This window comes from Delphinus delphis, chromosome 5 (assembly GCF_949987515.2).
Source record: "Delphinus delphis chromosome 5, mDelDel1.2, whole genome shotgun sequence".
In the NCBI taxonomy this organism is placed as follows: domain Eukaryota; kingdom Metazoa; phylum Chordata; class Mammalia; order Artiodactyla; family Delphinidae; genus Delphinus; species Delphinus delphis.
In genome coordinates this window covers 87,999,965-88,072,053 of record NC_082687.1, presented here as the reverse complement: position 1 = coordinate 88,072,053, position 72,089 = coordinate 87,999,965, and the positions used below count along the sequence as shown (strand labels likewise).

General features: G+C 46.1%; 1 protein-coding gene across 1 annotated transcript; it reads right to left on the bottom strand.

Moving 5' to 3' along the window:
- Positions 1-21,662: 21,662 nt before the first annotated feature.
- Positions 21,663-48,772, bottom strand: LGI2 (leucine rich repeat LGI family member 2). Its single transcript, XM_060011781.1, has 8 exons — positions 48,576-48,772; positions 46,583-46,654; positions 45,534-45,605; positions 43,485-43,556; positions 38,333-38,404; positions 37,482-37,651; positions 31,143-31,307; positions 21,663-23,170 (listed from the first exon to the last, which is right to left on the bottom strand). Exons 1-8 carry the CDS (start codon positions 48,770-48,772, stop codon positions 22,353-22,355), a joined length of 1,638 nt encoding a protein of 545 aa, XP_059867764.1. The 3' UTR covers positions 21,663-22,352.
- Positions 48,773-72,089: the final 23,317 nt, after the last annotated feature.

The window sequence follows — 72,089 nt, the reverse complement described above, 5'->3', positions numbered from 1 at the left end:
TATACAATATAAAATACTTATTTCTACAAATAATTTATGAAAAATAACTAAGGAAGAAGTTAGAAAAAGAAATTTCTCTTGAAATTCACATCATTTCACAAAGATTCACAAAGATTCAGGAGGACATCTGGGCTCTAGGAAGATTTAGCATAACATCTGAGACTCCCTGAAAGCCTGCCTCTCCAGTTTCCAATCCTGGATCCACCAACTTGGGGCAATTCCTCTTCTCAGTTTTGCTTTTGGGGGATGAGTGGGGAGGTGGGAAAAGAGATACAGTTCCATTCCTGATATGGCCACAAGAGGGAGCTCCCAATGATTGGCTGTACCTGAAAGGAAATGATAGTCCAGGCCATGGAAACTGACAAAGAAAACTTGATTTAAAAGGTGTCTTCTGATAAACCTCAGCGTCTTCTTGCTAACATGCCAAGAACAATCGTTGAACACTTTTAGTCTGTTCAATGCATCCTCCTGGGATCTGAGAAGCATTGTCCTATTAAATCTAGGTCATTTGATTTTGGGCATCAGTTTATCTTGGGAGCTGCCCCTACATTTTACAAGGTGAATTCTGGAGCAACAAGATTAAATATTCAGAAAGGGTAAAGTTACCACTGAGCCCTTGGCCTGGTAAATTGACAATTGTGCCAGAATAACTATTTACCATTCTAAACCTCTGATCCTCATTTCACAATTGTTTATGAAGAATGCCACCATCACCTCCCTTCCCCACACTTGCCTGGGTCTTGTCAACTCATATTCGAATTGATTTTCTCTCTCTCTCTCTCTCTCTCTCTCTTTATTATTATTATCATTTTGCCAGGGACTTTGGATCATTATAAGATTGCTGGTAATGACAGACTATAATTAAGCTTAAGACAGATTTTTCTTTTAGGAAAGAGGAGAATCAGCTCTAGCTGAGACTCCAGACGGCTGGGGCTATAATTTGCGGTGCTGTCACAAAGGGGTCCTTCTCGGCAACGGTGCACACAATGATGAGCAAGGAGCTGCGGTTGGGGGGTGCGTGCCTCTCCCCCCACTCTCTCTGGAGCGAGCAGAATGGACGCCTAAATAGCTGAGTATCGTTTGAGACTGATTACAGGCCAGAGCCTGCTATTGTGCCTCATCAGTTGTCATTGTCGGGGCTGCAATTGCGCTGGGATATTTCTCTGTTGCCTGCTCCAAGCTCGTTTCTAGGACAGTAGAGAAACTGTGTGGTGAGCCTGAGGCCAGGGTGAGGAGGACTGTTCTGGTTGTCACCCAAGGAAGGGCTTGGCAGATCATTGGAAATGAAAGATGGACTGACTTCAGCCATGACGCCTGTAGCCTTGGTCTTGGTATGGCTCCCAGGTGTACGGATTATCTCTCACAAAGACAGTTGAAGTCGTGGCTTTGCCCTCATCAGCTTAAGAAAGCAACTTGACTTCCCTGGCCTTAGTTTTCTCATCTGTACAATGGGATAAACAATACTTACTCTCCTATTCCCAAAGCAGATTTGAGGACCAATGGAAAGAAATTTGAAGAACCTACAGATAGCTAGATGTAGACAGATAGAGATGGAGATAGATAGATACACACACGTATAATTTGTACAGTAAATATAGCAACTACCCATATCTATTATTATGAGTATTGTGTGTGCATGTGTGTGCATGTGTGTGTAGTTTCTAGGTAATAGGGATCAGATTATAGAGGGTTTTATATGCCGGGAGATGAAGTCCAGACTTGACTACCTAATAATAATAATGATAATGATAAACTTGCATTGAGTGCTTACTATGAGTCAGGCACTGCTCTGAGCACTTTTCATGCATTAATTAATTAATCCATCCATGCAGTGGGTCTCAGTAGAAGAACTCTCAGCACTCGGGCAGGACACTTCTTCATCCTCTTTGGGACCGTCCTGGGCATTGTGTGAATGTCAAGATTCTTGCAGGACCCTCAGTTTCTCTGCCCACCCAGCGCAGCGAGTGCATTTTCAGTCATATGACATTCCAACCCCCTGCACTTCTTAAAATATCCAGCTGAGTACCTGTCTGCTACCGTGTAGGCATGTACTGTCCAGTATGGAAGCTCCCAGCCACATGTGACTATGGGGCTGTTGAAATGAAGCTAGTTTGAATTGAGATGTGCTGTGAGTATAAAATAATACACACTGGATTTTGAAGACTTGGCACGGAAAAAACCCTGAAGCATCTCATGAATGTTTTGTAATATTGATTACATGATGAAATAATAATACCTTGGAAATATTGTATTAAATAAGATACATGAATTCAATTTCACCGGATTCTTTTTTACTTTTAAAAATGTGGCTATGAGATAATGTTAAAGTAGCCCATAACTTGCATTTGCGGTTTGTGTTATATTTTTACTGGGCATTGCCAATATGGACTGGGATGCTGTAGAGGGTTTTGGAGCCATAATGGTGCCCAGAGCTGCTGAGGCACACTGCTGGGCCAGCCCAGAAAATATCTGTATTCTGTTTCCTCTGTGCTAACAATATCCTAATTGAGTTTGGAATGGCCTTGTGTTAAAAATACTCTTTTCCTTAGCTTCCCATGTAACCTAGTTCTTGCCCAAAAGGTACAAATGGAAGTCTACTGGATGGGGCATCTGGGAAAGCTATCATTAACCTGAGAAAAGGGGGATTTGGCTGACACGTGACTTTTGACCGTTGCTCTTCACCCCTTTTCCAGCCTGGAATGCAGACACAATGTCTAGAGGTAAGGCAGCCTTCTTGGAACCATGAGGTTCACAGTCACACTCTAAGAATGGTGGGAGGAGGAAAGAGACTGGTTCCCTGTGCAGCATCACCAGCCCAGCACTCACCACCCCTGGACTCTTCGTGATGTAAGCAGAACAGACACCTCTTTTGGTTAGGCCCCTGAAGCTGGGTTTCTCTTCCACGAGCTGAACGTGAGACTAACCCATTATCATCTTTACCTTTTGGAGTCAATACAGTGGATATTTATCCCACTTTCAGTTTTTCCCAAACATTGGAGCATCCTCGGTATGTCTGGGGAAATTCTGACATTAAGACTTGGGCTTCCCCAAGCAGAACTCAGAAAACAAAAATGCTCAGGCCCCTCCCAGCATGAGACTCTGGCAATCAAACTGATGTAAGGGCGACTTCAATTCAGAGAAACTGGAGAAAGGGATCTATGGGTTATGCCCCAGTAGCCTTTTAGTAAGCTCCTTTTTGGCTTAGTCATCCCAAGTCAGCACCTACGACCTGCGACCTAGAGGCCCAATATACGCAGCTGTGACTTGGTGAAAGCGCTGCTCCTCCAAAGTCTCTATTAAACTCCAATTCCTCAAGAAAGGACACAAGAGCCCTGGACTCCTCAGCAGGAATGGCCAATCTGAGATCAGGCACTTCCTTTGGACTTCTGTGACACAGACAAAATGCAAGACAGTTCTTAGTGTCTCCACCCATCTCATTCCCAGAGGCTACCACGATGCTGGGCTTTTTGAGTTGAAGTTACTGATGTGGAAACTAAGGCAAAAACCAGACCCTTGTAGGGAAACCTAACAAGTGAGGAGTTGCTCAAACCTCAGCCTTCTGACTCCAAATGAAGTGTACTTTTCAGCTCAGCCCTCTGCCTTCAACCTAAGGAAATGTATATAGAGTTAGATAGCATGGATTCAAATTGTTGCAGCAACACTTAAACCGCTGTGTGACTGTAGGCAGGACACGTAACCTCTCTGAGCTTTGGTTTCCTCTTCTACAGAACCATCTTCTGGATCGTGCAAGCTGTGGTCACACAGGGCCCACTCTGCTTAGAAGGGTCCCCACTTTGTTTCCTGCTCTGTTATCACCATCTTGAAATTCTTAATTTTTGAACAAGGAGCCCAGCCTTTTCATTTTGCACTGGGCCTTGCAAATGATGTAGGTAGTCCTGCTACTTTATAAAATGTGAATGATATGTACCTCAAAAGTTTGCCATGAGAATTAAATGAGAAAACAGCTCTTACGTGCTTAGCCTGGTGCCTGGAAATAGCATCATCTCAGCAAATGATAACTGCCCCATGTTGGCACAGGTTAATTTTCATGTGGCATCTTCCCTGGCAGGATAAGTCCCCACTCGCTTGCTAACCTCCGTATAGTCAGGGCCCATCCGGGGACAACTATGACACCCACCGCAGCATCAAGGAAGTGGGAAACCTTAGGCAACTCAAAATTCCCAGAGGTGAGATTTTATTTCAGTCCTTTCCCAATGTAAGGGCACATTGAACTTCTATGAGTTTGAGGCTGCAGATGGAATTTCCTAGAGAACTCCACGATGAGAAACCCAGGCCATGTAATTAGCCGGAAACGCCACAGGCTCATAGTCACCTTCCTCTTCTGAACGCCGACATCCATCTGCGTGGGAAAGAACTGAGGTTTAGGGATCAGACCCCTCCTGAATGCTCCTTAAAACTCTCTGGGGGCTTCCCTGGTGGCGCAGTGGTTGAGAGTCCGCCTGCCAATGCAGGGGACACGGGTTCGTGCCCTGGTCTGGGAAGATCCCACATGCCGCAGAGCAGCTGGGCCCGTGAGCCATGGCCGCTGAGCCTGCATGTCCAGACCCTGTGCTCCGCAATGGGAGAGGCCACAACATTGAGAGGGCTGCGTACCACAAAAAACAAAACAAAACAAAACAAAACAAAAGCTCTCTGGACCTTGCCTCTTGTTTCAGCTGCTTCTGCAGTGACCAGTTCCAGGCAGACCCTGACCAGCTTTGCCCAAGGGGCAACAGGAAACATCGTGTGGAATCCTCCTTGGGAGGACATATACATCTTGATGCCATCGTACGGGGCACCCCCAGAGGCTGCCCAACCCAGAAGTGGGCAACAGTGAATGCCTGCAAGGCAATGCTTGGCCAATGGGGAGTGACAGCTGATGGATAAGTACTTCCATCCCCTCAGCAGGCAGCTCTGAAATTCAGGTCACACGGCCACTTAGATGTCCCTGGTAGGATCGGGTAGCAGCCCCCAGAGCACCGGCCAACCTGTCTCTTCCTCCTCCCGAGGGTCACAATGCCCTTGCAACCAAAGCTTTTGTCTCTGGCCCTGCTTTCTGGGGACCCAGGCTGAGACGATCCCCATGGCTCTCCTGAAATGAAATTCATTCATCATAACCTACCTCCACACGTATTTTTTTTTTTTAAATCAATATGGAGTTCTAACTGGATTTCAATGGAGAAATAAAAGGAAGTAATAAAAAAAAAAAGTCTTTCAATTCGTACATGTTCAGACCAAACTCTACTAGGAGACCAGATGAGCAGGCTGAATACCAGCACCTTCTTGTGGAGTCACCTTGAATGTGACCTGGTGGGAAGAACCTGGAAGGAAGATCGGGGACCTGGCTTTAGGAGTCAGCTCTGCCGTTAACCTCCTGTGTCATTCGAGTCCTTTTCTCCGGGCATCCGTCTCCTCAAGGATAAAGTGTGGCATTGAACTGTGTGCTCATTAAGGACCAGTTCTGCTCTATTTCTATATGGTTTTCTGATCTTCTGACCTTTTCTGAATACTTGTTTACTTGCCTGGCCTTCCTCCAGCTGTTAGATCAGCCACTGAGAGTTGAAATAATAAAGTTTGCACTGAGCATACATACCTGCCAGGCTTTAACAGATGAGACAAAGTTTGCCATTATGAAATTTACATTTTGGGAGGAGCTAGGGGTGGGGGTGGGTGAATACACAGCAAGAAAACAACTAAACATCGAGTGTGCCAGATAGTAAAGGGTTGAGGAATGTGGAGGTTAGGAGGCAAGGGAGGTTTGCCAAATAAATAAATTCCTTATAATACTCATCCCAGAATCGTCTATGAGGGGCAGGTTCTCATTTGGAATGCCTGCTGTTCTAGTCACTAGTGCTACATAGCGAAAGGCCCCAAATTGTAGTGGCTTAAAACAATAATTATTTCATCATCTCGCATTGTTTCTGTTGTCTAGGAATTTGGGAAGTGCACAGCCAGGTGGTTTGGGCTCGGAGTCTCTCCTGCAGTGCAGTCAGATGGGGGCTGGAGCGGCTGGGGGCCTCCTGGACATCTGTCTCTCTTCATGGAAGCTTCGAGTTTCTCCAGAAGGTCTGTCTACGTGAGGTAGTTTGAGCTTCCTCACAGCATGGAGGCCGCAGCGCAATCAGACCCCTCATATGATGGCACAGAGTTCCAGGTGAGCATCCCAGCAAACCAGACGGACATTGTAACACCTTTTAGGGTGCACATGGTGGACATCCCCTAGGGAGGCCCCCATGATTGTTGTGCCCTAATGTCTACACCCTGTGTAATCCCCATGCCTTGAAGTAGCAGGAATTGTGCCCTGATTCTAAGAATGTGGCCAAGGCAACAGACTGTTGCCCCCATGATTAGGTTACGTTATATGAGAAAAGTGTAAGGATTCTTCAGATGCAATTAAGGTTACTAATCAGTTGACTTTGAGTTAATAAAAAAGGAGAGGATCCTGAATGGGCCTGACCTAATCACATGTACCCTCTAAAAGAAGGCCTAGACCTTTCCAGAAGTGAGGGACTCCAAGAAGCAGAGACTGTCTCTGTCCATTGCTTGCTGTTATGGGCTGAACTGTGTTCTCTCTAAATTCATATGTTGAAGTCCTAACCCACCCCACCATATCTCTGAATGTGACTGTTTGGAGATAGGGCCTTTAAAGAGGTGATTAAGTTAAAATGAGACCATGAGAGCGGTCCCTCATCCAACCCAACTGGTGTCTTTATAAGAAAAGGAAGTTAGGACACACAAAGAGACACCCAGGATGCACACACACAGAGAAAGGACCATGTGAGGACCCAGCGAGAAGGCAACTACCCGCAAGCCAAAGAGAGGGAAACCTCAGAAGAATCCAGACTTGCCAACACCTTGATCTCAGACTTCCAGCCTCCAGAACTGGGAGGAAATAAATTTGCATTCTTTAAGCCACCTGATGCTGTGGTGTTTTGTTATGGCAGCCCCAGCAAGCTAGGACCTTGCCTTGAACAAGTCAGCTGCCGCGAATGGGACAGTCCCAAGGAAATAAATTCTGCCAGAATGTCAAGGGAGCTGGAAAGGGGCTCCTTCCCTAGTTGAGCTTCCAGACAAGAACAAGAGCCAAATGCCTTGATTTCATCCTTAGGAGACCCTGAGCAGAGAATCCAGCTAAGCTGTGCCTGGACTTTTGACCCACAGGGAGTGTGCAATCGTAATGAGCGTTGCGGTTAGCTGCTGTATTTGTGGTAATTGACTACGCAGCATAGACACTGAACCCATCTTTTCTGATCCAGCCTTGGAAGTCACAACATCATTTCTGCTGCACCTCACTGGGGACAAGTGAGCCATAAGCCCACCCAGATTCAAACACTGAAATGGGAGTTATTGCTGGGACCGAATTTGGAAACTACAGCCTGTAGCACCTGTATAATTAAACTTTAATTGGTGGCTCATGGTTGAAACGGTAGCCTGTTCTTTATCTATATCATCTTAGTTTACACTGCATGCTTTCTCCAAGCAGTCTTCACATGGGCCTCTACTGAGGCCTGTTTGAGCCCCTCTGGAGGATGTTTGTCTGTTCCTTTGAGGACACCCCCCCCAACTTACATAATACCAGCATGGCTTGTAAAACAGGCTTTTCCAAACATACCACCCACATTTTATGACTCTTCAGTCAGACATTTTCTCATGGTGCCTTGATAGAAACATTGATTTATTTTCATAGATTTTTCTTCATCCCACCTTTGCTGTTTCCAGTGGCTGATTCCATCTGTCAAGGCTGGGAAAGCATGAGTGTGGTGAGTGATGGGAAGCGTGTGTCTCAACACCCTGTCAAGTGGCCCCTGACATAGGTTCTCAGGGGGTGGGAGGCGGTATCTGCTGTGAGAAGCCCCCAGTCTGGGCTTGCACGGTACCTGAGGGCGTAACGAAAAGCCTGGCTCAGGTGCCCCCAGCTAGGAAGGCCCCTGGAGACCTCTAGGCCAACCAGACATCTGGGCTCTGTTCCCTTCTACAACATCCCCATCTAGTGGGTCTGCTGGAGTGCTTCTCCAGTGGGGATAATAATAAACCCCAGTTGTCCCAGGGAAGGAAAAGAACAGGTTCTATCTGGAAGAAAGAGGCCATTCATCAGCTTGAGTCTCTAAGCTCCCTTCCTCGACCTCCTTGGCAAGTCAACAGTCTTCACGGCCAGGCACTGTCAAAAGGCACTGTCTAAATTCCTCTAGTTTGATTACATGTTAGAGCTTGGCTGACTAGAACAGAGAGTTTTACCTTAAGACAGAGGAGAAAGAAGCCATGGTATGAGACAGAGAAGATGGGCAGTCCATTTCTTCTACTTTGGGAGATTATGGAAAAGGGGAAAGATGCAGGGGAAGCCAAGGACCAGTCAAGGTCCTGGCTGTGCAGGATGTGTTGCAAAGGTCAAGGTGAGGGCCAACAACTCAGCAGAGCCAGTGACCCACTTCTCTACACGTCCCAGTGGTGGCTGCAGGGTCTAAGAGAAGCTCACCTAGTGGCTTCTTCCAATATGGCGCGAGGGGAGGGATGGTGACCCTGACGGAGAAGCTTCTGGCCCCGTGGGCTCTCAACGTCTATGCACCTTGGGGAGCAGAGTTGCAGAGGCTGAGAGGGCTGGCAGGGAGGCCTGCGAGGAGGACAAAGAAGCCACTGGTCTTTTATTATGATCACAATTTTGTAGATGAGGGAATCTGTGCAAGGTCACTCAGAGAGAAGAGATGGGATCAGTCAGACCTTAGTGGTCCCAGGGCCAGGGACCAGACCAGGGCAGGGCAGAGGCCAGAAAATTCTACATGTACGTGAGGACCACTCCCTACCCCAATCCCACTGCCACGAGGACCTTGAAAGCTCTCCTGAAGGAGAAGCCGAGAGGGTTGAAATCTGTAAAACTGTGTGTTTGACTCACCACAGCCTGAAAGATCTAATGAGACTATTTAAATTGTTGGATGAGACTGAGTTTACTAGATTGGCCTGCACTTAGTTTACTCATTACCCCTGGGGTGGAATCCATTAAAAATATATTAAGTCAATTAGAGGAAAAATACAGAAGCTTAATTTTTTGCATGTTTAACTGGAGTGCAAGTCAACTTACGACTTAACATCAATGCTAGCCTGGCTTATCAAAGGCACTATTTGGTCTAAACTTGAGATTCAGACAGTTCTGGATTGGAATTGCAGCTGAGCTACTACTCACTAGCTATTTGACTTTGAACAACTTATTTAACCCTCGAGGGCTTCAGTTTCTTCACATGTAAAATGATGATCACGAGTGTATGTTCTTTAGATCAGAGGCCAGCAAACATTTTCTATAAAGGTCCAGAGAGTAAATATTTTAGGCTTTGCTGGTCATGGAATCTCTGTCGCAACTATTCAGCTCTGTGGTTGAAGCACAAAAGCAGCCACAGGTGATACATAAATGGTGAGCCTGGCTGTGTTCTAATAAAACTTTATTTACAAAATCAGACAGAGCTGATCAGGGGAGTCCTTGCCGTGGTGAGGACTGGGGACAAGGATGACGTCTCCAGCTTTTCATGTTCCCCACGCAGCACTCTTTGTGTTCCTCGATCCAATACTACACACACAGGCTTTCCTTAGAATGGAGTCAAACACATGTGGACCAGCAGTCGGCACTTACAAAGCTACAGCCCTTTTTTTGTATTTGTGAATTAAAGCGTGAATGTAGCACAGTGGATGAGAGTATGCTCTTTGATGCCAGATTTTCCTGGGTTCAAAGCCAGGCTTTTCCACCTGCTGGCTGTGTGACTCCAGACAAGTTCCTTAACCTCTCTGTGATGCTATTGCTCCATCTATGAAAAGGGTATAATGATTGGAACTGTCTTGCAGGACTTGTGAGGACTAAGTGAGAAAATAGGTATAAAGCTCTTAAAAGAGCACCAGCACTGGGCAAGTGCCATGTAAGGGACAGATGTAATTAGCATTTTCTGTGTGATTTTAAGGCAAAAGACATGAGCTCTTTGGGCCTCAGATTCCTCTTAGTATTGACCCTGCACATTGGTTATGAAGATGAGATGCAAAAATTTACATATGACGTAAACTATCCAGACATACAAACTAAAATGACGGGGGGATCCTTCTCCCCAGCTGCAGTGAAGCTGAGCATCTTGAAGGCAGTGCAGTGCAGTGGTTAAAAGTGTGGGTTCTGGATTAGGGTTGCCAGATTTAGGAAATAAAAGTACAGGACAGGGCTTCCCTGGTGGCGCAGTGGTTGAGAGTCCGCCTGCCGATGCAGGGGACACGGGTTCGTGCCCCGGTCCAGGAAGATCCCACATGCCGCGGAGCGCCTGGGCCCGTGAGCCATGTCTGCTGAGCCTGCGCGTCCGGAGCCTGTGCTCCGCAACGGGAGAGGCCACAACAGTGAGAGGCCCGCATAGCGCAAAAAAAAAAAAAAAAAAAAACAGTACAGGACACTGTACCTGTGAAATTTGAATTTCAGAAAAACAAAGAATAATTTTTTAGCATAAGTATACCCCATGCAATATTTGGGATATCCTTATGCTTAAAAACACTGTTGCTCTCTGAAAGTCAAATCTCACTGGGCATCCTGAATTTTTAACCCTAGTCTGGAGGTGAACTATGTAATTGTGTTCTCAACCCAGGTCTTAATCGCTGAACAAATGTGAACAAGTCACCTGACTTTGCCACTCTCTAACAGTGTGACCCAGAGAAGCCCTCAAACTCTTTGTGACTCCATTCTCTTGTCTGTGAAGTGGGGATATGAGAGTGTCTGCTTCACAGGCTCGTGACTTACTGGGTACTGGGGAAACAGTGGTGACCCACAGACACAGCCCGTGGAATGAGAGCTTCCTCCTGCCATGACCTCCTTCTCCACTCACGGTTTTAATGGTTATAGAAGTTCCACGCCTTTCATTTCCTAACAGCCATTGAGCTTTTGTTTGAATTCACTTATTTTTCCTTTACAAATGTCCACTTATCCCTTCCTCTGGGCCATCACGACTATAAATCATTGTCTGTGATTCCATGCTTAGAAAGAGCCAGGGCTAGAACCTACTCATTGGAGGGTTTTACTGGGTTATTTATTGTGACAGAAAATGCAAATGCATTGGCAGTAAACATCAGGGCAAAAAGCTACCTCAGCAGTACGCACAGAACGTAAATGCAGATGGAAACGGTGGGGAGAGATTGTCATTTTTAGTAAGTAGAGCAGATACTCCACTTTGCTGAAAATATGGAATGGCAGAAAATTCTTCTGAATTTCTGTGTTACTGAAAGACAATTAAAGTTGACCTGCTTCTTCTTTCAGGACCCTGGAATGACATTATATTTCACTATATTTGGTGCTATGCAATGCGAAAAGCTGATAAAATAGCAAATAAAAATGAGAAAGGGATTATGGGGAGAACAGAGCTTTACTGAGTCATATCTACTCCCATCACCTGCAGGGAGGATCCTCCCTCAGTGCTGGCAAATTTCCCTTTTCTTCTGGTCTATCTTATACCAAAAGATCTTTTCCAAATGGTTAAGAATATGTTCCCCTGGTCTCTGTGGACGACTTGCAAACAGAGTTAAGGAACAGGGAGCTGAGCTCCCCAGATCCACTCAAGGATCAAGAAACATTGCCTTATCCTGAGCTGTTGATGGTGGCAGAGAAAAGGCTGCTTTCCTTCTCCTGAGGTTGCCCTCCACGTGGAGGAAGCCCAGGAGCATGTATTCCTGGCACCCGCGTGTTGGCTTTCTCTCTCCACCCTGGAAAGGGGGGTGAGATGTCTGAGTGCAATTGGTGACTTAGGATGAGAAATTGGACGTGCTAAACCCAGTCACACCCTCTCCCTCCTGGTCTGCCTGCAGAGAGCAAGCGTGTCCCTTGCTCCTCCAAACTGTAAGTCTGTGACCAGGTATGGCAGTCTGTTTTGGGGTTCAGTGTTAAGAAGCCCACTTGCCCGCAGATAAGTCACAGTCTCTGAAGTGGCCCTTATCAGTTATAGAGGTGCTATTCTGGCATTTTCCTATTTCTCAATGGGAACAGCTTTCAGACAGAGAACAGGGGCTTGTGTCTTAGTCTGTTCAGGCTGCTAGGACAGAATACCATAGACCGGGTGGCTTAAACCACATTTATTTCTTGCAGTTCTGGAGGCGGGAAGTCTATGATCAAGGTGCTGACAGATTTGTGTCTGGTGAGGACCTGCTTCCTGGCTTGCAGACGGCTGTCTTCTTGTTATATCCTCATGTGGCAGAGGGAGAGATCCCGTGTCTCCTCCTCTTTTATAAGGGCACTAATACCATTTTTGTTGTTGTTGTTGTTGTTGTTTTGTTGGTTTTCTTTTTGCGGTACATGGGCCTCTCACTATTGTGGCCTATCCCGTTGTGGAGCACAGGCTCCGGACGCGCAGGCCCAGCGGCCATGGCTCACGGGCCTAGCCGCTCTGCGGCATGTGGGATCTTCCCGGAACAGGGCACGAACCCGTGTCCCCTGCATTGGCAGGCGGACTCTCAGCCACTGCGCCACCAGGGAAGCCCACTAATGCCTTTCTTAAGGGCTCCGCCCTCATGAGCTAATCACCCCCCAAAAGCCCCACCTCCAAATATCATCCCATTGGGGATTAGGCTTCAACATATGAATTTTAGGGGGAAACATTCAGTCCATAGCAGCTAGTGACAGGCTTACCTCAAAGCCCAAGAGTTGACAAAGATGTCTCTGAGGTATCCTGGATGGTCTTCAGAGCATTGCTATCTTTCTCTGGGTCAACCACAACCCACAAGCCTCACTGTCACTAAGAATTCTTCTCGGGAGTGGTTAAGGAAGTTAAGGCAATTGCATTCCTCTTCCACACTCAATTCACAGGTAAGATTCTGATCATATGTCTTTAGGCAACCTCTCCTGATTTTTTTAGGTAAACTGAATATTTTCTCCTTTTAATTTTAATAAAGCTGTTTACTCAGGAGGCATATACCAACCTAAGAATGAACTATTTGTGGAAATGGCACCTGTCCCTTAAACAATGTGTGTGTGTGTGTGTGTGTGTGTGTGTGTGTGTCTGATGTGGCATAGTGTGTGGCGGAGTGTGGTATAGTGTGGTGTGTGTGCATGTAGTGTGTGTGTGATGTGGTATGTATGTGTGGGGCTGTGTGGCATGTGTATATGTTGGCTATTAAACTTCCTCAAATTAATGGACTCACTTGGCAACAATCTCATTCCTATAAGCCAATAAAAACATTATATAGTTATTCATTACTGCACAACAAATTACTCTCAAACTCAGCAGCTTAAAATAATAACACTTATTATCTCAGTTTCTGTGAGTCAGAAATGCAGGAGTGGCTCAGTGGCACAGGGCCTCTCATGAGGCTGGAGTCAAGATGTTGGCCAGGTCTGCAGTCATCTGAAGTCTTGACTGAGGTCGACAGATCCACCTCCAAGGTGGTTCACTCACATGGTGCTGGTGTTGGCAGGAAGCCGCAGTTCCTCCCCCATGGGCCTCTCAACAGGCTCCTTAAGTGTCCTCACAACATGGCAGCTGGCTTCCCAGAGTGAGCAGTCCAAGAGAGAACAAGAAGGAAGCCACAGTGCCTTTTAAGACCTATTCTCAGAAGTTACACACTGACACTTCCACTACATTCTGTTCCTTAGAAGCGAGTCACTACAACTTGCACTCAGAGAGTGAAATCAGGCTCCAGCTCCTGGGAGGGGGGAGGGAAATCTAAGAATTTGTACACATATTTTAAAACCACCCTGAGTAACATGGTGCAGAAAGAGAGAAGCAAAGTGAGAAGAATCTTAAAATTTTCTGAATTTACTACAGCAGCAATAAAATATATTAATGTTTGAGCGTTAGTGATTCTTTCCCTCTACTGTTGTCCCAGAAGAACTGAGGTGAAGAAATGGGAGAGAGGACCAGGCAGCGGATGACAAGGTGATGGAGGGGAGGTTTTTGGAACAGTGGAGACTCAGGACTGGGGCTGCTGCTGGGGGTAAGCTGTTGGAGAGTGAAGGGCTTGAGGGAGACTGGATTTAGGAAGCAGTGTGTAGAAGGTTATGAACAGGCTTTCCACTCCTTTCAGGGACACAAGTAGAGATCAGAATCACTCGTGTTAGCGCTTTGGTTTGGGGCTGTTTCATTAAGTGCTACACTGTGGTGAGACTGGATCACATGGGCCTCATTATGTACTCGGGTTACGTTCACACTTCCTGAGAATTTTCACCATGAACGTGAAATGGCAAGGAAATACTATTTTTAAAGCTTCTTAAATGCTTCTGCCTCTTACTAAAGACTTTTGTATTCTTGGTATCTAGCACAGCACTGTTCACATAGTGGGTACTCAATATTATCGGAAAAGAATCAAGTGAAAAAATTCATTTGGATTTTCACATAATTTATGAACCAAGATGCTACAATCCAAAGGAACAGAGGAACAAGGTAAACTTGAAATGAAAATATTTTGGAGTTGCAACGTGTCCAGAATTCTTAGGTGGGTCAGCAAAAACAAAGGCAGGAGATCAGGAGCGAATCACCCCAGGGGTGAGCAGAGTTGCGCTTGGGGCCAGGCAAAATGTCAAGACTGCTATTTTTTCCCGAGGCCACCACCTTACTTTCAGATGCTCTTCAGGCCTACTGCCCTTGAGAGCAAATAGGGAGATGACAGAGCTAACTGGGCTGCCGACACAACCTGGAATCTCCCAGCCCTACTGCTGGAGATGCTGACTGGGGCTCTGGGTCATTTCTGGGGATGCTGGATGTGGGGAGGTGGGGTCTGGAGGGTGTGGCCGGTTTCTAGTAGACTTTCTGGAGCAGAACCTGGAGATGTATGTAGGAGAATGTTCTCCAGGGCTCACATATAATTTCAGAAAGGCCTGGGGATTCTGGCGTGGTTCCTCCATTACTGTGGACCTCTCTGCCTGTGTTGCTTTGGTTTGTTGTCTGGGTGAAGGAGAATCTCAGGTTTACCAACAGGCTGCCTGGAGCATAGACCAAGAGGCCAAAGGCCTTCAGTCTCAGCTCTGCTACCAATTTGTTGGAAGAAGTCATTTGTGCCAATTAGACACGGTTAGTAAAGGGCTGTAGTGTCTGGGAGATAGGTAGAGAAGCCAATTGCAAGAATAGGTGATCAATGCAAGTAACACATTACTTATGCCTCCAGTTCTTTTTAGAGAATTAGTCCCCCTCAATCAGCTCTCTGAGAAACAGAGAAAATAAGCATGCTTGCCTTGCTAATGGGCACATGGTCAGAAAATAAGCACGCTTGCCTTGCTAATGGGCACATGGTCAGGACCGGGCAACTTGCACAGAGCATTTTAGTTCCAAGATGAAATGCGCTGAGAGACTGGGATGAATGAGCTTCTGACTTGCAGGTGTGGAAAAATTCAGTCCTTTCCTCCACGTCTCCACTAACACAAAACAATCATGAAAAGGAACGAGGCCCTTCTCCCCTCTATCCTGGTCAAGAGTTCTTGCCCTGGCATGAAGTGACCTTTTCTCCTACAAATTTATTATCTGTATTTATAGCTCATGTTCCACTGGAATGCACTGGTCAAGGTTGTTCATGACTAGTATCTACTCTGATCAGCAGGGCATCCATTCTATTTGGCTGGTGCCTGTTTTGGACACAGTCTAAGGTGATCTGTCTCCAGGAGTCATGCTCTTTATAATTCCCTCCCTATGAGTGAGGGTGGGACCTGTTTCAAATCAATAACAGGGCAAAGGTGATGGAATGTCATGCCCAAGACTCCTGATGACCATGAAGAAACCAACAGTTCATGTTGTGAAGACAGCTATGGTGAAGGTCAGTGGCATGGAGCCATGAGGGGCCTCGAGGAGCTGGAAGTGTCCCCCCAACCACAGCCAGCAAGAAATGGGCCCTCAGTCCCATAATCACAAGGAAATGAATTCTACCAACCATCAGAATGAGCTTGAAATCAGATCTTTTCCTAGCTGAGCCTCCAAATGAGAATGTGGTCTGGCTGACACCTGATTGTAGCCTCGTGATGCCCTGAGCAGAGGACCTGGTGAGACAGGCCAGGACTCCTGACCCACGGGAACTGGAAGCTGATGACTGTGCTTCTGTTTTAGCCACTACATGTGTGGTCATTTATTAAACTAATTCAGGGCACACGCCATACCAATAGTTAAATATTTGGTTGTCACCCTCACTTGTCCCATTCATTGCACAGTTAGTCACACACTGTTTTGCAGAATATTCCTTAAACCTCATATTGTAACTATAGCTTCATGCAATTATGACTTTTCCTCTTCACTGGATTGTAAATCCAATGAGGGCAAGAACTCTGGTCTTGTATTTTTTAAAAAGCCCCACAGCGTATCAAGGTACCTGACACACAGTAGGGACACAGTCATACGTGATTTGAGGTTTTGACCCTTCATTTGTTCAACTAAACCAAATGGGTCTTAGATTAAAGGCAGGTGGCCGACTTTGACTGCATGACTACTGGGTACCCGGTTAGACCTCAGACATGCAGAGAACAAATCAGAAGTCCTGACCTGAAGTTGATCATGGCTCAACACAGCCAATGGGATCTTATAATCTCATCTCCTTCTCACCAGCAGAATCAGAAAATACCCAAAGATCCCTAGAGTTCTTTGTCAATCTGTCAAGATTACGATTCTGCTGATCCGGCCAAGGTATAACCGTAAAAGTTCTTCAGTGACTTTTTAGTTTGCAAGTAGAAGCAAGAGGCACCTGCCATGCCCATCTTCCACGTAAACGGGGAGGAAGCCACCACGAGAAATGGGCACGCACTGCCCTTCCCCAGTAGCCCATTGTGGGCAGCCCTTCAACTCCACGACTCAAGGGGCTCTATCCAGATTCAAGCAGACCAGAAATCAAAGCCATATTAGGCACAGGTTACTTTTTATTCACAGGCTTACAGAATATATTGAATTAAGAGGCAAGTCATTCGTTAAGTCTATTTACCAACAAGAGCTAAATATATATTCAGCCTTAAAATTCATCCATGGTAGCTTGCATTGTATTGTAGATTGCAAAATCTGCTTTCATACACATATCAACTATTCTTATTTGGCCTAAGTTATGCATTTAAAATACATAGAAATGGTACCAAATGGCATATTGGCCAGTTTGTCCCAGGTCTTATACATTCCTGATAGTCAAAGAGATTGATAGGGAATGCATAGTTTCCTACTAGAAAAAAGGCAGATTCTGATACAAGCAATGGAATGATGTCAGGATAGGAGTGCCTCCGTGTAGATCTCAGTAGCTTTACAATATAATTCTTATTTTAAATTGCATTACGCTTGGTTCTCTTCATTAACGATTGGGATGCTGTTAAATTTGCCTGGTCTTTCCACACTCTACTAGCTCAGCTGAGGCAAAGGAAACCAGTATTACTTTTTCTTTACTTCCACTTTATTTCTACTTTCCCAAGAGAGTTTCCTCCACAGCCATCTGCCCTGCTTTTCTGACCATTCCATTATCCCCCAAGTCTGGGCCCCCTTGCTCACTGCATCAACTTCTAGATTATAGCATTCCACTCCAGAATGCTGTTTAACAGATTCTTTGACTACGGCCTAATTAAAGAATTCTCTTCCAAAACCACGAGCGAAGGCCTGATACCTCTGCAGAAGAATCAGGAAGCTGCCTAAGGACATTTTCTTTAGATGGCATGCAAATAGACTCCCCTCCTGCAGACCTTCATCTCTCTTTCATTATACCCAGGTCGGAGAAATTTCCATCGTGAGTGTTCCTGGCAGCCAAACCTCCAGCATCCCACGCTGATTTCTTGCCTAAAAATACACAGCCTCTCACTCCATGGGGAAGAAAAATGCAACACTGCCATTTCCAGCACGCTCCCCAAAGGCTGATTACGGCCCGGGAGCAATTCATCATCACTCGTGCATTGGAGGTTTTAGTTTTTCCCTCATGGAACTCTTCTTGTTTATCTTGTGGACATTGTGACAAGAACCAGATGTGTCTCAACTTTAACATCCCTCCCATAGCTATCTGGGGAAGGGGTCGGGGAGAAACGATCATGCTAGCTAAAAACCCTCCTTAGAACAGAAAATTATCTATAACTTCTGGCAGACTTTTAAGAGGGTCTTGCTTGTAAGAGCAGTTCTGTACTGTTTAATTGTTAAATGGACCGGTTGATGGAATGGTGTCTGTTCAGCACGATTTTCCCTCTGTCTATGCACATTTTGTTGCATTTTTTATTTTATCTCAAAGTGCTGCTATATTCAAAATTGGGATAAAAAGTCTTTACTGGGAGGGCATGGCAGTGTCACAGAAAGAAAATACAAAGCCTGCTCTTCAGAGGGAAAGCTCTAGCTCTACCACTCACAACTGGATAACCTTGAGCGATTGACTTAAGGTTTTCTGTGTCTATTTCCTTCTCTCTGAAATTAGAATAACGTCTGCCCTCCAATACGCCTTCAAAAACTGAAGAACTATTTATGAACAACTGAGATGAACACAAATGTACATTGAAAAATACAAAGTTTTGCCAAAATGCAGGGTGGTCTTATTATCCATTGCCTGAGAACACAGTGATACTCACACCTAAGGCTTGTTTTTAGAGTGTTCGTGAGAGATGTATTCCTGACCCCGTGGAGTTTGGGGACAAGTCCTCAATTTAAGGCTGTGTGGCTTGGCCACATGGCCATGTGCAGGGACTCGATCTGGGAGCCTAGACGCTGAGATTATAAAGAAGAAGCAAACTGAGAAGATGTGGGTAATGGGGAGGAATGGAGACGCAAAGGCAGACTCTCCTAAGGCCAGCTCCACAGGGGATGGGCCCACGCGTCTCTCTCCTTTGGGTTTCTGTTGCTGCTCTTTGGGGTTTTTTTGTTTGTTTGTCTTCCATTATTACTGGAAGAAAGCTTCTTGCAGAAATTCTTTCTTGGGGTTCTTGGGACGGAGCAGTAAAATTAACGAAGCAAAGCTTCCACAACCTCCCGTCAAGAACATCTCTGCTGTTTCGGTACGTTGGCCAGAACAAATACCTCCTCCCTTAGCACCGGGACTGTACATTGCAGCCTCCGATGTTGTCTGCAATTTTTAAAAAAGAAAAACTGATCGTAGCCGAGTGGGTTTCCCACCCTCTCATCCCCACACCCCTCCCCATCCTCAGTTGCTTTAGCTCTTCCTTTCACTCTCCAGTATCTCATCTGGACTTAGCAAGTCCCCCCACTCCCAGTCCCGCCCCCTTTGCTCCCTGGTTTTCCAGATTCCAGGCCACGGTTCCCAGCATGGTGAGTGCAGAGGGCGGCCCCTAACTCCGCCCTCAGAGGTAAAGGCTGGGAAGGCGGTCACTGCTCCATGGAGGCAGCACTGAGAAAAGATGCTCCTGCTGTCTCCTCTACATCTCAACCCGGCACGAGTGCTAGGACAATCTAAATGTCTCTTACACTCCTTGCCAAGTGCGCATTTTTCCACCCAGGCTTGTTGCCTGAGGGGCTCCGTGCGCCAGAAAGCATAGCTTGCCCGTCTTGACAGTCAGAGGAAAGGCAGATCAGCCTCCGATGTGAGGATCTGGGTATTTCTAGTCAATGCAAATAAACCAGGAAGGCAAAAGAACATGGAAGAAAGAGTGATTTGTGCTTAAAAATGAAAACAAACCACTTTTTTCTTGTTTGCTCCACGGTGAGTAGGAAACTTTCAAGCAGCAGCGCTACTATGTGTGGGTGAATTAGTTCGGCTGGAAGCCCTGAGCCTGCAGTCCCACAGTGTTCCCAAGAGCGCTGCTGTGACATGGCCACATCGTTCTCTAAGTGCTGTTTATTGCCTCCATCTGCACTGCTCAAAGTCTGGAAACAGCAAACACATCCATATTTGTGACAAAACATCTACCTACTCATGACTCGGCAAACAATCATTAAAAAACAGCAATACAGGGCTTCCCTCGTGGCGCAGTGGATAAGAATCTGCCTGCCAGTGCAGGGGACACGGGTTCAAGCCCTGGTCCGGGAAGATCCCGCATGCCATGGAGCAACTAAGCCCGTGCGCCACAACTACGGAGCCTGCGCTCTAGAGTCCACGAGCTACAACTACTGCAGCCCGTGCACCTAGAGCCCGTGCTCCACAACAAGAGAAGCCACCGCAGTGAGAAGCCCGTGCACCACAACGAAGAGTAGCCCCCGCTCGCCGCAACTAGAGAAAGCCTGTGCGTAGCAACGAAGACCCAACACAGCCAAAGATAAATAAACAAAACAAAACAAACAAACAAACAAAAAGAGCAATACAATACAAGGTGACTGTGCTACTTTCACAGCCACAAGAGAACTTGTTGGGTTTCTCTTTGAGAGCCACTCTTGAAAGCACTCATTTCATATTCTCTGAAGAGAACCAGCTAACCAGGCAGACTATCTACCTGGAAACTTCCACAAAACCAGACCCCATGAGCTTCCTAAATGGGCCACACCAGAGAGGCCATCTTGTCCCCTGCGTGTGGACCGGGGTTCAGTATGTCTGGCTCCAAATCTGGTCCCTCAGGATCAACCTGAGACCCTTCCCACCCCCAGCCCCAGCCTGTACCGGATAAGCCCCTGCCAGCACGTCACCCTGTGTAAGGGCATGGGTTTCCTCTGCAAACGTGCTGGGAGAGGAAGGGGCATCGCCATCACGAATACCCGGGGTTCTGCAATTTGGGCCACAGCACCTTCAGAAGGACTGGAGTGGCAGCAGCAATATAAGCAAGTCGACAAAGCAGGACTGTGACTTGAGTAGGCGGGCAGGCAGATGGGCAGGTAGGTAGGCTGGTATTCAGTTACTTGAAATATTAAGTTGCCCAGAGGACAAAGACATGCATCCATCACAGAATCATCCTCTAGGCAAGAAACACAAGAGAAGAAAAAGACCTACAATAACAAACCCAAAACAATTAAGAAAACGGGAATAGGAACATACATATCGATAATTACCTTAAATGTAAACGGACTAATGCTCCCACCAAAAGACACAGACTGGCTGAATAGATACAAAAACAAGACCCATATATTTGCTGTCTACAAGAGGCCCACTTCAGACCTAGAGACACATACAGACTGAAAGTGAGGGGATGGTAAAAGATATCCATGCAAATGGAAACCAAAAGAAAGCTGGAGTAGCAATTCTCATATCAGACAAAATAGACTTTAAAATAAAGACTATTAGAAGAGACAGAGAAGGACACTACATAATGATCAAGGGATCGATCCAAGAAGAAGATATAACAATTGTAAATACTTATGCACCCAACATAGGAGCACCTCAATACATAAGGCAAATGCTAACAGCCATAAAAGGGGAAATCGACAGCAACACAATCATAGTAGGGGACTTTCACACCCCACTTTCACCAACGGACAGATCATCCAAAATGAAAATAAATAAGGAGACACAAGCTTTAGATGGTACATTAAACAAGATGAACTTAATTGATATTTATAGGACATTCCATCCATCACAGAATCATCTCTAGGTTTCAAAGAACATCAAGACTTGTATAAAAAAGCCCTCTCTGACTCCACAAAGCCTTACTTCAAAAATTCTACCAAATGCTCAACAGATGAAAATACCTGTTCTATTGCTCTAAAGGACAGAATAAAAAGCACCATTCAGTCTTTGGCCTGTCTGCTGGTTACCCACAAACTCGAAGGATGGGTCCAGAGAAGCAGATGAGTCATGGAGAGCATCAAACAAGCACAATTGCTCTGGCCACCATGCGGGTCATCTCTGAACCCCAAGAAGAGGGGGAAACTTCTTTGTCTCACTCCTGGGTCCACAGCCTGTGATGGACCAATACACGTGTCAGCAGAATATTTTTTCTGTAGCAGAGGAAGCAATGCTAAACGTTATTTTGTTAACACACCCGTGATGAACATCCATCTATATGAGCCAATGAAACAGTCAAGGCTCTGCTATTAGGGGGGATTCAGGAAACAGGGAAGGCTCAAAATAGCATTGCTGAGTGTTATCAGATTTTTAAACTAATCATCAGCAAATCTTTTCAGCTGACTTTGGCTTTAAGCGTTCTTACCCACTGGATTGCTAAAATGGAATGAGAAGGGCCCATAGTGTGTTTGGTCTTTTTTTGTTTTTATTTCATTGTAAGAGCTGTCCCATCTTATCCGATTTTCTCCTTCCTCATTAAAAAGAAAAAAAAGGCGCATTGTTTCCTTAGATGGTAAGACTTAACGTTGTACCGTTTTCTCAGTAATTACAGGCTTTCAGATGTGTTTTTAAGTGGGAGAATGGACATGTCATGCAGTTAGCCAATAAATGCAATCCCTGATTAAAATATGAGTTCTAAAAGTTTGAAAACTTCTAACTACTTCCCCAGTGCATTTGTAATTTCAGACCTGTGAACCTGGATTCTTTTTTCCCCTTGGTCCTCTCCCGTGACAGCTGAAGCTACACGTCTTTTAAATTCACCAATCACACCTTCACAAACTTAAGTCAACAACTATGTGTTCAAAAATCTTTGTCTTCCCTTTGAAACTGGATGCAAAAAAGAAATCTCTCCTGTCAGTGGAGACGGCTGTGAAGGAACGAGGCGCCTGCACATATATCTCCTTGAATTTTTTGAAGAGCTGCTTCTCTTTATCCCACTGGTATATCTGGGAGAACGTATAGTCACTCCCCAGGGCCAGGTAGTGATTCTCTTTAAAAGAAAAGGGCTGCAGGGTCATGGCCCCCCGGGATGGGAGAGCCTGGACCTCCACAAACTGCTTACTATTCCACCTCATGACCCTCGAGTCCCCGATGAAGCGGGTGAGGGAAAGGTAGAGGGCGTTCTGCATCCGGAAGCTCTTCACGGCCAGCACATCCTCCATGTTGGGGATGTCGCTGTGGGGGACAAACTTCTTAGAGCTTTTATTCCACTGGAGGATGATGGGGACCTGGGAGCGGCTGGAGAGGATCAGGTGTGATTTGCCGTCTATTTCAACAAACTCGGCGTCCGTGTCCCTGAACCACTCGTGCAGAGACTGGTACGAGTAGAATCCTTTGCTGTTCCATTTATACACGGTCGACAGACCGGCTTTGGAGCTGTCTGCGATGACAAAGAACGTCTCGTCCTCGATCTGAAACAGCTCGATGTCGTTGGGCTTGGAAATGCGAGAGACTTCTATGTCCTGGAATTTGACAAACTTGGTCCAGCTCTCGTCGTATCTGTAAATGTGGGAGCCGCCGAAGAGCTGGGCCACCACCACAAAGACCTGGTCGTCGATGAGGATGGCCTTACAGCCCACGATGGACTGACCTGCGCTCCAGAAGAGGGGAGATGGGGTTAGGGCAGCCACCGTGAGAAACACTCGTCCAGAGTCAGAGAAAGACAAATATTATATGATACCACTTATATGTGGAATCTAAAAATAAAACAAGTGAACTTATTTATAAAACAGAAACAGACTCACAGACATAGAAAGTAAACTTATGGTTACCAAAGGGGAAAGGGGGTGGATAAATCAGGAGTATGGGGTTAACAGATACACACTACTACATATAAAACAGATAAACAACAAGGACGTAGTGCATGGCACAGGGAACTATATCCAATACCTTGTAATAATCTATAATGGAAAATAATCTGAAATATATATATACACACACACACACATATATATATAAAACGGAATCACTTTGCTGTACACCTGAAACTAACACAATATTGTAAATCAACTATAGTTCATTTTTTTTTTAAAAAGAAATAACAAAAAAAAAAAGAAATAACAAAGAACAACGAACAGAGTAAATATTTATTTATGTAAATCTAAACTATATATAACAAAAATTTCTTTAGGTAAATTAACTGTATTGAATAATAATATATTAAACAATCAGAATATTTTTGCGTTTAATCAAGAGAATGAAAAGGATAAATCTTTATGTAAATCTAATTGGTACAAAACAATAATAAAATCTTTAAGTAAATAAAAAAAAAAATGCCCGTCCACAGTGAAACTGGAACCCTTATGAACTGCTGGTGAGAAATATAACATGTTCAGCCACTGTGGGAAACAGTATGGCGATTCATCAGAAAATTTAACAAAGAATTACCATATGATCCAGCAATTCCACTTCTGGGTCTGTACCCAAAGAACTGAAAGCAGGGTTTTGAAGAGATATGCGTACGCCGTGTTCATAGCAGCATTATTCACAATAACCAAAAGGTGGAAACAACCCAAGTGTCCACTGATGGATGAATGGATAAACAAAATGTGGTTTATACACACAATGGATTATTGTTACACCTTAAAAAGGAAGGAAATTCCGACACATGCTGTGTCATGGATGAATGTTGAAGACATTATGTTAAGTGATATAAACAGTCACAAAAAGACACATAGCATATGATTCCACTCATATGAGGTACCTAGACGTGTCAGATTCATAGAGATAGAAAGCAGAAGAGTGGTTGCCAGGGTCTGAGAGGAGGGGAGAATGGGGAATTACAGTTTAATGGGTACCGAGTTTCAGTTTTTCAAGATGAGAGAGCTCTGGGGATTGATGCATTTATTGAACCACCCACAAACACAGTTAAGACGGTCAATGTTATGTTATGTATATTTCCCCACAATTAAAACAAATAGTTTTAAAAGTACCTCCATCGAAATAGGTAAGTGTTGGTAACCTAGGCCTCTGGCATCTTTGGAGGCAGGTGTATAATTCAGGAAATTCACTAAGACGAATTGTCTGCATGCTATTCCCGACTCCACAGGGGAGAATGAGGCATTTAAACGGGTTTCTTCTCTTGGGGGGTAAAAAGCTAGGAGTCAGGACTCAGAGGCAGGAAAAAAAAAAAATGTAATGAGAGCTCTTGAGGACGTTTGACCTTTTCTGATTTCTGGAGCTGAGCGGAGGCAGAACAGACCAGTCTTAAACCTTGTGACTCTAGACCACGCGGCCCAGCACCTCATAAGCTTTCTGACCCTGTGGCAGTTCCCTCAACTCCCTGTGCTCAGGCTCCTCCCCTACCAGATGAGACTAAGGATGCTGCCAGCCCTGACCTTACACAGCCGCTGTAAAGACTACCTGAGAAATTTCACGGTCAGGGTTTTTAGTACAGAGCTTGCACACACAGGAAGCGATCAATAACTAGTCGCTCTCATTATTGGATCATTGAGGCAATTGAGATCACGAGCCATGATCTGAATGATCTAGCTCAGGCGGCACCAAACCAGAACTTTGCAGGAAAAGGGGAACATTTTCAGTCGTGACTGCCCTGTCTGGGTCACCTCCCATCACCTTCTCCCTATCTGCACCCAGACCCCCCGCCCACACCGTTCCAGCCAGACAGCAATAAGACCACCCACATCTCAAAGAGTATTATTGGCTCGCCATCTAGGTCATTCAATTAAAAGTTATTTCTTTCCCCTAATTTTCTAGGCAGTTTGGACCAAAGTGAATTTGGTCTGTAAATTACAAGGATAATTACCCAATTTCTGTCCTCAGTATTAACATTGGGGGCAGACGGTTGGTGGATTTTCGGGTGGTATTTACTTTTCTCTTCCACTGCTTTGGCTTTCCTGCAAGAATCTGGTCCCTTTCCTTTGTTTAAAACTAATTATTGCATTTTTTCTGAGTATAAAGGTTTTTAATGTTCATCAGAGCAAATTCTGAAAATAATAATAGGTAACATATAAAGGCACTATACTAAGCACTTTACATGCTTATTATATACTTAGCATACACTTAATTTTGTACCCCGTTTTATAAAGGCACAGAGAAGTTAAGTAACTTATACAAGGTCACACAGCTGCAATGTGATGGAGCCTGGGATCCAAATCCAGGTAGTCTGGCTCCAGTCTACACTCCACCACCAATGTACCAAAAAGTACAAAGAAGAAAATCAAAATCACTTGAACTGCAAATGCTGAAATAACACTTAATATCTTGATATATTTCTTTAATTGCCAATCTCTGCACATATCCAAATGTGCCTTTTAAAAATAGATCTGGGCTTTTAGTGTACATGGATTTTTCATAACCTCTTTTTTTCCCTTGACCACTATGTTGTGAACATTTTCCCATGTTATTGCGTCTTCTACAACTGGATTTTTTAACATTACATTGTATTCCATTGCATGGAGGCACCATATTTTATTTAATCCCCTACTGCTGGACATTGCACTTATTTCCAGTTTTTCATTATTGTAAGTAATAGGCTTCCCTGTAGAGAAATCTGTGTTTGAAAACCACCTGGCAGTGCTCTTCAATGGAGAGATTGCGGGGTAGACATTGTGCACATTGTTAAGGCTTCTGGGTTTCAACTACCAAACTGCTCCTCAGAAACTGCACTGATTCCCCCCTGACAGCACTAACTGAGGTGCATGGTCCTCCTGAGTCCCTGGCTACGGAGGTCCCTTCTACCCAGAAGCATCCTGCAGCTATCCTGGTCTCAGCCGAGGGGCCGTGTGAGAAAGAATTCCTTTCTTGGAGATGCTCCCTAAAGCGTCCTCTTTCCAGGTGTAGCCTGTGGAGTTGTAGCTTATGGAGGTGTCAGCAGCAATCCTCGTGTGTGTGTGTGTGTGTGTGTGTGTGTGTGTGTGTGTGTGAATATGTGTTTTAATCTAGGAGGAGAGATGCTGCAACATACTTAGTGGGCAGAAATCAAAAGGCAAACAAAATGAACCAAAAGCAGGAGAGCTGAGAAGAGATCTAGAGAGAAAAAGGAGCAAAACCTGGCGGTGGCGGGGGGGCGGCTCATGACCCTGGGTCTCCCTCTCTCACTAGAGGATGGATGTCCCTTTTGCACAATGCCCAGCAGGGCCACAGAGCGGGAAGCATGTGTCCCTCTCATTCCTCGGAGCCCCAGACTTGCCGGCCATGGATGGAGAAAATCCTGCCCAGCTCTTGCTGACTCTGGGATCACCCTGGGATCAAACGCGATGATAAATGAGGCATGCACAGCCCCACGAGGAGAGAACGGTCCACATTTACCTTGGTCTTGTTCGAGGCAAGTGGTTCTGGGGCTGTGCCCTTGCTCATCCATTTGTCATCTGCCCAGCCCGTGTGAGCTGCAGGGCCTTCCTTCACACCAGGCTGAATTCCAGCAAGCCACACTCTTTCCTCCACAGAGCGAGCAAGGCCCCTACTTCTGTAACCACCCTCTTTCCCAGCCTCCCTCAGGCCATGCTCTGCTGGCCCTGGCACTCCTATGCTTTTGAAAGTTGTGGAGACAATTTTATTGAAGTCAAAGAATTAGGGTCTATGGGAGAAGGAGGGCTGCTCCTATTTTTTTTTTTCACTATAAAATAGAGACAATAAGTACACATTGTGAGGTTGTGTAGCTGACGAAAGAAACAGCTTATAAATCACTGAGTAGGTAAATGTGAGTTGCCTTCCTCTAAGTGAAAAATTATGTGATGAGATTTGTGTTTAATGGAAATTCATGCAATAAGGGAGCAGAGAAGGCAGACTTCATTCCAATCCGGTCATCAAGAAATGCTTCCTGTAGGAGGCTGCATTTGAGCCTGGAAACCCAGGTGAAGGGAGAAACAAAAGAGAGGTGGTTGAATTGTAAGATGTGATCAGAAATCAATGTGACAGGAATTTGGCAATATGTATTCGGAAATGTGTGTTGGGACCCTGATGTACGAAATCTGTGTGCTTTCATGAATTAAGAAGAGTAAAATATCCAAACCTGGTGGATTTGCCTAGCGGTGGTAGCAAGGAATAATAATCAAATATCTATTTTTTATCCGCAACTGATATCCCAACACTTGTTGAGAACTTACTATACGCCAGGCCCCATGCTGAGTGTTATATAAGCTACCCAGTTAAATTCCCACGGGCCCAATACTATGATGATACCATTTTACAGATGGAATTCCCACTTTGCAGATGAAAGGGGCTCATGGAAATTAAAACTTGGCCAAGGTCACCAGCTAGAAAGATCTAGAGACAGATTTATGAAAAACCAGTGTGACGTTGGAGTCCATAAACTTAACGAACACAATTTTGTAGCTCACTTCTTGGGCTTGGCTGTGAAGAGGATCCCAGTGGGCTACATGTCCAGCTGCCCACCTCTCAGAAGATTCAGACTTCAACACTCAGAGGCCAAGGGATCCCTGGAAACCAGTAAGCTCCAGCCCTGGCTCTGGCCACACCCACTCTGCTCTCACTGACCACTTCCTACCCGCAGCTCTGTGGCCTCCGCTGGGTCCAGGCCATTAACACTTGCCTGAATCCTTGCAATAGCCTCTCAACTACTTGCTCTGATCCCACTTTGGTCCCCTCCCCACACACGGACTACTCTCAGCCCAGCAGCTGGACACAACCCAGCATTCTGTAGCAGGCACCTGCATCTTCTATGCAGCCTGGCTGACCTCTGCACAAAGGCAAAAGTCCAAGTCCTTCATAGGACCTGCAAGGCCCCCACGATCAGCCCTCTTACCTCTCTGACTTCATCTCCTACAACTGCCCCTGGATCATTCTGTCCAAGCCAAACCAGCCACCTGCCTGTTCATCCAACAGGAAAAATACCCTCCTGCCTCTGGACTGCTGCACTCACTCTTCCCTGTCTGGAACGTTCTCCCCGCTGTTCCCACCCTCCATGTGCATCAAGCCCTCATGTCCCGCAAGTTTTATTCGAACACCTTCTTAATGAGGCCTCTCCCAGACACTCTATCTAAAATTTCAGTCCTCTCATGCCAACACTTCAAATCTTTCCTCCCTGCCACCTTTTCCCTTCTTAGCATGCTGCCATCTAATGTGTTGTACGTATTACAATTATTTGTCTTATTTGATTGTCTCTCTCTCTCCCATTATAACACAGCCTCCTTGAGGGTGGAGGTTTTCTTGTGACTTGTTCACTGCTACGGCCCCAGCACCTAGACTGGGCCTGGCTCAGAGTAAGCACTCAAGAAATCTTTGGGAACCAGTAAAAAAAATGAATGAATGACTTGATGAACCTAGGGGTGTGACCAGCTGCTGTATGTAGGAAGGGCAGGTGGAGGGCAATGCTGTCCCCTCCTACCAAGGTCAACCTGGGAGAAGGAAAGGGTGGGATGCAGCAGTGACAGGTCCCGGGCTCTGCCTTGGAAGTAACAGTGGAGTGATTCAACATGCCTGAGCCTACATCTCTTCTTTCGGAAAGGTAAGGAGGAAGCCAGCATTAAGAACTGCCTGCTTGGGACTTCCCTGGTGGTGCAGTGGTTAAGAATCTGCTTGCCAATGCAGGAGACATGGGTTCGAGCCCTGGTCTGGGAAGATCCCACATGCCGCAGAGCAATTAAACCCACGTGCCAAAACTACTGAGCCTGTTCTCTAGAGCCCGTGCTCCACAACAAGAGAAGCCACCGCAATGAGAAGCCCATGCACAGCAACGAAGAGTAGCCCCAGCTCTCCGCAACTAGAGAAAGCCCACGCGCAGCAATGAAGGCTGAACGCAGCCTAAAATAAATAAATTAAAAAAAAAAAGAGAGAGAAAGAGGAAACACTTAAAAAAAAAGAAAGAACTGCCTTCTCTGTGCCTGGCACTCACCCAATTCTCACAACATCCATGGGAGGTACATCTCCTGCCCATTTCACCGATGAGAAAACAGAGGCTCAAAGGCCACAGCTACTTCCTAGCACATGGCAGAGTCAGGAGTAGAATCCATGTTCGTAGGTTTTCAAAACCTGAGCTCTTTATAGTTCATATGCCTCCTCTCTCTTGAAGAGAGGTCACTTGTCCTCTACCTGCGGGCAGGGAACCTGCAATAACACCTCAAACAGCTGTTATGAGCCCCAACGAGACTAACCCGAACCTGGCTCTCTGCAAGCCCACAACCAGCACCGGCAACAAGCACTGGCCTCAGAACTCCCTGCACGAGAGCACGGCTTCACTCTGCTCCCACCTCCTCGTGTGAGAGGGAGGAGAGAAGGCAGAGGGGCCTGCTCATTCAGCCCTCACCGACTTTCCAGGTCAGAGAAAAGATGGAAGCAAAAAACCATGCCGTGGTGAGTTCCTCTCTCACCTCGTTTCCTCTAACATGGACCGGCTTTAGGGTCCTGAGGCCTGGGCTCCCCTCCATAGGTTCACCTGCACTGCTCTGTGCTGAGTCTGCGCTCGGAGCGAGCGGGGCTGCTCCCAGGAATGTGGGCTCAGCACTGGGAGGCCAGATGGCATGTCGGAGCGTCAGGATCTACGTCTCATAGACCTCTCCGGGCTGCCAGATCAGCCTCATTAGCAGCTCTGCTCCCTGAGGGTGAACGATGCTCTCCCTGCATCCCCGCACCTGCTGCAAGGCCAGAACCTCCGTATCTGGAAATGCTACCTGGATACGCTTCTCTCCACCCCAGCAAGACGCTGCTCGAACCAGAGAAGGAATCACTGAAGGAAACCCTCACATGGGGCAAGAGTTAGGCCACGTGGTGCTGTCTGTAAAGTCAGTATTAGTATCAGATTGCACTTTGATAAATGAGAAGTCTTTGAAAGATTATTTTGACTTTATCCACTGATTTAAAAAGCAAGTAGACAGTCCATTTCTAGTAGCGCTAAGACACTGGGATTCAATCATGGCCCCAAATGAAGCTCTAAGTCTTATCCCAAAGGCTTGAATTAGGAAGCCACTTATGCTTATTTTGTATGTACTTATTAAAAGGAAGTAGTGATCACCAGAACTTCACAAGGGGGCAATAGAAACAGCTACAGTGTGTGTGTGTTCGTGAGTGTGTGCATATGTGTACGTGAGCACGTGTGTGTGTGCGTGTGCATTAGCATATTCGTTAAGAGCTTACAAAAATCAAAAAATTCACAAGGGGGCAATAGAAACAGCTACAGTGTGTGTGTGTTCGTGAGTGTGTGCATATGTGTACGTGAGCACGTGTGTGTGTGCGTGTGCATTAGCATATTCGTTAAGAGCTTACAAAAATCAAAAAATTCATTTAGCTGCTAAAACGCTCCTGCAGGCTGAGGCTGTCATAACTGCTCAAAATCAAGGGATTCTGGGAGTGACTTCTCACCATTTCAGGAAAATGCTTCCCACCACAGGCCCCCATCACCCTCTCCCTTTACAAAAGGATCACCAACAATAAACAGAATCACCACCTAAGGTTTCTGCTCTCACCAATAACTGACCACGTCCAGAAAAAGGTGGAGGGAAGAGGGTGGGCTGGAATGTGTTCCCAAAGCAAACCAAGCCCGAGAGCCAAGCTCCCTCTCGGGATAATAGAGAACATTTCTCCTCTCCCGGGCTTTAGGCCACGCTGAAATGAGGGCAGTACATCCAGTCAAAGCCATAACACACCTGTAATATTGTCATAGCTCCGGAAATTCATTTCGATGTGGTCCCACTCCAGCACCATGCAGTTCTCCATGCTGGGCTGAGCGATGGCCACGTACACATCATTCTTGGAGTTGAACGTATCCACTGAAACCGACTGGTAGGGCAGAGTCTGATGAACAACAAAATCTGGGAAGGGGTGTTTAAAAAAAAGTCTCCGTGAGCTCTCCTGTGGGCATTATGGACCGCCATTCCCCTTCTATCCTTTCTCTCATCAGTTCCAAAGAGGACTGGGGAGGGGGGAGGGCGGGAGAGAAGCAACACACATCATGGCATGTTTCACTCTGGATGAGTCCAGAGAGTTCTGGCTTGTGCAGAAATAGCAGACTGAACGCACAGCTTCTAATACAGCTTCCTTGAGATAAATAGCTCACGAGTCTGGCTAGAGGATCTCAAAGTTTTAAACAAATTTGGTGAGACCTGGCTTTCAGAAAGACAGGACAGAAAGGATACTGCAGGGCAACATTCCTGAAACTATGGTGAAATTTACTCTATGAAGAAGGGCTGCTGTGGTCAAATTCCTTTGGGGAATGCTGTTCTTTTTAGCTCTCTCAGAATAGTCCAGGTAGTAAAGACAACTAAAAGTAAATTCCCCAAAGGGCACACCGCAGTTTTAGAAACCAAACCAAACTCTTTGACGAGGTCTTGGAGGTTGATAAAGCCCACTGTGCGGGGAAGTTAACCTAGGTGTGTTTACTGGATTGGTAGCAGTGCTAAGTACGGCTGTGCCTGGGATCTGGGTACTGCTCTGCAGCTCAGGGAGCAGTTACAGGAGATCTATTAGATTTTCCAGCAATATAGACGCCATCCTATTTAAGCACGCATTCTGCTCTTACACTTAGTGGCAAGTCGATACCCATCATGTGTCGCTCCCTGGGCTACAATGACTCACTCTGTGAAATCTTGGTACGGAATGTACAGTCTTACCAAGAAACAGGGTTAGCATGCCCTCGGATGCAAGAACGGTTAGTGTGTGCAGTAGCTAGAGAAACAATGGAGAAAGAAGTTTTTTTAAAAAAACAAAATACTAATAAAGTTTAAGTTATTTCTTTGGCCAGAGATCTTTCAGGGTGCACTGCTTCTTAGCAGGCTAAAAGTACCCAGGGTAAATTGAGGGTGGACGTCTGGCTTAGGAAAGTAGTTCCTATGAGAAAATCCTGGCTTTGCCCACCTCTTCCCCCACCCAATCCTTATCCATGCCCACTGAAGTCCCATCTCCTCTTGCAAAGCTGCCCTGACCAGTCCAATCAGGGACCCTTCCTAACTTGCTGGACTCATAATCAGGCAATGTTGTTTACATATTATTATTTACTAGGATTTAGTCTCCAACATAGAGACATCAGGGTCAGATTTGAAGAAATGGGAGAGATCTTAGAGCCAGAAGCTGAAGCTCAGAGAGGGTGTATGCCCGGCCATGGACACACAGCCAGCGTGGTGTGTCTCCTGAACCAAGGGCTTCCTAAGGAAGGTCCTACACTTCTCAGAGCTCCAATGACACAAGCCCACAGTAGCCACTCAAGAAATAATTGACTCAGAAGCCTCATGAAAGATGTCAACTGAGGGCTTCCCTGGTGGCGCAGTGGTTGAGAGTCCGCCTGCCGATGCAGGGGACATGGGTTCGTGCCCCGGTCCGGGAAGATCCCACATGCCATGGAGCGGCTGGGCCCATGAACCATGGCCGCTGAGCCTGTGCGTCCGGAGCCTGTGCTCCGCAACGGGAGAGGCCACAACAGCTAGAGGCCCGCGTACCGCAAAAAAAAAAAAAAAAATGTCAACTGAGAAAGGCATTAAAAGGGCAGGTACCAGGTAGTGAGTACGGAGGGCCAGTGCAAAAGGACTAGAGGCAGGTAAGGGGGCAGAGCAGCTGAGCGAGTGTTAAGGTGGGAAGCGTGGAGCCGGGGCCGGAAGAGCAGGTGCCCGTCAGCGGGCAGAAGGTAAAGCTGAGCAGTAAGGGCGGCGTGAGGCACTGGCAAGAGCGCTGCGCCTGGAGTCAGACCACCTGAAACCACTCCCTGTGTTTGAATCCCTGGGCTGCGTGCACACCTCCCCTTACAAGGCCTCGGTTTACTCATCTGCAGTATGGGGGCAATGATCCAGGCTCGATGGCAGGAACAGACTGGGTAATGTGATGGACACGCCAACCTCAGGCTCAGCACACGGTAGGCGACTGATAAATATGGAATTGAGATCCAAGCAAGGACAGTCCCCCTCCACTGTCCTGGTCACCACTGGGCCATCTCTTGGGGACAGTGTTCATTTTAACGGCATCTAAGATAAAATGCCGGAGCGCTGACTCTGTCTTTTTGCTGAGTGACCTTAGGGAAGTTACCCAACCTCTCTCTGCCTCAGTTTCTTCATCGTCTGTTGAATCCATACTCATGTAGAACAGTGCTTTGCACAAGGTGCGTGCTCGATACATGCTACCTTTTGGAGGGGCCCCTCTCGTTCTCAGTGGACAGGAGCTGCTGAGTAAATGCTTGCTGGTTTGGCGAGTGTGGGAGGGCTGGCCTCGCCCCTGACTGTGGTGGGAGAGGACGGGGCTGAATGAAGGATGCTTGCAGGTACAGGGAGAAGAGGGAGAAGCAAAGAGGAGGCTGCCTCTGCACCCGACAGCAAGAGGTGGCCGAGGGACAGTGGGGACAGTCGGCAAGAGTGGAGGAGGTACCCCCCGTTCTGGAACATTTGGAAGAGCTGGGGCAGGTGAGATAGACTGGTTTCTACCCCGCCTGCACTTGCAGCTCCAGGAGCTCGGGCAAGAGCCTCAGGTTCCCCAGGAGTAAAATGAGGGCAACGGCTATTTCACAAGGTTGCTGTAGAGGCCGAATAGGAGAGTGAGGATTAAGTGTTAGCGCCCAGCCTGGGCTGCGGTGATCCCTCAGGAGTTCTACGTGCGTAACAGTGACAGTGTGAAGCTGCCTGCGTGAAGACTTAGGGAAGAGTCACCACGGATCCTAGTTCCCCCTCCTCTACCAAGTCCCCCAAAACACCAGCGTTGCTTGGTCAAAGACTAAAACCTGAAAAACCCCTGGTTCATTCCTGTGGGCCCTGGTGGCCCCAGTGTAGAAGTCGGAAAACGCTGCAAAAGGCTTCCGTGTTCACAGGCTGGTAAATGGGAAAAGGGAAATGGAAGCAGTCACGGTCTGCTTTCTTTCCTGGAGGTAGAAGAGGACTCAGAGAATACAGCTGCGTTCTTCTAATTACCACCAAGACGTCTATAACCTCCTCCAGCATCTCCGGTTGCCTTGCCTCATCCCAGTCTGCCCAAGGTTCCCAACACTCCTGATGCTTTATAACCCCCTCTGCTTGCGTTCAGAGCTTCCTGACTACACTCTGAATTCTCAGAAACACGAGCACTTGTGAGCTTAAAAATGCAGGCTGTTTAAAGTGCAGACCCAAAAGTTTCAGTTTTTTATTTTAAAAAAATTCCAGAATTTTAATTTTATTTTTAAAAAAATATAGAGAGCATTTTACAAATCTAGCCTTTCATGGTTCTATTTTCATTGATTTCCCCCAAACATTGGTTTCATAATATTTTCTATAGACTGGCTATCTGGCACAGCACAGACTGTTAAATCATTCGAGCTATAAAGCTAATTCTTAATAGGACACTCCTTCTCCCCCTTCGCCGCTCCTGTCCAAAAAAAAGGAGGAGAAGAGAAAGAAGGAAGAAGGGAAAAAACCGGTGAAACAATATGATTGATGAATGTGTGTTTGTGTGAATGGGGGAGAGGACTCGGGGAATTTAAACATCTTCCCCATCACCATCGTAAGTTATTTCTCACAAACGGCAAAAGCACATTCATTGTGGAAAGATCTCAAACAATCCACATGCTGATATGACATCAATTTACTGGTGTTAAAGTATTAATGGCCTTCTCTGCAAAAAGCACTTCCACTTCCATTCACATTGGATTAAGTTCATGATGTCAGTGGGACTCTTACAATTTAGGCCTTGCTCCCACTGGAATCAACAGATTTTTACATACCTATTTATAGCACTTGCAGAAAATAAATTATACATGATGCTGATCCTATTGGGAGAGAAACTGCACATTAATGCATTATTTCTCTCTGCATTTTCATCAGCCCTGAAATAGGGAAACTAACGGGACAATTAGGATGCAAAATTCACACCCTCTGAGGAATTTAGTGAATTATCCACCTAACATGGGGAATTATGAGTAGGTAACAGGGATTTTTGAGGTGGTTAAAAATAGACTTGAAGCAGAGGCTTATGGAGGGACTGATGACGCTGCAGAGCTGAAACCGGCCGGGGTGGCTTTGTGGTGTTAATTACACCCCTGTGCTGAGGAACAGGATGGTAATGTACCCTCCTCTCCCTGGGAAGAACAAGGTGAGACATCTGCCGGAAGAATTTACTCCTTTGCTAAAACCCCGAGCTAAGAGGAAAACAGTGCACTCAGAAAATGTGCTTCTTCCCCAAACTCGAGTGAGGATGTAGTCATGGTACCATGAGTCTTAGACTTGACTTTCCAACTTCCATCCATCCTCACCTATCTCCTCCCTGGCCTTAAATAGAGCACCAGCGTGTGAGGCTTGATCTGAGCCAGAAGATAGGAACCCCCAAAACTCATACTTTATCGACCTAGTTCTTACAAGGCAGGGACTATATTTGGGGGGAGGGGGTCACAACTTGGTGGCACGATTTTTTCGTGATGGAAGACACCGTGGGTGAGAGCTCATCTGTTCATGAGCCTTAAAGGGATAAAACAGGAGCAAAGACAGAATCATCTTCTCCCTGTTTCCAGGCGGGGGTGGGGGGGCGGACTTCCTAAATTTTAGCAAAAAGCTTGTTAGCAAAGATAAATATGTCTAAGAGAATGCCCCCAAATGTGTTAAGGGGCTCATGCTGCCCCATAGATTCTGGGTTTAGGACAGATTCCTAGTTTCCAAGGCCCTCTATAGTCCAAGCCATTTCTCTCTGAGATTGGCAACGTTGTCACACACTAGGGCCGGGAGTGAAGAGAACAATGGAAAAGCTGCTCTCTTCAGCATGGGGTTTAGAGAACTCTCCAGAAAAATGAGAAGAGGCAGAGAGGCACCCCAGCGAGCTGGGGTTTCACATTTCATACGGCATGGCCTTGAATGCCACCTTTTGGTGCAAACGTCACTGACCGTGACCTCTGATAGACTGCACTGCTCTACAATACAATAAATAACCCCCCAGTGGCCTCAGCTGGCTAAAGGGCACCTGCCAATTACACAGCTGAATAAGTCCCTGTTCAGTGATGAAAGACAAGGGCATTTCCATAAGACTTCAGGTTTCCTCTCAGCAAAGAACAGAACTTGTCAGGTCCCTTATTTACAAAGATATCTAGAAGTAATTTTTACTTTTGAGTTTGTTTATTAGATCGGGGGATAGCAGTAGGACTAGCCTAAATGTGATACTTTGTTCTTAAGAGTTTTTTTGTCTTTTGAGTTTCCGTAACTATTCTCTGAGTTCTCTTTTCTGCTGCTCCTACTGACATGACTTGAGGCTTTGTAGATACCAACTTTCAGCCTAAGTGTTTATTTTTATAAGTCCGGTAAGCAGGTTTCAGACTGTGGACTGATCCACTCTCCTTTAAAATCTGGCTTTTAGAAGCTATAGAAACTCCATCTAAGCCTTTCATATGGAGATATTCTTGGGCTCTCTACAAGATATGACAGTTGAGGCAGTTAGTATTTTAGTTTTATCTTATAACCTGAAAACATATAAACTGAAACCCTGAGGCAGACTCAGGAAAACAAAATCAAACTTTCTTGACATTTTTTTCCTCAATGTGAATTTTTCCTTTTGATAACTACTTGTTAACTTATATTCCTACTTTGCCATTGATTAAGATGCCTAGCTATCTCATTTTACATGGAACTACAAAAGCAATTTTAAAGTCTGGTATTTATTAGTTAAATGTCCTATAAATTTCATAGTATTCAATCAAGAGAACAGTGACTTAGGTCTCTGTACTGTCTTTATATGAAACCTAGACTGCTTTGAAAATGTTCTCATGCCAAATTCACCTTTGAGCTTAAAAAAAAAAAAACTTTAGACAAATTTGAATTTTGTAAAGAATCAAAAAGAATCAAAAGTAAAGCCAGTGCAGTTAACAAAAATCCTTCCAAACTGTTGAGATATTTTCCTTGCCACATCAAATCATTTCTTTGAGAATGCTTAAATTTCCCCTAAAATAATTTTGATAGAAAACTTTTACCCCCATGTTTCCCCACTCCCTGTTGACAGTCTAAAAGAAAAACAAAGGGTTATTCTAAATATCAGACTTGGATGATAGAGGTTCTGAATACCTGTAGTTGTGCATTCGTAGTCAAAGCTGGTCACGTCATTCAGCTTCTTTTCCTGATATTCTGGTGGACCGATACACAGGACATCAGAAACAGTGGAATTTGTCATCTTCAACCACAGATACAACCACTTGGCTTTGCAGTCACATTCAAACTTATTGCCCCTTAAATCTCTAAAAAACAAAACAAACACAGACACAGAGAAACAGACATGTCGGAAATATTTTGGCCCTAACATGAAACTCCAGAAATCCTGATATCCTGACATATTTAATAACTCCCCCAAATGGAATTTTTAAAAAATTTTGTATTTAATACATCCGATGTCTTTTACGTACCACTGACTTTATTTAACACTCTTCAGTGCCCATGATTTTAACCGTATAGCACGCAGCGAGTGCTCAGAGTTGACACAGCACCATTTTTCCAGATCCTCTTGAAACTGTCACCACGCCATGGTGGAAATGGGGGAGAGGTGACAGAAGAACACCACCCAGCACAGGTTCTCACAAGCAAAAACAGGACATTACAGGAAGATAGTTTTGACAAACACAATTGAAACTTTAAGATCTTGTTAAACTTTGCCCAGCAAGGAGTGACAAGCACTAGGAGACAACGCAGATGGATACGCTACTGCTCTCTGGGAGAAAGGAAGCCCCCGGACCCAGCACGCCAAATTACCATTGGCCTAATGCTACTAAGTATACGGCAAAGCTAACACAATACAAACTATATGCCGTTTCCCAGTATTTGCTACTTTGTCATAGATTTTTAGGTACAACATTAAAAAAATGCAGTATAGGGGGAGAGGGGATTTCAAGACAAGCAACATCAACTTAATTTTCATTACTTACAGTTCAATCAGAGAGTCTAAATCACTGAAGACATCCCTCGGGAGTGCTTTTATGTGATTATTGGCCAAAGAACTAGAACAAAAAAGTCACATTTTAATGTGGTTATTATCTTCATGTCCTATCCCTCTGAAGTCCCTTAAATAAAGCAAGTGACTTAAAACAGAGTTCTAAACCTCTTTAGCAAAAGGTAGTTCAATTTCTGGCTTTGGTCATTGATACTGAGATAAAGAAATGAGTTTAGTTATACAAAGATAACATTATAGATGCTGGAGCATACAACGTCCGTTGTTTGTTTTGTTTTTAAAACAAGCACTGATTAAGCTCTTGATACACGTTAATCATCCTCAGATGGCATCTCACGTTTCGCAGAATAAAAGTCAAAGTCCCTTTGATGGCACCCAAGGCCCTCCATTGTCTAGTTACCTCCGTTCCCACTTACCTGTGGGACTGAGTCTCTGAGGATTCAGATCACCCACACCGGCTCCTTTGCTATTGCTCACACAGGCTAGTCACACTCCCAGCTCAAGTTCTCTGAACTCGGTGTTCATCTGCCTGACGCTCTCGCCCTAGGTGTGGTTCATCCATCGCCTCCTTTAGGTCTGTCCTCCACTTTCACCACCTTCCCTGATCTCTACACAACTCCCTTCCATGCCCTGTTGATCTCCACTGCACTACTGTCACTTAGCATACAATATATATTAATTATCCATCTATTTGTTTACTGACTCTGCATTCTCCCTATACATAAGCAACACGAGGACAGAGATTTTTGTCTGTCCATATCTGTATCCCTTTCATCTAGAACAGTGCCTGGCACATAGTGGGTACTCAGTAAAGTCTTTCTGAATGGATGACTTAAGCACTAAAATGAGAATGATAAAAAGATAGATGTACAGTCTTATCCTAAGAAGTTCCCTCACGGGGCATCTAAGTGAATTTTATTACTTGTGACTATTAAAAAATAGTATCTACTTTATGTAAATACTCTTTTACATAAAGAATCTCAGCTCTAACACTAATGATAATAGAAAATCTCAGTGAACCACAATGTTTAGGGAATGACTGATTGTGATCAATTTCATTTTCTCATTAATTAAGGTTGACCAGAAACCATATTTTGTATTTTTGCTCTTAGTGTTGGAGATCTTTCTAACATGTCCTAATCTACCCCCCATCTCCAGGAAGCAGACTTGAACAAACATCATCAATGCTTTCCCTGATGATTCAGGATTATGCAGTGCCCTGTCATCATCCTGCTGAAGACGAATGTACATGGTGCTGGGCTGCTAATGTAGAAAGATGAGAGGTGTTGAAATGACGTACATCAAGTCTGATTTCTCCCAGGCGTCATGCCCTAATGTGAGTCAGCCAAACAACTGATGCTGACTTTTGTTTTCTTTTATACATTTGAGTATACAAACAGCAAAACATATAAATGATGATCCCCATGTAGGTAATTCAGCACCAACCGCTTTAAAAATATATATGAAATTAATCTTTTGTAGCATCATAATGACCCATCCCAGAAGTAGGAACGAAAGGGTGCTCCTCCTCAGAATCAACTAGGGTAGAAAGTTTGTGCCCATTTTAAATCCAAACATTCTTGCTGAGTGAGAGCAACGGAATACAGGGAGACCTATAGTTTCTAAATTATGTCTTTTCCCATCCAGTTAACCACGAATGGATTAACATACAATTTCATGTATTATTTTACCTTCCTTTCCTAAATGATTTATTGGTACAATTTTAAACATGTTGGAAAACAGGCCGAACAGATTGAAATCGTAACTACAGACTGTAGATTATAGACTACAGACTGTAATCAGACTGAACGTTCTCTAGAAGTTGTTTCTTGAAATTTAAAAAGGAGACAGTTTTGATTTTTTTTTTCTGGCTGCTAGTCACTTTTTCTGGAAAGTAAAGTACAATATTTTTAGCTAATTAAAGGTTACTAGTTTAGCTAAACATTTTTAGTGAATTGAAACGCATTGGATTGAAGTGCTAAGCATATACGGAATGGTCAAGGCCAAAAGAAAAAAAGCTGAATGTTTAGTAACTGTTCCAAGTGTTCAATTTAGATTTCGGAAAGCTGAATGATTTAGATGGACTGCCCGCCCCTACCCCGCCCAGACTCCGCGCATAACATCTCACTTTCCACTTCATTTTGTGTACAAGTTCATGGTACTTCATTTCTAAAACTACTTAACAGCAACTGGTCCCTTGGGCTTTGTGGGACCGCTGGAAAACAAATGTCCTAGATTTTAGTTACAGATTGGCACTGCTCCTTCAATGCTCTGAAACCTGATCTATGTTTCTTTACCTATGGATGTGAGTCTGCAGGTGTTGGAAAAGTTCATAAAGGTAAAAAAGCAGATACTTAAAACAAGCAACTTCCAGATAGTTACTTCCTTAAGCACAGGAGTGAACTATAGAGAGCTGATGTGTTCTCCTTGCTTAGAAGTTTACAAAAAGAAGGGGATGGGGTGGGCTGGGAGGATCAGTTCATTCTTTCAACAGTGTATTAAATGTTTTTATTACTACCTACATCTCCAGCCCAGAGGAGTCAACTTTAACAGTCATAAGACTTGCCCTGCAGTAGAGCACATATGGAAAACCCAGCTTAGTAACTCATTGGTCAGTCAGTGAATCAGAAAGAATGTCCTGCTGGCTTAGCCCTGTGTGAGACCCTGGGGGAAGAGCAGAGCTAATGGAAGATCAGCAGGGGCCCTGCCCTCAGGGAGCTTTCAACACAGCTGGGGAGATGAAACTAACATCCGTGAAACGGCACCAACCAATATGGCCAGTGTCTACAGCAAAGTGCCGGTTGTGTGGAATCAGCTAGGAGGGCTGCAAGAGGTGTGGAGGGGAGATCAGGAATCCAAGGAAAAGACAGAACTTAATCTGGGCTGTGAAGGAAAAGGTGGATTCCAGGAGATCATGGGCAGGAGAAACCGTATCCTGGGCAAGGGAAAGGATGTAAGGGAAAGGCCCAGTAATGGGGTGAATTGGGTGTGCACAGGGGCGTCCTGAGAGCCCAGTGTTGTGGGCACATTCAGGGAAATGAGCTGGAGAGCTGGGGGGAGGCGGGCCCCATAGGCTTGACTGTGGGATGGGAACACACACTAGATGGGCTTACATCTCCTCTAATGCATCAGATGCGCTCTGGACCCAAACAAAGGACTCCTTTGTTCCCTCTGTGTGTGCCCCCTGCATGTCACACAGACAAGGAGGTGCCTCTTGCACACATATGGGTGATACACAGCATATGGTTGTACGTGCAAATGTGCAAGCATATACACACAGTTATGTGCACACGTGAATAGAAGTCCATGTACCCAAGGGCCCACATGCACAAAGATATGCAAATACATATGCACAATACCTGCATATTTACATCTGTTTTCAGACCAAGGCCCCAGAGCCAACTGGTCCGATGAAAGTTGACATCTGGGCGAGCTCAACCAGTCACACGGGCTTTACTTTAGGCGTATAATCTGCCCAGAGCCTTTGCTCAAAAACAAAGCCCTTCATTCCTGACTTCTGGGAACTGGATTTGTCTTGCCACAGCTGTTCTTCTCCAGACCCCCACAGTTGTCTTCCTAGCAGACCCTGTCTAGCCACCCAAACTGCCAAGGCTACTCAGCAGCCCCTGGAAAAAACCGAGGCTTCTTCATTAGCGGAGGGAGGGAATGATGCTATTGTTGTGAACGATGACGATGATGATGATAACAACGCCAACCAGACCTTGAACATTTACCGTGGATAATGGGCCGGATGATTTGCAAGCAAGCACTAACCCACTACGTGCGGCAATCTTATGAGGTCTGTATAACCATCCCCATTTTTAAGGATGAGAAAAGTGAGGCTCGGAAAAGGCTAAGTAATACTAACAAATGGTGGCCTTGAGATTTGCACTCGAGTCTGTTGTGACTCAAAGCCCATTGTCTTCGCCCCTACAAGAACGTGGGGATTTGGCATCTAGGTTGAATCTGAAAAAACAATCAAGACTTTTATAGGAAAGAAAACATGGAGGAATGATGCCAATAAGAGTCTGATGTTGTCCAGGATCGGCTGTGCTGCTCCAGATGTTTAGAGACTCCCATTTCCACTCCCTCATCTCCTTACTCTACAAGCTGTAACTTAGGCAGGACTTCCGATCGGTAGCATTCCAGAATCAAGTGCTTACTGAGCCTCCTGACAGACACCTTTGCCTCTATCAGGGTCTGATGGGAATGATTATCTCCTTAGATGTTGTATCGGTTTCGGTTACACACCCTGGAGGTATTGCCACCCTGCCTAATACCCCTACTCAAAGCCCTCTAACTTCCCCAATTGTCTTTTTACCACAGATAAGCTGACTATGGAGACGGGATATGTTATCCGATGTTATCCTACTCCAACACAAAGTTTCTAGCGTGCAAACGGTTAATAAATTGCTCCTGCCAAGACAATGACGATGTTCGCATTTTCATAAGCACAGGCACTATTCTTCCAGTTTTCTAAATTTGCTAAGTGTGTGTGCTTGCTTTATTTGATATGCCAATTCAAATCAATTTAATTTTTTCCTCCAGAAAGCTATTAAAGAACCCAGAGAGCTTAGCTTAAACCACAGATTAATCCAACATAAAAAAAAGAAAAGCTATTTGCATCCAAATTAAAGGAACCACAAAAACGTCTCTATTCTACTTCACCCTAATGTTGATCCTCCATTCAACATTCTTCAATGAGTCAGGTAAGCCTCAGTTCCCAAATCTGTACAATGGGGACTCACAGATTATGGTGAAATATAAAGAAGAGAAGGCTTAGTGAGCACTCAGCCCAGGGCCTGGCACAGAGTAGGTATATGATACATGTTCCATTCCTTCCCACCTCGTCCCTCACTCCCAGCTCAGAGCGCTCCTGTCACATGCAGTCATATGGACCATAACGGCAATTCGGAAGGACGGAGAAGATAAGAAAGCCGAGTGTGTGAGTGATCACAATGGGCTGGTGTCTGATCGACAATACAGAAACTGCTCGGGCAATCTGGCAATGAGTTTCCTTCAGAAGCTATCACAATATGTAGAAAACAGTCAAGAAAGAGAGAGGCACTGGGAAGTGACCCTCACTCCACACATTAAATAGGGCTTACAACACTTTTCACAGGACTTACAGGTGAGTCAGGTCACGAAGGCCACGGAAGGCGTTTCTTGAAATGGTTTCTATTTTGTTCCCTTCAATGAACCTAAGGAGAACAGCCATATAATTAAACTGAATTTTCTCTGCTTAATATCTCGAAAAAACGATACTGGGATGCTTTCAGAATGAAATCTAAAAGCATTTATAAATTTCAGAAATTCATCTCCAAAGGCTCGGTCAGCTAGACCAGATTCCAAGTGGGAGCTGGGTGTGTGTGCAAGAGTGCCACCACACAAGCGTGCTTTGCACTCCTTCCAGAAGCAGCCTGGAAGTCTTCAAAGTCAGGATTGGCAGCATGGGTAAAAACATCTTGGGCGGGAAAGGAGAAGAAAGCCCTACACAAAGGCAAGATATTCTCAAATTCCGCAAGACTGGAACGCTTCCAGACATCTTCCCCCCTCCAACCTTCTTACATTTCACAGTGCCTGGCCATAATACTTCTGTTAACATCATTGCCCCTTGAGGGGAGCCCATTGTTTTACCTCTCCATATTAAAGTCTTTGCCCAGGGAGAATTCCATTAAGCTTGGCTTCCGGCAAGCTTGAGTTCATCATGTCCTACACAGTGTCATCTCTGAACAAGTGGGTGACAAGGCAAGGATATTCTCAAGATCTCTAGGCTACTTGGAAATAGAAAGTATAAGGAAGTTGAGCATGGGCCACACTTCTTTCTCTGTGCTAAGATGTCTTAGGGCTTGCACACAGGACCTTGCAGTAATAACTCCAGCCACGCTTTAAAAAGGGAAATACATGAAGTGAATGCACTAGGACTATTCCCTAGGGCCACAGAGAACTAAATTTTCGTTTACGGCATCACATTTCTTCAAATGTAAGAAAGTCTCTGATGAGATGGTCCAAGGGAGACTTTGCAACATGATGTTTTTCGTTAGTGAAACAGTTCTTGATTCGTAGACTGAGAATGATCCGGTGCCTGTTTTTTTTTTTTTTTTTTTTAAATCGGGGTCTATTCAGTAATAGACTTCAGTATAAGCTGAGAAGCGAACTTCCTCCTCACAGTAACCTTGACAGGAAGATGTACTGCTTGAAAGAGAGAATGGATGGTTCTTTGTTCACCGCCTCCATCGGCTGTTGATGTGCTCTGATAGAACCTAGTTGGCCTAGCACTTCAGCCTGACCACTCTTCCCAGGTTACATAGACTATCAAGTATTATGAGAGTACCCGTATTATGTATCCTCTGAAGAAAGACTTTCTCCAGAGACATCCTTCCTGAGGACAGGAAATCAGCAGAGAGCTTTCTTAGACCCAGGATGTACTTAGAATTCCAACATCTACCTGTTAACCTCAGATAAGAAAGCAGAGACACGGATTTAAAAAATGCCCCTGAATGCTAGGTAAGGAAATCCCATCTGATAGCAGGATTAATATTATTACAAAGTGACAGAAGACAAGGGTGGAAGAACTTAAGGGGAAAAGAGATGACCTGAAAGTGTGAAGAGGCAGAAATCAGAGCCAGGCATTGCTGCGGGGGAAAAATGCACAACTGAAAAGGGAAAAATAACCTTTATTTTAAAGGAGAAAAAACAAAATTAGACCCTCAGCTGCAGCTCACAGGAGACACTGCAAACGGGATATAGGACAGGTAAACTAAAAACGTGAAGCTGTATCCCCAAACAGGGAGACTTTCTTAAAAGTATGTAACCCTCAGAATCCTTCAGCTTCATTTCTGGCTGATCAGCAAATCCATGTCTAGCTTTGAGAGGTAAAAATATCCAATATAATTTCCAATTGTGCTTATGACATGACAAATTAAATGTCAGCAGAGAATGAGTGAATATCTTTCCTTCTTTGTTTCCTTTCCCCCTCTTTGGCTCCAACCTCCTCCTGTCTCAGCATGTTTATACACAAGTAAACTATAAAAGGTCAGCGCTGAAAACAGAATGGGGTTTTCTGAATCTTCTCCACCCTTAAGCTCTCTAAGAGATGCTGTCCCAGCTTGGAAAGCAATACAGCCATTTCACTGACATACCAAACGCTCAGCAAATAGACAAAGCACAAAACTTACAGGTATTCAAGATGAAACAGTCCAGCAAAAGCATCATCCCGGATGACTGTGAATGAGTTAGAATTCAGCAATCTGAAAAGAAGAGACATTAGGTTTCAATGCAGAAGTGTAAAATTTGAGTCACAGAGTGAAGCCATTTCTGTTTCTTTTGTTATGTTCTGATCCGTGGGCAAACACGGGCTCTTCTCAGTGTAAAACTGGCCCATTCGGTGTGCAACCTGACTCAGACACTGATGGACAATGGCAAGTGGATTCTCTTTGGCCAGATTTTCTGGTCACCCCCATTATTTCACCTTTCTTCCCTACGGGTCTCAGTAAATATGACCTGAGAGCTCCTATTTCCATAATAACATTTAGAGGTTAAAAATGGAGGTTCTCTTTTAAAGTGAGGTGTTTGGGAAATGGTACGTTTAGGTGAAATTCAGGTCATAATTCAATGTAATCATGTCCCCAGTTGCTGGATATGGGCGATGGCATCTACAGTAAAGTCCTTGACAGGAATAAAGATGCAGATGTAGAGAATGGACTTGAGGACACGGGGAGGGGAAAGGGTAAGCTGGGAAGAAGTGAGAGAGTGGCATTGACATATATACACTACCCAATGAAAAATAGATGGCTAGTGGGAAACAGCGAATAGCACAGGGAGATCAGCTTGGTGCTTTGTGTCCACCTAGAGGGGTGAGATAGGGAGGGTAGGAGGGAGACGCAAGAGGGAGGGGATATGGGGATATATGTATACATAGAGCTGATTCATTTTGTTATAAAGCAGAAACTAACACAACAATGTAAAGCAATTATACGCCAATAAAGATGTTAAAATAAATAAAGCCCTTGAGGAAAACATGTGCTGAAAGAAGGAAAGGACACTGCGCACTGGGGACTCAGCTCAGTGGGGACACAACAGGGCAAGTAAACACTAAGAGCCAGCCACAGTTTACTTGTGGAGCTTGGGTATCTTGGGAAGGACTGATACCCAAGAGACAGAGACGGCTCTTCCCAGGACCGCACCTCCAGGACCGCCATTTCCAGAGAGGACTTCCCATACTCACAGCAGCTGCAGGGAAGGCAGATGAGAAAACATTCGGTCCTTGATTTCCGAGAACGTTCCATTTACCAGGCTCCTACGGGCAAGAGAGGAACAAAACAAGGACTAGGTTGCTTTGAGGAAGTGCCGGGCAAGATGGACAAGAAGCCTTATCCTCTACCTGTGCTTTAAACTCCTCCACTCAGGAATGAGCCTTCAAATGGTTGGCCAGGGTCTTCTCAGGAGTAAGAACAAGATGAGTCCAGCCATTTTCCAATGAACTGGATCAATAGGAAAACTGGACTGAATAACAGAAACCGTTACTATCAGTCTAGCTCCTTGCATAGACATCATCTCAGCCGGTTTATATCAATAACCCCTCACTTCCTTTTCTTAACTACAGGAGGCCCTAGCTGAAGATGGATAATTCCTTCACCTCTGCCCATGATCGTTTGTGTAGACACAGCATTAGTGTTGGCCGACGAAACTCAAGGGTAGGATTAAGTGTTCCCCTTGGGAGCACATCTCTGAAAGTCGCTCAGAGCACTTCTGATTAAATGCACCGTGAAAGCCTTGGGAAACAACCCAGAGACACCTGAACTTGAATGTGTGGTGGGAGGCCACGCCATCTGCCAGAGTTAACGGCCAATCAGAACAAGGAACCTGACTATTTTAGCCACCAGGGCCCCTATCCTTTCTGGCCGCAGTAGGACCTCAATACATCATTTCAGAATTATTTCAGTTAATATGCAGATCCGTTAAGCAGCTGCTGGTCTAAGGGATTTAACCAGGGGAATTCTCATTTCTGGAATGCTCCATGTCACCCGACTTAGCAATATTAGGCGTCAAACAGGCCCTCTGTTTCTGCTCAGCCAGACTGTCCTGACTGCCTATAAATGCAAACAGGAAGCCCTTCACTCCTGGGTCCAGGCCCCAGTGCCTTGCCTGGGGTGGAGACATGGAAGTGGAGCACAAGAGCAAGTGAGAGCAACCCCCTGCTGCCCCATGGGAATCCCTGCCTCTACGATGGAGTGGGCATCACCCAGCACCTTGGCCTGGATGTGGGAGTCATTTCAGCAGGAAACATTTCCCGGCAGTGAAGATATTGCCCAGTAGCCCCTTCCCCAGCCATTATGAGAGCTGGCCATGTGGTTTGAGTGGCTGTGTGAGGCCAGGCTGAAAGCCCTTGAGCAGGTGGACCAATAATAGGAAGCCCTTTCCTGTCCGTTCCTCCAGCACTGAATAAGCAGCCAGCACAACACGCGGTGAGGAGGGGGGCAAGAAGCCCTTATGAGCTCAGGGCAAGGAGTCCGGCTGACTCCCAGCACTTGCCCTCTGGGCTGGATGCCCACATTCCCCAATGCTCCGCCAGGTCCTCTGTGCTTCCCTCTTCCGGGCCACATGCGGCGGCATCTCCACTTCTAGAGGTGACATGCCTTCTCCCAGGTACTGCCCCACCTGCAGTGTGGACAGGTCCAGAGGAGGGCACCGTGTAAACCACAGCCCCAGACCTCAGGAGGGACGGTGAGGCCTCATTCCTCTGCAAGCGCTCCAGTCATGCTCGGCTGCATACACAAGCCCCCCCCACAACCTTCCCACCCCCAACACACATCCTCTCAAACTTTAATGCACCTCAGAATCACCTGGGGAGGCCAAACGCAGACTCCAAGGCTCCGCTCTCGGACCCTGCATCATTCGGTGCGGGCCCCGGAATCTGCATTGGCACAAGCCCCCCCAGGTGGATCTGATGCAGGTGGCCCGCGGGCCAGACTTTGAGAAACACTGCCCCAGGGACTTGTCTGGCTTCCCAGACTCTGGATCTCGGGTTCCCCTCATACTCCCCGGGGCCCGAGACTCCAACCCACGTCCCACCGCGCGCCCCAACCCAAACGCAAAGGAAGGGGCCGGGAAGTGGGGTCAGGGTCGCGCTGTCCCGGCGCCAGAGGCAACTCCCGGGCGACGGCGGGCGCCGGGTGGGGCAGGACGGGGCAGGGGCTGCCGGGGTCCCACTCACTCACAGGGAGCTGATGTCGCCCGGCACGATCCTGGGCACCCAGGAGGAGCCCACGCAGATGATGGACTCCTTGGTACAGCTGCAAGTGGCGGGGCAGCGCGCCAGCCGCCTCACCTGCGCGCTCGGCGGGATCAGGCACGCGGCTCCCAGCAGCAAGAGCAGCCGTCCCGGCGCCCCGCCGCCGCCCCGCCGCAGCGCCATGCCGCGTCCCCGGTCCCCGCCCCGGCCGCGAACCCCGCTGCCGCGCCGCGCGCTCGGACTCCGCGCCGCTGCAGACGCGGGCGCCGCTCGCTGCTTCGCCGCCGCCGCCGCCGCCGCCGCTGCTGGCTAGGACTAGGGCGCCGCGGGTGTGGGAGGCCGAGCCGCAGCCGAGCAGCATGCTGGCCGTCACCCCCACTCGGCGCCCCCCCACCAGCGCCCGGGCCTCGCCCGCGCCCGCCTGACATCAGCACCCGAGCCCGCAGCCAGCTCTGGCCAATGAATAATGCGGGGCGGGCGCCCGCCCGCGGGGGAGGGGGCCTCGCGCCGCCCCCCGCCGCGCCCCGCCGGCCCCTCCCGGCCCCTTCCCAGGAGCTGCGGAGAGAGGAGAAAGTTGGGTGACCTTAGGGGAGGAGCCGGCCTGGACGGAGACCCTCTGTGGACCTGGCCGAGCGGTTGGGGATCAGAAGCCCGCAGTCCCTCCACCGGCTCGAAATAATTTGGGGGAGACACTGGGCTCCTTTTAGCCGGGCCAAAACGTGAGAGGCTGGCGGCGGAAAGAGTAGAGCCTGGGGAACTGGCTTGATGACTGGGAAGGGAGACTTTGTCCCGGGTCTTTGAAGAGTACGGAATTTTGAGCAGCCTTTATTAATGTTTAAAAGACGTGAATGCTGCCATTGAGTTCAGCGGGCATGGCTTTGCTTGTCTTTTGGGATGCGCGATGGGGCTGGCTCCCTGCCCACAGCGCCCTGGGCTCACTGAAGCCGGCCCCCTTTCCCTCCTGAAGGCATGTAGGCAAGCAAAGCTGCTACGGCAGTGCGTGCCCGGCTGCTCTGGGGCCTGCCGCCTGCTTGCCGCAGAGCTCAAACGCCCGTACCAGTTCTCCCTCCCTCGGCGGCTCACTAGGTTCCGCACGCAGCCCAGTTAAAGGACAGGGGGCAATTGTTAATAGAGATCAATGGTGTGATACGTTCTAGGCTCTGTACATTTAATCTTCTAACCCTCTGAGGCAGGTCCTAATCTACGAATTAGGAAACTGAGGCACCGAAAGCATCAGTAACTGGCCGGTGATCAAGGAGGAAATGGCTGGGGAGAGATGGGGATGAGAGCCTGGGCTGGGGATGGGTAACCAGGCCCTACTGGGCCCCTCTTCTCTCCGCACCTTTGGTGCAGGGAGCTTGAATCTTACCACAAGGTAGTGTGAACTGGAGAAATCAAAGAAAATGGCCAAAGCAGAATCAAAATTGCTAAAAACCAGGGCTGCTCAGAGTGGGGAATCGAGGGCCCATCATCAGGCTACTAACCAAGGAAAACCATTTCATATGTTAAGCTATACCCCGAAAAGGCAGTGACCGATGCAAAAGGTTATTATTACTGTAGGAATCACCAATACTAGACTCCTTCAGCAGTCATTTGGAGCACGTATGGCTGGCCACTGGTTGGAGGGGGCAGGGGAACAAAGGGACAGGTCCTATCCTCAGGGAGCTTGAAGTCTAGCTGGGCAGATAGCCCTGAAGAAGTAACCCCACGTGGCTACATGGGGGGTCACACATTGACCAAAAGGGGTTCAGGAATCGAAAGTCAGTTTGTTGCAGGTAACTTCATGGAGGGAGTTGACATTCATTGCAGGTCACCATTTAGCCAGCACCTAGCATCCACAATTCACATCTGCCCTGAGAAATGGGTCTTCCCATCTTATAGATGGGAAAACTCAGCTCAGAGATGTTTTTTCTCTTGCCCAGGGTCACACAGGACACAGCCAGGAGAACCCTGCTCCAGAGCTGGCTGCTGTGCGTAGCCTTCACTGCTGTGTGGACAAGCATTGCCCACATGCCTTACTCAGCAAGGCCCAGTGCTGGCACTGAGGACGCAAACCACGGTCTGGAGAGGGTGATAGGCACATGAACCACAATCATGGGTGTGTGTCCTGCACATCCTGAAAGATGTTTGCCGTAAGTGAGATGGGCTACTGCTTTATGGAGAGGAGGGTGCGGGGATTCTCAAACACAGTGCCTTCCTACTGACCCAGGCAAAGGTTCTCAGCTGTGTTGAAGAGGAGCAAGGAGAAAAGGGTGGGTAAGGTAAACTCTCTGTCCCCAGAGCTAGACAGCTGTGGGTTTGCAGCCCAGACTGCCACTTACTAACTGTATAATTGTGGGCAAGTTATGACCTCTCAATGCCTCAGTCTCCTCACCTGTAAAATGGGATAGTTGTAGGCACCTTTGGGAGCTAAATGTGATCAAGACTATAAAGGATCCAATGCCACACAAGAGGTACTAGGTATTTGTTCAGAGATCTGTGTGATATTGTGGGCAGGGCAAATCTCAGATAAACTCTGGGACTGGAGGGAACGGGTGGGGTGTGGGGTGTGAGAGGCAGTGAAAGGGGATGAATTTTCCTAACCTTTGTGCCTCCATTTTAATCAAGGACAAGGGCACAGTCTAGCACAGTGGTTCTCAAGCAGGGGTGACACTTGACAATGTCTGGGGAAAGTTTTGGTTGTCACAGTGGGGTGGGTGATACTGACATCTAATAAGTAGAGGCCAGAGATGCTGTTGAACATCCTGCAATGCACAACAAAGCATGATCCAGCCCAAAATACCACCAGTGCCAAAGTGGGGAGATCCTAATCTAGTATCCTAGAAAGACCCTTGGCATGAAGAATTCCAGAGGTGCAGATTCTAGGCCTGGCTCCATCACTCATAAGCAAACCTTCTTGGTCATGTCACTCCTATCTCCAGCCTATATTTTATCATCTATAAAATGGGTATAATGAGACCTTCCTCTTTCTTCCCTAAATAAATGTGACATATCATTATTACTTCTATCCTTACCCTCCCCAAGCTAGGTCTAGCTCCAACCCATTCCCTCCAACCTGAAAAACTAGAAAGTTCCTGATAGGAAGGGTGCAGAGAGAAGACTTGGGTGGTATAGTTGGCACGGTTGGTATTTGTTTCGTCTCTGTTAGAGACACTAAGTGAATGCTTGTAAATTATAAGGTGCAGTTTATAAATTAAGATATAAAAATGGAAATGCAGATTACTTTGGTTTGATTCCAAGATCTTCAGTGGTTAAAAAAAAAACCAACTTAATAGACAATCAGAGAGACACAATCTGTTTCCAGGAAATAGCAAGTTTTTCAAAATGTAAAAATCCTTGTTCATATGTACGGCTACTCAAGCTGCATCTCCATGGCAGGAGCACACATCCCTATGGGAGATGAAATGGCACAGGCTGGAGGAGCATGTGTAGGCAGCTCAAAGCGTTGTTCATTCATTCACCTCTCATTCAACCACCTGTCATTAAGTCAGTATTGATTCAGAGCCTACTAGGTGCTGGGTTGGATTTAGGCATGAAGTTGAAGGAAAAGTCAAAAATGCCTCCTCCCAGGTTTTGACTGGAGCCAGTGGGTAGATGGAGACACCATCCCTTTAGATGAGAAAGCCTAGGAGAGGAGGTTTGGCTGGGAGACAGGTATCAACGGTTTGGTATTGGAAGTGTTGACTCCGAAATGCCCATGAGCCATCCACATGCCGATGCTGAGTTGGCAGCTAGAGGACCAGTGGAAATGGTATGGAGGAGATGGGGGGTGGTGGGTAGGACATCTTCAAGATGAAACCTTGATTCTCCCTCAGTAAGCCCTCAATGTAATGTTGGTTGATTGAATGAATGAATGAGGGGATGAATGAATGATATTTTGTACATAAGAACATTAAAGACATTCAAGAGAAAATATCTCTCAGGTGCAATCAGCAAGGAATCACAGAAATCTTGCAGAAAACTGCAAATCTAAGAATACTGCAGTTTGGGGATCTATTTTTAAACCAAGCATAATCTTCAAATTCTAAACCAAACTGTAAATCTTGTAAGAATCTCAGAGACTTCATCATGCTTCTTAGCCCCCTCCCCCATTTTCCAAATAACCCCCTCTCCCACCTTGCTGGTGTTCTCACCGGAGCTCTAAGCTTTGGAAAGCGTTCACTAACATCTAACTGGCTCTGATGCTTGCTGTAACAACCGAAGAAAACTTATTCATCCAAACCTCAAAGGCACTTGGTTTGAATGGCTACAAATTGGATTCTCTGGGGAAAAAACCCCAAATAACACAAAACAGAGTCTTGTCTCTCTCTTGTTTTTTAATCAGAGAGTTTGCCAATCCCTCTTTGACCACATCACCCTAATAAGCCACTCTTGTGGTTGGCTGCTGGTCAAATGTAGATGCCGTTTCTGGCTTCCCATCATTTCCTTGCTTCATAAACTCAGTGGGTGTCACAAGTCTGGAATTCGTTCTGAATGTGCCCCAGGTTGGCCTCTTGAATTCAGTCATGTTCTTGAAGAGCCGCCTGTGGATATTTCATGCAGTTTCCTGAATCAGCTGAAAGGCCCTCAAGATGCTGGCCATACCACCAGTGGGACGGACACCTGTGGGAAACTTATAGCCCAGCGTGAGCCACCCCTTCTCATGACAACAGGACACAATTTTGCTTTGGAGGGAATCATTCCTTCCCAACATTCAATCCATGTGGCGCACTTGATGAATACTTCCATTTCCCATGGCACATGGCTCTAGACTAGATCATTCCGGAACATTCCACTCTCCCAGCCACAGTGACTGGTTCTGTGGTGAATACCTCATCCAACTGGAGCAATCAGGGCTAACAAAACTGCTTGACAGGACCTATGCTTGACATATTGGAAAGCAGTCTCACTCTTCCACTGGCCGAGGAGTTGTGGTGGTGTGAGCCTGGAAACCCACACAGGTTCCTGAGAAGGTGTCCCTCCCCACACCCAGGAGAGGAATCCTGATGGTATCATTTGGGTCTCAGATCAAGTCACCCATTAAATTCTGCAGTTTTCTGAGATAATAACTTCCCTTTTTTGTTTAACTAGCCGGAGAATGGGTTTTGGTTTATTGCAACAAGATGAATCCTGCCTCGTCCATGCAGACATCACTAGTTCATTCAGACATCATTAGTGCATGCAGACATCAGAGACAATACACAGCACCTTCAAGATGAAACTGAGAAGCAGGTAAAACTCAGTAAGTGTCCCCAGCTTTGCCTCTCAAAGCTCTTTCTCCTCTTTCCCCAATTTTGTGATGTCCTTTCCCTCCCCTTTGTCAGGGAAATTTTGAAATTCTATACTGTTTTTGTCATTTTTCTTCTCTTGGTCAATACTGCCAGAATTTCATCTATTTTATTAGTTTTCTCAAGGAATCAAGTTATGCCTTTGTTGATCTTTTTCTATTTGATCTTTGTTCTCTATGTCGTTACTATATTTTAATCTTTATCATCTGTTTTCTACTACTTATTCTGAAATTTCGCACCTTTTTAAAAAAAGTTAATCAGAGTAACGTTAGTTTACAAGTCACTTTATTTTGCAAGAGTCACTTGTGATGGCTAATTTTATGTGTCAACTTGGCTGGACCATGGGTTGCCCAGCTAGCTGGTAAAACATGATTTCTGGGTGTGTCTGTGAGGGGATTTCAGGAAGAAGTAAGCTTTTGAATTGGTAGACTGAGCAAAGAAGATCACCCTCACCAGCCTCACCCGTGCAAGCAGACGTCATCCAATCCACTGAGGGCCTGAATAGGACAAAAAGGCAGATCAAGGGTGCATTTGCTATCGCTGCTTGAGCTAAGACATCTGTCTTCTCCTGCCCTCAGACATTGGTGCTCCTGTTTCTCAGGTTAGAACAGTCAAACCAGGACTTACAGCATCACGTCCACGCCCTACCCGTCCACCCCTCCCCAGTTCTCAGGCTTTTGGATTAAACTAAAGTACACTGTCAGTGTTTCTGGGTCTCCAGTCTACAGACAGCAGATCATGGAACTTCTCAGCCTCCCTAACTGCAACCAGCCAATTCCTATAATAAATCCCCTCATCTATATCTTATTGGTTCTGTTTTTCTGGAGAACCTTGATGAATACATCACTTTATTTATATTTATATCAGAAGGCCTTTAACAATGTTCCTAGTTCTAGGAGAACGTCCCCGATCTTCGAGTTGGGTTGAGTTGATTAGAAGTACATCTGCGAGTCCCAGACAGTGGGTCTGTGAGTAAAGTCAGTCTCCTAAGACAAGGACGGTTTTCTGTATAACCAACTTTCACAGTCTCAATTTACAAGTCAGTATAATAATTTTATGGGAAATCGCTTCACTCTTCTTGGCAAACAGACTTAGAAATTCTACTTTAGGGGAACAAGTTACAAAATGAGTACAGATTTAACTTCAATGTATAATAATGGGTCTTTAAATATCGTCTAAGCTCTTCTCTAATCCATAAACCATGGCTAATTCAAAGCTTTGCATTCTCTAAGGATATATAGCCTCTTAAGTTTCTTGCTGTTGAAGACTGTGGCCTCTGGTCTCAACTTAATTTTAAATAAGACTAAATTAAAGACATTTGGGGCTTATTTTTTCTTTCATTCAATAGCATCTGAGTTATTCTGTGATCTTATGCCCTCTGCTCAAACCGCCCCAGCCCACGTCAAAATATATTCTGAGGGAAGCATCTGAAATGCATCCACATTTAATCCCAATGGCTATTAATTCACTGGACTGCCCTTCCCAGGGATGTTTGTGTTCGAACATAGCTTTCAGGAGTAAGCTCAACACCAAGAGAAGAATTTCAGACAGACTCCCTGAAATCAGAAAACGGACTAAGGCTTCCACTGCTACCTGCAGACCTGGCCATGAGTCTCCCCTCTTCAACCCACCCATGTCTCATAGGAAGAGCTTATCTTCAGAGTCCTCCCTCGACACTTCCTGCCTGAGCTCTTCAGACTCTAGTACTAGGACCCACGGGTGGAGTGGGAGGCATCATGGAATGTGTTGTCAGGGGTCCTGATACGGATCCCAGTTTCACCATTTATCACCACTGCAACCTGGGCAGGTCTCATCTTCAAAGGGCCTTGATTTCCTCTTCAGCAAATGGGAGAGGACGATGCACATCACCCTGCATTGCTTGAAGGATGAAATCAGTTGAAGAATATGAAAATTCTTCATATTTGAAGTTAGTTCATTACGTGATTAATTACGTGGTTAGCTAGTTGGTCTCTACCTGTTCATTGAGAGCCACAAATCACAATAGATAAAGATATAGCTTTAGATATGAATAAAAATTGATATAGATATGGATAGATATAGATTTAAATATAAATAGATTCCCCTCAGGGAGCTTAAAATATACCCAAGGAGGGTTTCCCTGGTGGCGCAGTGGTTGAGAGTCCGCCTGCCGATGCAGGGGACACGGGTTCGTGCCCCGGTCCGGGAAGATCCCACATGCCGCGGAGCGGCTGGGCCCATGAGCTATGGCCGCTGAGCCTGCGCGTCCGGAGCCTGTGCTCCGCAACGGGAGAGGCCACAACAGTGAGAGACCCGCGTACTGCAAAAAAAAAAAAAAAAGTACCCAAGGAAATAAGACTTTTCTATGTCAAAAAAGCCGCTGGTACTCAGAAGGGTCTTAGTTCTTTCCCACCACTTTCTTTCCACATCCCAAGAGACAGAATCTGTGCATTTATCTGAAAGCTGGAAAAATGAGTTTAATTGGCCAATAAATATTTATTGAGAAGAAACTGTGCTAGACTCTGGGAATACAGTGGTGGACAAGACAGATGTGGTCCAGCTGTGGATTCCCACTGCCCTCGGCCAGCCCTGCACATGCAGTGAATCGGGGAGGATGTCCTGCGTGCCTGGGTTAGCAGCCCCCAGGCAACTGGGCAGAATCTCAGGAGCCTGGCCAAAGGGCAAGATGGCGGTGACTCCAGCACGCTTTTCCCCTCCCCAACACACACACTCACATTACACTAGGGCGAGACCAGGGCAAGACCAGTCCTGCCACTGCACTGAAATAAATTCACATCCTTTAAACAAACCTCATGACTCCTTGTTCTCGATCGTTAGGATGACATTGGAGCTTAGAATTTATGTGGCTCCTGAAGACTGCTAATTCGGTGGGAGAGCAGGGGATCCATCATTTAAGGAGGGCAAGGGGGTGTATCCACTGGCACGAATGCTGACCCGCAGGGGCAGTCATTTCGGGAAGAGGGCAGTAGTAAATCCCAAGTTTGTCCTCAGCAGGCCACCTTAGCTCATGTCAGACCAAGGCTTGCCCTCTGTTGAAAAAAAGATCTGCAAGTGTTTCTAACTCAAGCATCTCTGTGTAGGGATATTTACCTTCCCAGGCAGGAGAAGTAAAGTATCTCTTAAGGGTGCAGTGATAGGGGACTTCTCTGGCCATCCAGCGGTTAAGACTTCGCCTTCCAATGCAAGGGGTGCAGGTTGGATCCTTGATTGGGGAGCTAAGATCCCACAGGCCTCCCCGCCAAAACACCAAAGCATAAAACGATAGCAATATCGTAACAAATTCAATAAAAGACTTTAAAAAAAAAGAGGGTGCAGTGATGGGATCTGACATTCACACAGCAGTTTCATAGCTTACAAAGCCTTTTCACACTCCATGATCTCAATTGCAGCCTCACGAACAGAAGGCATTTTCAGAGGAAGAAACTGAGGCGTGGACAGGTTAAGTGTCCTGACCAAGATCAGGCAGCCAATGTCAGGGTGTCAAAGAGTGCAGTGGACAGAGTTGTCCTATCCCATCACAATACTGCTGGAGGGTATTGGGGAGAGTGTTAGGGACAGCTTGGGAAAAAAATACATATCGGGCTTCCCTGGTGGCGCAGTGGTTGAGAGTCCGCCTGCCGATGCAGGGGACACAGGTTCATGCCCCAGTCCGGGAAGATCCCACATGCTGCGGAGCGGCTAGGCCCGTGAGCCATGGCCGCTGAGCCTGCGCGTCCGGAGCCTGTGCTCCGCAACGGGAGAGGCCACAACACTGAGAGGCCCGTGCACCGCAAAAAAAAAAAAAAAAAAAAAATCAATGCTTTTCACGGTATTCTAGAAAACAGTAACCCTGGCATTCCTTTCTCCATCTTGTCCCCCCGTTACGTTATTTGAAAGCATATCTTCTCCACCCCGCCCCGCCGCCCCATGTACTGTTGATGGGAATATAAATTGGTGCAGTCATTATGGAAAACGGTGTGGAGGTTCCTTGAAAACTTAAAATAGAGCTACCATATGATCCAGCAGTCCCTCTATTGGGTATATACCCAAAGGAAAATGAACTCAGGATCTTGAAGGGATATCTGCAATCCCATGTTCACTGCAGCATTATTCATAATAGCCAAGATACGCAAACCATCTAAGTATCCGATGAGGAAGGCACACCTCTCTGTTGGACTATTGTCCAAAAGCAGTGTTAAATATTACCGTTCCTCAAGCCCTCAGAGGGTGGGTCTTGATGATTTTTAGGCATACATGACCTACAAGAATGAAGGCAGAATGAAGGCCCTCTACAAATTTCCCCTTGATGCACATGAGGCCTGGCTTAAGGCAAAAATCCCCAGGAACCAAGAGAGAGTCGCTGAAGGGTGACAAGGGCAGAGAGAGAAAAAGGCATAGTCACCCTTGTAGATCATGAATAATCCTGGAGCCTCCGGACCAAAAAAGGGCCAGCTGAGAAAACTACCCCCAGCAACCCTCCACACTCTTCTCCATCCCAGTACAAGCTGAGGCAGTTCCCTGGAGTGTACAGTCCAGGCAGTGCTCTTTATTTTTATCTTTTGTCCTCTGAGAGGAATAATAGAATTCATCAATAATGTCTTATTTTTAGACTCGTTTGGGAAATCAGAAAATGTGCCATGAGGATGCATTCTTTCTGATCGATTTCACTATAATATTTTGGACAATGTAATTTTATAGTTGGATTTCCCCATAAAAACCAAAGATCCCTTGGCGTCCTTTGTGGTATCTGGGCAGGCCACTGGAAAAGGCTTCCAATGGTCAGAGCATGGCCAAAGTGGGTGCTGTCAGATCAGCTCAATATTCTGTATTTCCTCACCTGCCGTAAGTGTGCATCTCTCCTGGAAGATGAGGTCAGTCTTCCTTCCGGCTCTTTCTAGGCTCTTTGGGGACACTGGTCTACAGTGGTGTGCTATTTGGGATCTGGAGGAAGCAGAGGCTAAGCTGAAGCTGAAATTGCAAAAGCTCTGTTAGGGAGGAATGCCTATAAAAAAAACCAGGGAGAAGCAGGTCGGGGCGGGGCAGCCATCAGACTGCAACGCAGACCCCACCAAGCTCAGCCGACCTTGCTGCCTGGTAAAGGGGTCCAACTTCCAGCAGAAATGGCCAGCCCTTGTACCACCGCTCTGCTCAGTCATAGTGCAGAGTTTCCCTGAGAGAAGAGTGAGCTCGGCTTGCAAGCTGAGAAGGATCTAGAAGGAGCTGACAGCTGGAGACTGTCAGCTAAGCCCACTCCTGGCCGCTGGAGAGCCAGGCCTTTCACAACGAGACATCTGAGTTGTGATTCTCTGGGTCTGCTATAAATGGTGAAAAAGACATTTGGACTTTGCCAGTTGACATGAACTGAGAGGAACTTGGTAAAAGCTGTTACAGAAGATCTCTAGGCCTTTCTGAACCCAAGAGAAAATTAGCAGTGATTTCTTCTGAGAAATGTACTGCTTAAGAAGAGCTGATAACTGTTGTTCATTGAATTCCGCCCTTTCATATTTCACTGGTTGATTCAATAAGCATCTATTGAGCACTTTCAATATTTATCTATTGAGGTCCTTGAATATGGCAACTGGAGTGAAGGACTGAGGCCACAAAGATTCCTGAGGCTTAAGCCCTGTGCTCAAAGACCTGGCACTTAAGCAGCAGATAAATAACTAAAGAAATGCAAGAGATCATACAATCTCTATTGAAAAGAAAAGCTTCTGGGGCTTGATCAGTTGACAAAAACTGAGAGGAACTCGATAAAAGTTGTTACAGGAGATCTTCAGGTCTTTCTGGACCCAAGAGACTATTAGCAGTGATTTCTTCTTCTAAATTCACTGCTTAACAGGAGTTAATAACACAGGGTGCCATAAATGTACAGAAAAGGGAGTGATTTCTTCTCATTTGTAAGCCTTCCCAGGCCTGCTCTCATTGGGCCCTGACGGATGGGTAGGATCTGAGAAGACAGATACAGAGAGGGACATTCTGCATGGAGGGAATAAAAGGAGCAAAGCCACTGATTAATAACGACAGCAAGGATAGTAGCTAACACTTTTCTAATGCCTATTTGTGTTAGGCACTTTGTATACGTTTATTTTACTTAGGACTTGAAACATCTCTGCCAAGGAGGTGTTTATATCCCCAACATACAGGAGAAGAGCCTGAGTGTCAGGAAGGTTAAGTAATTTGTCCAAGGTTGCGTAGGCAGTAGCTGATTCAAGAGTCTAAGTTGGGTCCTCTGACCTGCAAGTCAATTCCCAGCCCTACGCTGTCCCCTAACATGGGTAAATTGGAGACCAATGACACCAGTGGCCACCAGGGAGGGCACATAGCCGGATGAGGAGGGGAACGAGGGAGGATTCTAGGGAAGAATAGTGGGTCCAGCCCTGGGTTGTCTGTGGAACGTCCAGATGGACATGCCGAAGAGCCAGGTGGAAATTTGCATCTGAAATGCAGACAAGAGACTGGCGTTGGGAAAGGGTCTGGGAGAGACATGGGGAGAGGATATTGCTGTGTTAGGAGGTGGAGACCTGTTTATTTACCAAGGGAAGCAGTGGGTCTGAGGTTGGCTAAGTGCCTTGTTTGCAGAGAAAGAGGAGCAGGGTATGTTTTGCTGGGGGTGAGAGTGGGCTAGAGAGACAGGGAGAGAGCAGGAAGGACAGACACAGAGACAGGAGGAAGGCTCTGCTAGCTATGAGCCCTTCCTCGCCACTGCCCAGTCTTTGGGAAAACTGCCGAAAGCACACATGCTCACAATGAGTGATTTTGTGTGTGTGCGTGTGTGTGTGTGTGTGTGTGTGTGTGTGTGTAAGCCAGCAAACGAGCCTTTCATCTCAGACCCACGCTGAGCCCAGCAGAGTCTGTCTGCCTGCAGCAGAGGCCCAAGGAGGAGGGACCCTGACAACCCAGGAATTCGTAGAAACCATGGGTGGGGCTCCGGCCTTTCACAGGCTGGAGATTCAAGTCAAATCTGTCAAGTTCTCCACAGAGCAAGGGGGCCATGGCCAAGAGAAAACACGCTGAGGATGGAACTTCAGCCATTGAAGAAGCTGCAGCGGAGATCAAATCCAGTGAAGGGGAAGTCAAAGGGCAGACTAGAGAAAGGCTGGCGTGACATTGAGCGGACAGGGCATGGGGTCTGGCTCTGCCCTGAGGCAACTGTTGGGCGCTGGATAAATCAGCAGAGCACCCCTGGGTCTCCTGTCCTCATATGCGAGCACCAGACCCCAGGACCCCAGAGCTTTTCAACTGATGATGCCTGTGGGCTTTCAGGAAGGTTGGCAGAAGGTAGGAACACCACAAAGAGCTGCATGTCCTGTGTGCAAAGAGGGGAGTTACAGGGAGGCAACTGCCTGTGCCGTCAGGTGTGGAGACGGAGAAGGTTGTGGACTTAGAGTTGCTGTGGGTGCGGTGAGGGGCAGTGCCTCTGGGGAGGGTAAGTGCCCTCCTTCTGTCTGGGAGATTGTGTCCACAATTCCGTTTTGTAAAAGGAGCTGAGCATAAGTGTGTTCCATTGGGAAAGTGTCCCTGTACCGAAGCTGTGTCCTGATGTGCGTGTTGGCAAGGCTGCCCACTTGGTGAGGGTGGCACAGTCTGTCCTGGCTGCTGACCCATTTCCCAAAGCCAGGTGACAAAAACCCCACTGCTCAAACTCATGGCTCCAGGGATAATTAGGTTCTGATCAAGCAGTTCTGGGAAATGATGCCTTCCCCTCTCCTGAGCGGATGAAAAATTCCCAGGAGGCAGGAGGCATGCGATTTCGTGCGGTGTGTCTCCTTTGTGCCCCTCTGACTTTGACTATCCCAGCTGACTCTCCACAGTCCCCTGGCTTCGCTGTCATTGGGCAACTTCAGACACAAATTCATGAGCCCGGTGTGGGTGGGGCAGACCAAGGGACGCTGGGAAGACCCCCTCCCCCGCTCAGAGGCCACAGAGACTGAGCCCACATGGGCTCCCTTCATTGTCGGTTATGCCGTGGGAAGAATAATAACCCATCACTCATCTCCACTCGGCAGAGGCTCACCCCTCACTTCATTCGGATCTTTTCTCAGGTGTCTTGTCTTCAGCAAGGCCACCCCTGCCCCCAGCCCGCCGAAAACGGACCCTCCATCACCCTCCGTCAGTTCATGTAGCTTTTTCTTTGTAAGCAGTTCCCATTGCCTGACAGAGTGTATATTCACTGGCTGGTTTATTTGTTTAATACTGTTTTTCTCATTAGAATGTGGCCTCCATGAAGGCAGAGGCCTTGCCTGGCCTGTTCTCTGCTGTCTCTGGAAGGCCTAGAAGAGCCCCCCGCAGTGAATAGTCTCTTGATAAATACTGGAGAATGGGTGGATGAGGGGACGGCATTGAGGCGATACGTTTCTGGGGGAGCCCGAGGGCAGGGAGCATCTCGTTTGGTTTACCTTTCTAATCGCATTGCCTAGTGCAATCTCTGACACATCATAGACTTGCAAATATTTGTTGGATGAGTAAGTGAAAGAAGGAAGGAAGGACCAATGTCCATCCCAGCATCCCCGTAGGGTAACTGAGGAAGTGTCTTGAACGGCATTGGAATTTGGAACACCCGGAGTGGAACTAATGAACAGGAAACACTGTACGAAGGGAAGTCAGGCACCAAAGGTGCTCTAGACCCCTGGAGTCATTTGGACGTCTGGTGTAAGATGGGGAGGTTCTTGTCATATAGTGTGAAGGCTGGCTTCTCAAATTCTATGCTCGTGAGAGGAGTGACGCTTCAGCCAAAAGTGACAGGTTCTGTCACTGACTGGCTCTGTGACTTTCATTGCCTAACTCCTCTGGGCTCCATAAATGGTTATTTGAATGAATGAATGAATGAATGGTAACATGATGCTGTAGGAACTTTCAGTGGAGCATGGAGGTGGAAGGGGATCAGATCGCGTGCAAAATCAGATTGCCTCAAAGATGTGCTTCGAGTACTCACCATCTACATTCCCATTTTTCAAAGTGTAAAGGAAATTTCTTCACAAGTTAAGAAATAGATATGTTTAAAGGCAGCGGGGCTTGGCCTGGAAATCAATATGTGAATCTGCTTCTCTCTCCCCTTCCTTTCTTTCTGTCATCTTCTTGGGTAAAGTTCTCACCTCATCCGTGTTCTCAGCTCAGGGTGTTGGGTTCACCTCATCTGACTGGATGGAGGACAGACACCACTTCCGGGCACAGAGATTAGAACCTAGTGGGTCTTGCTTGGCTTCTACTCAAAGAAATCCGTGTGGAGTTGTTGCGATTGTTATCTCTGATAACCCCCTAAAAACTGGTCCCATTGCCTGCTGTGAAGAGTGTCAAGGGGTACAGTGGAGCTGTTTCATTTGAGTGGTGACTAGGGAAAGTTTTAGTAACTTGAAATCATTAAATTTGGTAACAGGCTCATCTCACCTTCCAAGTGTGCCTGAATTGTTTACGTCCGTGTTTATTAGACGAATTATTTATTCTATGCTTTCATTGGTATGCAGTGTTCCCCCCTAAACTGCTGACTTTTTTTTTGATTCTTCTTTACTATTCCATGTCCATGATTTTGTTCGACATCGCCCATCAGCCCCCAAGGATGGGATTGCAGGGAGTAATTTACCCCATAGGAGTTGAATGACTTTCACCAGAAGAGTGTTTCATTTGGACAACTTCTGGCATATTGTGACTGCGGAGGGTTCACGCAAGAGCTGTGCTTTTTTCTGCCTGAACGTCTGCAAAAACTATTCCCTCTGCCTGGAGCTCTCTGCCCTTCCACCTCCCACTCGCCCACTCCCTCACTTAATTAAGCCCTAATCATCCTCTATTTCGTAGCCCAAACATGGCTTCTTCAGGGAAGATTTTCCTGAACTCCCTCGGTAGGTCAGGACTCACCCCACCCCCGTCTTATATGAAATTACACCTGTAATTTTCTTCTAGGAAGAGCTGCCCAATAGAAAGATTATGCAAATTACTGATGTAATTTTTAACTCTCTAGTAACCACATTTTTAAAAACTAAAAAACAGGGCTTCCCTGGTGGCGCAGTGGTTGAGAGTCCGCCTGCCGATGCAGGGGACACGGGTTCGTGCCCCGGTCCGGGAGGATCCCACATGCCGCGGAGCGGCTGGGCCCGTGAGCCATGGCCGCTGAGCCTGCGCGTCCGGGGCCTGTGCTCCGCAACGGGAGAGGCCACAACAGTGAGAGGCCCGCGTACCGCAAAAAAAAAAACACATACACTGGGGTTCAGTGGGGTTCGTCCACCACCCAGTGGATCATTTGGGACATACCAAGATTCAGAGTGAAGTGGAGGAACCCTGGGGAAAGAAACCATGTGTCCTGGAGGATGGCAGGCAGGGCATGGAGATATATCTCTTTCTCCAGCAGAGACTGGGAGGCCGTCCTCATAGATCTCACGAGTCCTCACACTCTTCTACTGGATGGGGAAAGTGAGGCTCAGAGAGGTTAAGTAACTTGCCCAGCTCACACAGCACACAGGGGACAGAGCTGGGTTTCACTGCCCTTCATAGGCTCAGAAATCTGTGAAGCCTAATGGTTTTTCTTTTTGCATTTCTTTCTTGCTTTCCTTTCCAGCTTCCCTGAGTGCTTTGTTCTGTCAGTCTAACTCCTCCAGGCCTCACCATCTTGTGTTCTCATAGGAATACCCGTGAACACTGATGACATAAGTGTTAATTCTCAGGTGTGTTTACAAACTAGTCCCTGATGAAAGGCTCCGGAGCCCTTGAGACATCAGAGAGCTTCCTGATGGGAAGCGGGAAGGACCCCCAGCTCCCAGGTTTGCTTCCTGCTCTGTTAACAGAGTATTCCAGTAGCACTGAGTGAACCTAAGCACCTTCTAGGCTTTTTAGGAGAAACATATTTTTTCTGGAACAACATCGCTCTTTGGAGCTTCCTGTCTCTGCTTCCCCATTTACAGTAGGGTGAACCTGAGCTCACCATTCACTCTATCCGAGAACCAGTGTCTTCATCTCTAAATGGTCTAAAGAGTCCTAACCTCACAGGGGTTGTTAGGTGAATTACATGTAACATTTAGACAGTTTTTTTCCTAATCACCCCTCACCGTGAAATGTCTATTTATATCCGTGCTTTATACATAAAAATGCTACGATTTTTTTTATCATCCAAGAACCGATGTTCACATTGAGAACGCATGATCTGCACCATCCCATATCATCTTTCTCTATCATCCATTGAATCAAAGTTTCAGAGGCAAGCAAACCATCAGTGCTAAGAACCCACTGAAGAAGCCACTTTTCTCCCAAGTCACTTCTTCAAGGGTCCAGGAAACATGGGGGCAGATTTGAAGACAGCTGAGCCACGTCCTTGTGTATGTGGAATATGACACATCCTGTACGTCTTTTAAAAGTTATAGAAGCTGCCCTTTCTGGCTTGGAATTTTATTTCCTTGGTGCTGGCGCTCTTCCTGGTTTGTTCTGACCTCCTGGACTTTTCACAGGCAGTCATGGGCCTTAAGGACACACTCTCCTCATTGGTGTATTGGGAATGTTGTCCATAAACATGTATCTTCCTGCTACTCTGTCCAGTGTGGCCCAAAGGGCAATGGGAGGGAAGAATTATAAGTATCTATTACTTTTGTTGTTGTTCAGTGGTCATGACTCAAGCATGCACAATAGAAAAATTAGATAGTAATCATTTGTTATTGAATTACAAAAGTATGTTTTCCCTTGGGCTTCCCTGGTGGCGCAGTGGTTGAGAGTCCGCCTGCCAATGCAGGGGACGCGGGTTTGTGTCCCGGTCCGGGAGGATCCCACATGCCGTGGAGCAGCTGGGTCCACGGGCCATGGCCGCTGGGCCTGCGCGTCCGGAGCCTGTGCTCCGCAACGGGAGAGGCCACAACAGTGAGAGGCCCACGTACCGCAAAAAAAAAAAAAAAGTGTGTTTTCCCAAATTGGAAAAGCCACTCTCGTGAGAGGTTTAATCATTCATGCAACAGATATTTATTGAACACTTGCTACATGCCAGCCTGTGTCTTAGGCCGGGGGGACGCAGCGGTAAGTGAGGCAGACTGTGTTCTTGGAGCTTCCCTTCCTGTGGAGAAGGCAGACGATAAACAAGAAAGAACCCGGGGATGAGAGCCAGGAAGGACATGCAGCCAGGCAAGGGCTGGAGAGTTAGGGAGGGAGCGCTGCCTTTGAGGAGGTGGCATTTAATACGGCAGGGTCAGCTGAGGGACGGTTGCGAAGGTCATTCTGAGTAGCGGGGACAGAAGGCCAAAAGCTTTGGAACAGGGAAGGGCTTCATGTGTTCAGGAGCAGAAGGGAGGTCGGGTGACCAGCACAGAGGGATCAAAGCGGGAACGGGCTGGCTTGAAGGCAGAGGAGTCAGTAGGGGCCTCCAGCCCACGGTAGGAAGCTTGGGTTCATTTTAAGTGCAATGGGCACTCACTGGAAGGCAGGGAGCGCCCAGATCTAGCATGTAAAGAAGAGACTGGACATAGCAAGTGAGAGAGGCAGCAGGCTGTAGAAGTGTCCCTGCAAGATGTGACGGGGGCTTGGACGAGTCGTGGTACCAGGAGGTTTGAGGTCTCGAATCTCTATATTTTTTTTGAAACTTTAGACTTTTAATTTTTATTTTATTTATTTTTTTGTTGAAGTATAGTTGATTTACAATATTATGTTAGTTTCAGTTGTACAGAAAAGTGACGCCATTATACATATGTATATATATTCTTTTTCAGATTCTTTTCCCTTATAGGTTATTACAGAATATTGAGTAGATTTCCCTGTGCTATACAGTAGATCCTTGCTGGTTATCTATTTTATATATAGTAGTGTGTATACGCTCCAAACTCCTAATTTATCCCTCCCCCTCTTTTTCCTTTGGTAACCATAAGTTTGTTTTCTATGTCTGTGAGTCTATTTCTGTTTTGTACATAAGTTCCTCTCTATTTTAAATAGTTACCAAAATATTCAGTCTCATCACTTTATATTCACACGTTGTTTAACCAATCTGGGAGGCATGTGCCGTATAGATAAGCAGATATGACACACAGACATTAAATATTCAATAATGGAGGAGGCAGTGCATACCGACTCAAAGCATGGCAGAGACAGTGACATATAAACACGTACTGAGCGCTTCCTATGGGGAAATCGTGAGCTAAGCACTGGATATCATCTCATATGAACTTCAGCTCAACCCTCTGGGGTGTGTACAGATGGCCCTCTGTATCTGTGGGTTCTGCACCCACAGTTTCAACCAACTGCAGATAGAAATTTTTTTTTTTAATTCCAGAAAGTTCCAAAAAGTGAAACTTGAATTTGCCATGCACTGGCAAAGATTTACCTAGCATTTACATTGTGTTAGGTATTATAAGTAATCAAGAGGTGATTCAAAGTATATGGGAGGATGTGCATAGGTTATATGCAAATACTATGCCATTTTATATAAGAGACTTGAGCACCCTGGGATTTTGGTATTCTCAGGAAGTTCTGGAACAAACTCCCCGGCAGATGTACTAATATACCCACGTGGGCAAGTGCAGCTAATGAGGTCTAGCTGGTAAGTAACTGACCCAGGATATGAACCCAGACCTATCTGACCCTCAGCTACAGTCCAGCTGGTCAGCTGATTCCTCTTTCACATGAAGATGCCTTCCACATTTCCTTTTGGGTCTAGGCTTCGTGAGTCAGTGGTGTCCAAGTTATCAGAGTGGGCAGAGGTTCCTGGCGCTAAGAAGAAGCCACGGAACATCCCTAAGAGAAGAAACTGTCTTCTTCACCCGTAACTCCCACCAGCCAGCATAATACTTGGTTTGGGTAAGTCTTCAGTGATGTCTGTTCAATGGGGCAAAGAATGAATGAATGAATGAATGAACAAACTCAAGCCATTCACTCTTTTCTCAACCAGAAGCAGCCTTGACTCTTTTTTAACACATTGCTCAGGCATAAGATTAGCATATAGCTTCCCTGGAGGTGTGCAGTGTCTGGGTGGACAATTTTCATTCATTTATTCATATATGAATGTGATAAATATTTAACAAATGCATACCATGTATAAGTTACTGTTGAGCTGAGGCATTCTCCCCTTTCCAAATAACAGAAAGCTAAGGTGGGGGGAAAAAATTAAAAACCTGAATATATCCCTTAAAAAGTTTGACTCAGGAGTTCCAGTTTGGATGCTGAACTATCTGGATGACCTTGATCTACCAAGACTCAACTGCTTCAGCTGTGAAGTGTGGTTAATCATACTCCTTTTATTAGGTCGTGAGAGCTAAATTAAATGAGCATGCAGGGCTTCCCTGGTGGTGCAGTCGTTAGGAATCCACCTGCCAATGCAGGGGACACGGGTTCGATCCCTGGGCCGGGAGGATCCCACATGCCACGGAGCGGCTAGGCCGGTGAGCCACAACTGCTGAGCTTGTGCTCCAGAGCCTGCAAGCCACAGCTGCTGAAGCCCACGTGCCTAGAGCCCGTACTCCACAGCAAGAGAGGCCACCCGAATAAGAGGACCTCTCACCGCAGCGAAGAGTAGCCCCCGCTCGCCGCAACTGGAGAAAGCCCGTGGGCAGCAATGAAGACCCAACGCAGCCAAAGATAAATAAATAAATAAATTGATTTTTTTAAAAAAAGAACCTCTAAATTAAATAAATAAATAAAGGGTATGCAAAATCACTCCTTCATAGATCCTATATAGTTAAATTGAATTATTATTGCTATTGCTACGTCATTATTAGTGTGTCACTTGGTCTGAAAAGAATCTTGCTCCTTATTATTCCCTTTTTCTTTCTCTGTTTCCCCCTAGAATGGAGAAAGAAGAAAGGAAATAATGTTGGTGGCATGGGCTCTCCCATTAACTAGGTTGTAAAAACTCTTGGAAATGCATGAGCTATTATTTTAGAAAATATCCTTTCCCACTTAATTTATCTGGATCAAGCCTGCTTAATTGAATGAAGACACTAAAGTGATAGCAGAAGACATTTTATAGCTTTAATAAATATCACCAAGCAATGCTAACCAACAACCAAAGTAAAGGGGTTATGCCCAAGGGTTGAAAAAGGGCATTTGTCAGAATGCAACGTAATTACCTGTTGAGTACAGGTATTGAATTAAATACCACCCTATAGATGTAAATCCAACTTTGACACAAAATAATTGTAACATCATTTTCTAGAAAAACTATGGTTTGTAATCCTTTGGATTGCATGAAGTCACTGCAATTATTCTCTTGGCCTTTTGACTTTACACTGAACTTTCCTGGTGAAGAGGTACATTGAGAAGTGAGTGGAAAAAGTAAGGTGTGACAGCTGGAGAGATAATAACGTTGTATGTTTTCATCTTGCTATTTGAAGTAGAAGGTTAAAAAGCTTAATTTTTCTTTGCTTCAGTAAGAAATGACCATAACTCAGTGGCTTAAGAGAGCATAAATTTAGTATCTTACAGTTCTGGAGTTCAGAAGCCTATAGTCAGTCTCACGGGCTAAGATGAGGTGTTGGCAGGGCTCCATTCCTTTCTGGAGGACCTCGAGGAGAATCCTTTCCCTTGCCTCCTCCAGCTTCTAGAGGCTGCCTGCATCCTGCAGCTGGTGGCCTCTGCCTCCATCTTCAAAGCACATCACTCCAACCTCTGCTTCCATCATCACATCTCCTTTTTAGACTCTGACCCTCCTTTCTTCCTCATGTAAGGTCCCTTGTGATGACATTGGGCCAGCCCAGGTAATCCAGCATGATCTCCCCATCTCCAAATCCTCAGCTTAATCACACCTAGATCACATCTTAATCACATCATTTGTCAAAAGAGGTAACATATTGACAGGTTCCAGGGATTAGGATGTGCACGTCTTTGGGAGACTCTTATCCTGTCTGCCACAGAGAGGAAAATAAAAAAAGAAAAGAGAGAGGAGTGACTCCAAATCTTCTAGGAAATAAGTAGAATGCCATTCCATCCTCTAGAGCATTTTCCTTGACGCGTATCTTCATAACAGGCTCTAGGTTCTGAGCAGATTTGTCTTCAGTCTGTGGCTTGGCCTTCCCCTGCTCTGTCACCTAAAGGCAGTTTCTGGGCTTCTGTGCCAGTGAACTGCTGACTGAACTCAGCCCATGAGAGGGGCTGAGTGGGATGGGAGGGGGAGGAAGGGAGAAGCGGGGGTATTTCTTCCCTCCCTCTCCACCTCACATCGTGTCTCCTGCAGCCCAAGCTCCTCCCACATAACCCCACCACGGTTCCAGCTTCTTCTAGGTAATCCTGACCCCCTCCCTACAGGCGATCATAGCTCCCTGCTGCTGCTGCAGATCTCGGGGTTACCGCCCTGTCTCCTTTTGGCTTCTCTCTCGGTGGTATAACAAATTCCTGCATTCAATTCCCTCTCTATAAATACCCAAAGTGATTTCTCTTTCCCTAGTTAGGCCCTGATTGATAGAGATGGGGAGGAATTATTTTAAGTAGACAATGGGGGGGAAAGAGACACATTTCAACGATACTGTCACTGCTCAAATTAGCTCGGAAATTCCTTTCTCTTTGGGGATTGTCTTAAAACCAAGTCTTCAAGCCCCCAAAGTAAAACCAGAGTATGAATTTTCTAGAGCTGCTGCAACAAATAACCACAAACATGGTGGCTTACAAGAAAATTAATTTATTTTCTTAGTTCTGTGGACCAGAAATCTGAAACCAAGGTGGCAACAGGGCCGTGCTGCATCTGAAGGAACTAAGAGAGAATTCTTTGTTAGCTCCAGCTTCTATGGGCCCCAGACAGTCCCTGGCACGTGGCTGCATCACTCCAATCTCTGCCCCTGTTTTCACAATGTCTCCTCCTCTTTGCTGTCTCCTATCTCCCTCTGCCTCTACCTCATAAGACACTTATTGGATTCAAAGCCTACCCAAATATTCAAGGATGCTCTCATCTTGAGAACCTTAATTACCTCTGCAAAGATTTTTTTTCTAAATAAGATCACATTCACAGTTTCCTCAAATTACCAGAGGAATTATGTATTTCCCTCAAATACATACTTTTTCTGGGAGGGGCACCATTTAACCCACCACGACTAGTTTCATTGCTTTATAGTCAATTAGGAAAATCTCTTACACACACACACATTCATTACCCTGCTTGATCATCAACTTCCTTCACTCAACTTAGCTCTCAGTGTTCTTTGCCGTTGCCAAAAATTAAATCAACTCTGAAAGATAAGCAATGTGCTCCACGGCAGCATAAATAGAGGGGAAAAGTGATTTGCCAACATCCACAAAAGTTGGTCAATGGAAAAGTCGTGCTTTGAACAGTCTTTCACAATGGCTGACTCTTCCAATCAGCAGAAGAGGGATTTGGGTCTCTGTACTTGAAAAATCTGCTCAGTCTACTTCACACTCTTCTCTGCCCTCACGCAGCAGTTGTTTTTTTCTGTTTTTAATCCAAATATATGTTTTCTGTTTATTCTTAGTACATATTCATCTGCCAAGTTAAATATGGTCAAGACAGCTATTTATGGGTCCTCTGACTCTTTTTAAGAGTAAAGGGAGGTCCCTCCTAAAGGCATAATTTTTCACAGAATCATCTGAAGGCTTAATTTACATCATTGTGTCCTGGGTCAAGTTGGTGAATGACAAACAGTGACGTAAATGAAGATTTAAGAGGATCTTGCTGAGATTATACTCCAGTTACTGGCTTGAAGCAAATAGAATCCTTTAAGAAAATATATGCTGTACTGACTAATGCTCACCAACAATAAACGAGGAAGAGCATTCGCTGTAGAAATAGAACAAGTAATTGCTCTGAGTCAAAAAAAAAAATATGTGCTTCATCGATGAGTCAACTTTCAGATAATTTTTAATGTGAGGGAGAAACAAGGTCCTCTGGAGAATATTTGTAGAATCTTTAGGAAGTGGAGGAGAGGAAAAAACTGAGCTTTACGAGCACACCCTAGTGACTGGTTAAACAGCGCCTCTCTCTCCGCGGCTGGAGCCGGTGAAGCCTTACTAGAAGTAGAATACTAATAGTATACTAGAAAGAGTTTTCGTACAGCGTTAATTAAAGTGTAAAGAAGAAAGAGCTTCTAAAATCTTCTCTCTTGTTTCCTTTTTAAGTCTCTGAGTAGCCAAATATATGACTGATCATGCAAGGATATGGGTTATTCTAGCAAATCACTAACCTGACACATATTTTATGAAACTCCTAATAGACTTCCTGTTGATGAATTAAAGCTACCAGCCACGGTGCTGAGGCCGTGATCTACATCTCCAATATTTACTACAGCCCCGCCCTCTTACAGATAAGCAACTTAGGACTCAGAAGAACAAAGACTTTACCCAAGGCCACAAATAGAATT

Excerpts from the sequence above, each read along its gene's own strand:
- LGI2 (XM_060011781.1), bottom strand. The coding sequence starts at position 48,772 with ATGGCGCTGCGGCGGGGCGGCGGCGGGGCGCCGGGACGGCTGCTCTTG. Across the intron at positions 38,405-43,484 it reads CTTCGTGACCTGACTCACCT|TTCTTTGGCCAATAATCACA; the intron begins GTAAGTCCTGTG and ends TTTTTGTTCTAG. Across the intron at positions 23,171-31,142 it reads GAGCTATGACAATATTACAG|GTCAGTCCATCGTGGGCTGT; the intron begins GTGTGTTATGGC and ends TCTGGAGCGCAG.